This window comes from Diplotaxodon limnothrissa, linkage group LG14 (assembly GCF_057381915.1).
Source record: "Diplotaxodon limnothrissa isolate DT_005_m linkage group LG14, D_limnothrissa_male_GT1.1, whole genome shotgun sequence".
NCBI lineage: Eukaryota > Metazoa > Chordata > Actinopteri > Cichliformes > Cichlidae > Diplotaxodon > Diplotaxodon limnothrissa.
In genome coordinates this window covers 18,058,431-18,130,519 of record NC_140609.1, presented here as the reverse complement: position 1 = coordinate 18,130,519, position 72,089 = coordinate 18,058,431, and the positions used below count along the sequence as shown (strand labels likewise).

The window sequence follows — 72,089 nt, the reverse complement described above, 5'->3', positions numbered from 1 at the left end:
GGGCGTACGTGTTGATGGCCCGGATCTTGTTCTTACCATTCAGCTGACTCCTCAGGACTTGCCTGACCCTCTGAATTGTACAAGATCAATGGGACCCTAAGATAGATATATATATATAGATATATATATATAGATATATATATATATATATATATATATATATATATATATATATATATATATATATATATATATATATATATATTAGGGGTGCAACGATATTCGTATCGATATTGAACCGTTCGATACAGTGCTTTCGGTTCGGTACGCATATGTATCGAACAATACAACATTTGTAATTTATTTTATCAATTTTCCTTCTGACGATGCTGTCTGTGTTGAGCACTCAGTGAATCTGTGTTCGACTACTCCGCCTAGGCTGCACTGTCGAGCGCAGATCCACTGAGCGCTTAACACAGACAGCATAGTCAGAAGGAAGAGCGCAGGGCAAGCTAGCGAGACAGAAGTTAAGCTCTCCTTACAACAGGCAAATTGAACGTCATTCAGATCTGGCGTTTGGAATTATTTTGGTTTTCATGTGACGTATGGTAAATGGTAAATGGCCTGTATTTATATAGCGCTTTACTAGTCCCTAAGGACCCCAAAGCGCTTTACATATCCAGTCATCCACCCATTCACACACACATTCGCACACTGGTGATGGCAAGCTACATTGTAACCACAGCCACCCTGGGGCGCACTGACAGAGGCGAGGCTGCCGGTGTTCCAGATCTACTGGCGTTTAGATCAACTGGCGTTGGTCGAACAGATGTGTGGCAGACTTGCGTTTCAGGAGCTGCTACCGACAAACCAGCAAAAAAACGCCAAATGTGTCACCTGTGACACTTGTGAGGTTATCTCAAACACACTCCGTCAGTCTTGATGCTGTTGAACAACAAAATGTTTAAAAATGTGGCGAGTTCACCTGGTGATATCCTCATGCGCGACGCGATCGCGAAAACAGCAAACAAGTAACACCACGCCGTTGTTGTTCACAGGACACAAAGAATAAACGATCGGGAGACTCTTGTCGTCGTTATCGTTCCCCTCGCACGGTTTATTCCTCCGAATTCAGCGTTTTTGCTTCACAACTACAGCGTGCTGTTTACTTTGTGCACTAACATGGAGTCGAGTCAACCAGCGCCACCTCTGGCCAAGTGCCACAGCCTACAGCCAGATCAACCTGTGACACACATCTGCACCACGTTTGAATTCGTGTCATGCACATTTGTACCTTTCAATTGTGTCTGTTTGTGCGTCATGCAAACAAACCTTTGAAATGAATGAAATGATATCATATATTTATTATCAGCCTACATTTGTACAAAATGCCAAATGACATACACATAAGAATCACCATCCTGATATCAATACTTTTGCCCATACGAAAAATGTCGTGAACACACTAATATTTCACCAGTGTTGTAACATCACATGTCGTTAGCGTAGTCTGTCTGTGTCTGCCCTCTGCAAACAAACATGTTAGAGTTGGTTGTGATATACAGTCTGCATAAGTGTGGTCAATCTAATAAACATTTGTAAGGAGATGGCAGTTACTGTGAATGTACAGCAGGTGATTAGTAATAAACAGCCAGACAATGACTCTGACAATCTCATTCAATCTTGCAGATTGCACCTTCTGTGGAAAGTGGTACCACACGGTGTGTGTGGACTTCCCTTGTGCAGAAGGCGACTACAAATGTTGTGGGTGCTAAATAAACAGAAAAAAGTGATCCCTGTTTTCTTTGCTTACTGATTGTTTTTAGTGTTGACAATCCACATTGCTGGCATTGCATCTTTCAACATGTTTGTGGGCAGATTTGGATGTACCAGGGGTAAGTGCAGCCACTCAGCCTCTACTCACTGTGATCATAGCAGCAGGTGCAGATGTGTCACAAGTTAATCTAGTAGTGGGCTATGGTCATGTGTTAGTGGTGGGAACAGTCATATCCACTCACTCTCACTGGCTGTTTATTACTAATCACTGTGTAACTGCTGTGAATTCACAGTAACTGCCGTCTCCTTACAAATCTTCATTAGATTAACCACACTTATACAGACTGTATATAACTCCAGCCATGTTGATGAATTGCCTATATTGGCTGGAAATATTCATTTTCAGGGAAAAGACACAGACAGACTATGCTAGCGACATGTGATGTTACAACACTAATGAAATATTGATGTGTCATATTTGTCCAAGGCGTATTTCATTGTTATGGAAAAAGAGAATATCAAAATCATGATGACCAATTGGAGTGGTGATTTCTATGACTTTGTGTATATAATTTGGAATTTTGTACAAATGTAGGCTGATAATAAATATATGATATCATTTCATTCTTTTCAAAGGTTTATTTGCATGACGCACAAACAGACACAATTGAAAGGTACAAATGTGCATGACACGAATTCAAACGTGGTGCAGATGTGTGTCACAGGTTGATCTGGCTGTAGGCTGTGGCACTTGGCCAGAGGTGGCGCTGGTTGACTCGACTCCATGTTAGTGCACAAAGTAAACAGCACGCTGTAGTTGTGAAGCAAAAACGCTGAATTCGGAGAAATAAACCGTGCGAGGGGAACGATGACAAGAGTCTCCCGATCGTTTACTCTTTGTGTCCTGTGAACAACAACGGCGTGGTGTTACTTGTTTGCTGTTTTCGCGATCGCGTCGCGCATGAGGATATCACCAGGTAAACTCGCCACATTTTTAAGCATTTTGTTGTTCAACAGCATCAAGACTGACGGAGTGTGTTTGAGATAACCTCACAAGTGTCACAGATGACACTGGTTGCTGGTTTGTCGGTAGCAGCTCCTGAAACGCAAGACTGACACACATCTGTTCGACCAACGCCAGTTGATCTAAACGCCAGTAGATCTGGAACACCGGACACTGGCGCCACCGGGCCCTCTGACCACCACCAGTAGGCAACAGGTGAAGTGTCTTGCCCAAGGACACAACGACCGAGACTGTCCGAACCGGGGCTCGAACCGGCAACCTTCCGATTGCAAGGCGAACTCCTAACTCTTGAGCCACGATCGCCCCATGACCCTGAAGGTAAGCGAGTCATGGACTAAAGTAAAACAGTATGTTGAATGTGCCATGCAATGCTCAATTACATTGGTGTGAACTAGTGTGTTAGCGCAGTTAGCTCGTTAACGTGTTGGCCATCTAGCCCCATGCACGGAGTGATCGGCGGTAGCTCGTTAACGGAGATTTGCCGTGTTGTGGCGTTAAGGTCATTTCAACGAGATTAACCTGAAAGCACTAGCGGGAACACAACGAATATGACTGCACATTTACGCCGACATCATCCTAGTGCAAAGACAAGTGGAAGCAGACAAAAAAAAGCAAGCATGCTACTAACTTTAGCCGAGTCATTTAGACAGCTGTTAGCACATGATTCTCCTTATGCTGCTGAGAATATAGCCCAGAAGAAGCGGACAGTATAGCTTTTATTTTGGAAAGAGACATTTCTCTGTAATAAACTCTCTTTTCCAAAGATGAGTGATTCCTCAATCAGATACAGGGCTTGCAATATCGCTAGCCCGACGTCCCGGAGCTAGCGATTTTTTCAGTCGGGCTACCAAAATCTATCTCTGCCCTGCCCATCGGGCTATTGTAGGAAGGAAAAATATATGTCAATGCTTTTGCATTCTTTCGGAAATGTAGCTGGGTAATTATGTCATTGGCATCGGTGAGCCACTGTCAATATGTGACATATTGAAGTCGCGTTTGAATTTGCGCTTGTTTTTTTGCTTTCACTTTGCAATCGTGCAAACTGTGTATAGAGAGCGACAGCACTGATCTGTGAGTGATGATAATTTGTGCACCAATTCCTCTGACATCGTCTTATTAATCGTTAGCTTACTATGCAAACATGACAAGTGAAATCTCCCGCAGCAAGCTTAAACATGTGAGAGGTTGATCGCGCAGAGAATCGCTGAGCTTATGTGAGTGAGTGTGTAAAAGCATTTCAGTTCTGCTGAGCCAAATAAGACAGGTCCGGGTGAAGAAGTGACAGCCAAAGAAAAGCTTACCACAAAACGGAGAAGTTATGACAAATCAGACTATAAGGCAAAAAGAAAGTGCAGCTTTATGGTTTCATGGACAAAAGAATTTCTGTGGCTGCGATATGATGAGCTAAATAACCAGGGCTGCACATAAGTGGTCCGCAGGTGCGCATTCGCTGTCAAAATAAAAAACACGCACAAGGGTTAGGGTTAAATTCAAAAACTGTACTTTTGAGTTAAAATATATATTTATAATTTTAATAAATGACAAATTAAAAATGCATGAACATTTTTTTGTATCGAAAAAATATCGAACCGTGACACCAAAGTATCGAACCGAACCGAACTGTGAATTTTGTGTATCGTTGCACCCCTAATATATATATATATATATATATATATATATAGCTGGATAGCGTAGTGGTTAAACTACACGCCTTTGGAACAGAGGATCGCAAGTTCGATTCCTGCCTGGGGCGTCTGTATCCAGTAAGGGTCCTAAGGCTAGACCCCCTATGCTAAGCAAGCCTACCGCAGACATGAGCGAGACAGATAAATATGAAGGCATGCCGGCTCGGACGTCGCCCGGATCAACAAGGTCCGCGTCAGGTGTTGAGGAACCAGGGCACCCTGACGAAAAGTGGGCTACTGGAACAAGAAGGCATCGGTGGGCAAGGGACGAAAACAGGGCGTTGTTGGAATGCTACTACGCAAGTAACCCCGGCGGAAGGGGCTACATGAATAGGATGAGGGACCTATGGATTCTTCGATACCCAACATCCAGAATGACGGCGAAACAACTAGTAGCTCAGTGTTCCAACATTCGAAAGAAGGGACTGCTCTCACAGCTAGAGATTGACAAGGTACAACACAAATGCTACGGCAAGGAGGAGTCAGGACGCCAGGTCAGGGGGGAGATATCATCACCCCCACCCGAGATTGGGTACATAGCCCCAAGTGCGATAGGAGAAGGATCGTTGAGTGCGAGAGGAACTGACCTGAAAAATAGGATCATGGCCAAGCTTGAAACCTGGATCCCCCGTAGCCGGTTACCAAGATTACGTGAAGTACCCTCAGAAGGTCTGCTAGATGATGTTAATGCAGCACTACGGGCAATACCTACAACCACGATTACCGACACTAACAAGCTGATCTACAATACGGCAGCAGTGATCAGTGAGATGCTTGGCTACAAGTTGAACAGCCACAAGGGGCAGTACCCTCCATGGAGAAGGAGGCTAGAGGGCAAGATCAAAGTAGCACGGAGGGAGGTTAGCCAACTAACAGAGTTGCAGAAAGGTGCGACGAATAAGGTGCCTAAGAAATACAGCAAGCTGTCCATACCTGAGGCCTTGGAAACTGCCAAGCAAAGACTCACAGCCTTGGCCAGCCGCTTGAGGAGGTACACCAGAGAGATAGAAGGCAGGAGAATAAACCAGCTGTTCTCCACAGAACCAGCAAAGGTGTACTCTCAGTGGCAAGGGAACAATAAGAGAACAGCACCACCAAGGCTGGAGACGGAGCAATACTGGAAGAGCATATGGGAGAAGGATGCAACCCATAACGGCAATGCTCAGTGGCTAGTGGATCTGAGGGCAGACCACAGCGACCTCCCTGAACAGGGTCCAGTAACCATCACAGTGGCAGATATCCAAGAAAGGGTCTCCAGTATGAAGAGTTGGACAGCACCAGGGCCCGACATGGTTCACGCCTACTGGCTGAAGAAGCTGACTGCACTCCACGAGCGTCTGGCAGCACAAATGAACCAGCTGCTAGTTAACGAGAGACACCCGGAATGGCTAACTGAAGGCCGGACGGTCCTGATCCCCAAGGACCCCAAGAAGGGACCGGTCCCCTCCAACTACCGACCAATAACCTGCCTCAGTACTACATGGAAGCTCCTGTCAGGCATCATATCGGCTAAGATGAACAGGCACATGGGTCAATACATGAGCGGGACACAGAAAGGAATTGGCAAGAATACCAGAGGTGCAAAACACCAGCTACTGGTAGACAGAACAATCAGCCGAGACTGCAAGACCAGACTGACCAACCTGTGCACTGCCTGGATTGATTACAAGAAGGCCTATGACTCAATGCCCCACAGCTGGATACTGGAATGCCTAGAATTGTACAAGATCAATGGGACCCTAAGAGCCTTCATCAGGAACTCAATGGGGATGTGGCGTACAACACTAGAGGCCAACTCCAAGCCCATAGCACAAGTTACCATCAAGTGCGGGATCTACCAAGGAGATGCTCTGTCCCCACTGCTGTTCTGCATAGGCCTGAACCCCCTCAGTGAGATCATTAACAAGACTGGCTACGGATACCGACTACGGAACGGAGCAGTTGTCAGCCACCTCCTGTACATGGATGACATCAAGCTGTATGCCAAGAGTGAACGAGACATCGATTCACTGATCCACACTACCAGGCTATACAGCAATGACATTGGAATGTCGTTCGGACTGGAGAAGTGTAGTCGGATGGTAACAAAGAGAGGGAAGGTAGTCAGAACTGAGGGGATTGAACTACCAGAAGGCAACATTGCAGACATAGAGGACAGTTACAAGTACCTGGGGATCCCGCAGGCAAATGGGAACCATGAAGAGGCCGCTAGAAAGGCTGCAACCACCAAGTACCTGCAGAGGGTCAGGCAAGTCCTGAGGAGTCAGCTGAACGGTAAGAACAAGATCCGGGCCATCAACACATACGCCCTGCCCGTGATCAGGTACCCTGCTGGGGTAATAGGCTGGCCAAAGGAGGAGATAGAAGCCACTGACATAAAGACAAGAAAGCTCCTGACCATGCATGGAGGGTTTCACCCCAAGTCCAGCACCCTGAGGCTGTACGCTAAGCGGAAGGAAGGGGGCCGGGGACTGGTGAGTGTCAGCACCACAGTCCAGGATGAGACAAGGAACATCCAAGAATACATTGGGAAGATGGCCCCAACTGACCGAGTGCTCAGTGAATACCTCAGGCAGCAGAAACCCAAGAAAGAGGAGGGAGACGAGGAACCATCATGGAAGGACAGGCCCCTGCACGGTATGTACCACCGGCAGATAGAGGAGGTGGCTGATATCCAGAAATCCTACCAGTGGCTGGACAAAGCTGGACTGAAAGACAGCACAGAGGCACTAATCATGGCAGCACAAGAACAAGCTCTGAGTACAAGATCCATAGAGGCTGGGGTCTATCACACCAGGCAAGACCCCAGGTGCAGGCTGTGTAAAGATGCCCCAGAGACAATCCAGCACATAACAGCAGGGTGCAAGATGCTAGCAGGCAAGGCATACATGGAACGCCATAACCAAGTGGCCGGCATAGTGTACAGGAACATCTGTGCCGAGTATAACCTAGAAGTCCCGAGGTCAAAATGGGAGATGCCCCCAAGGGTGGTGGAGAATGACCGAGCTAAGATCCTGTGGGACTTCCAGATACAGACGGACAAAATGGTGGTGGCTAACCAACCGGACATAGTGGTGGTAGACAAACAGAAGAAGACGGCCGTAGTGATCGATGTAGCGGTTCCGAATGACAGCAATATCAGGAAGAAGGAACACGAGAAGCTGGAGAAATACCAAGGGCTCAGAGAAGAGCTCGAGAGGATGTGGAGGGTGAAGGTAACGGTGGTCCCCGTGGTAATCGGAGCACTAGGTGCGGTGACTCCCAAGCTAGGCGAGTGGCTCCAGCAGATCCCGGGAATAACATCGGAGATCTCTGTCCAGAAGAGCGCAGTCCTGGGAACAGCTAAGATACTGCGCAGGACCCTCAAGCTCCCAGGCCTCTGGTAGAGGACCCGAGCTTGAAGGATAAACCGCCCGCAGGGGCGTGCTGGGTGTTTTTTTTTTTTTTATATATATACACATACACACACACACACATATATAGTCCAAGTTAAGTTTTACACTCCAAGTAAGTGCCAAGCAGATAATTTCGTATTATCACAGCAATAAATCCCCTTTTTCTTGAATTAAACACCATGGAATAAACACTAAGGCAGTCTAAGCCATCTATAAGCCTGTTTACAAGTTTCATGTCCCCATAACAACATTGTAATGTGCAGCAGAAAATGAACGAAAAGTAATTTCCCTGAGAAATCCTTCAGCAGAAACTGAGCAAAGGGATTCACTTTCTAATCCTCTTTCAAAATGTCCATAAATGCTTTGGCATTGCTGACAGTGGTCATGTATGTCTAATCTATATGAAACTCTGACTGCATGTTTTACAGGCCCTGCCCTGCTCTCATTCCACTGTTTCCACGGCAACATTTCTTCCCCAGTAATCCCACCAATCTCATAGCCTGACTGTGTGGTCAGAGCGTAACCTGGGCCGCGTTACAGTTATCAACCTTGGCCACATTGCGTTGGAAGACTGCCACTTTCTTTGCACAGCCAGAAAAACAAAAATTCAGATCTCAGTAGATTCAACACACACGTGTGTAAGCAGCAAACACAAAACTGGCATTCCATATAAGTCAAATTTTGGTTCCATTCTTCCGGATATTGGCATGTCTATCACTTCTGAAGTGTTACGATAACTCTATAATTCAGATTAATTGTTAAGTTAAAAAAATATGTGTAAAAGTTAAAAAATGCTGCACTGTCTCCATTAGTATAGTCCTGCTGAAAAACAGCTATACACAAATTCAACCCCATTCCCACCTACATACACACACAGAGTTACACATCCCACTCCCTGTATTTGTTAATTTGGGTCACTGTGTCACCTCAGAGGAGACCAAGGTCCTCTCATTACCACTATGGTATAAGCTAATGCATCAATGTCCACCACGGGGGAAACAAAATAGACCAAGTTAAAAAAAAAATAATGATAAAAAAACCCTATGATTGTTTTAATGCAATTATGGGGGTGTTTCAACCTAGATGATACAGAAGAACTGTTTTATTTTACGGCTTTCAGTATGATTATGGATGGGGCAAAGAAGACAATGGAAGGCTGCTCTTATTGCTGAGAGGGTATCATTTCATTTCACAGCCTGGCGAGCACATTCACAGGTGTCTTGATAAGGACGGGATAAAAGATCAGAGGAGGTCAGCTCCAACCTGGGCACCTGACAGCATGGCGAGCATAATTTGGTCTGAACCACTGACCACAACATTATCATATCACAGCAGCAGTTATCATTCTTTGTGTTAAACTTGAGTATAAATGTTAATGTATCAAGAGGCCGTTACTAGCCGATGCTTTTAGAGGTTTGGAATGAAAACTGCCATTGTATTGTAATGCGAAGCATGGCAAATAATTAGCTTCCAATGGGAAGAGTTAAAAAATTCCAAAGGCAATGCAAGCAGGATGGATTATGTCACAAATACTGAAACATAAATAATGGAACTTCAGGAGTTTACACCTACAGCCAAGCATGTCTTTGGACTATAGGATTAACACAGAGAGAAACAACATGGGAACACAGGGAATACATGCAAGCTCTACACAGAGTTCAAACTCAGATTTGTGTTACAATCTAAAATGTAAGGACACACTTCATTCACTTGCTTGGGCGATTGAGCTGCTGGGCGGAAAGATAAACATCACATGATGAACTTGTTGGGTTTATAATGCCTCTTAATATTTTTAGAATTTGACCTAAATTGTAAAACTACCAAGGCAGCAGTAGGTCTCTAAATGGAAAGCAGAGTAGGTCTCAACCATGAGAAATTATTATGTTTGAGTATGAGAAGTTATTTTGTTATCGTTTTTATAGTTAACTCAGTTTTCCTGGGTCTTTTCATGTGTGTTATGAATAAATCTTCTTTTTTTCGGTACCGGTACTAGTTTTATTTTGTTGTATTTATCCGTGACACCTTAAAGGCCGGTCCATGAAAATATTGTCGGACATAAACCGGTCCGTGGCGCAAAAAAGGTTGGGGACCGCTGAATTAGAGTACCGTGAAGAATTTTCTTCTATTCAGTTTAGACCATCTACTGATATTTTTGTTTTTGTTGTACAGCTTGTGGTATTTGCTCAAACCAGCATTAATTGTATTTTGCAATGTGACGATTTTCATTAGTGAGTGATCAAATATGGGACTCTTTTTTTCATATTTTAACTAGTCAATATTAAACTGTTTATATAGCCAAGAACATTTTTTGACACGTATGTTTCAGATTCACAAGTCCTGAAGAGCCTGAGCAGAGGCCAGTGAATCAGGCTTTTATCTTTAATAGCTTTTGTGATATTATTTTTCAAACATTGTCTCAGATTTCAATGTGTGAAAAAAAGGCCTGAAAGTAGGTCAACTGGCCATTTTTCAAAAAGTTATATCTTGAAAAAGATTCGATGTATGAAGCTAAAATTTCATAGCAATCATTCTATGTGTTTAAACTCTGGATCATATAAACGTTATGCAAATCTGAGACAGTTGTGCAGAAGGCCCACGTTAATTTGAAATGGAATGACCCTACACGAAGTGGCACTATTAATAAGTCAGGCAGGCAGCATTTGTAAGTACCGAAGACGTAACACAATGGAAAATACATTTACTGTCCAAATTAATAGTAGTAACGGGGTTCAGTTTTGTACTACTAATGAAGAAATTTAGTCACTGTTTCATCATAAAAGACCAAATGTAGTGATCCTTTAGCTGACCTTTCAGCAATTCTAAAGGCTGCAGAGAGAAAAGTTCATAACTCACTGAGTACTTTCACTAGACCTGGCCGGGGAGGCTACTTTGATTTCAAAATTGTAAAGTACAAAAGAAATACGTGCGACTAATTGCTGAATAATAAATGAGGAATTATAAATGAGTACTACCTGAATAATCCTGAATCAAGAAATACAAAGATTAGAACGAGTTACTGGAGAACAGACTGTGAGCCACTACTATATTAACAAACTGTTTTTATGTACCGTAACTAAAACAAAAATGCCGAACTTTTATCAACACATCACCTGCCCCACCAGAGGTGAAAGGACACTGGACCACTGCTACACTACGGTCAAGGACGGCTACAAGGCACAATCTCGCCCTCCGTTTGGTAAATCCGATCACGCCGCCATCTTCCTCATGCCAAAATACAAACAAAGGCTGAAACAGGAAGTTCCGGTTCAGAGGAAGGTCGCGTGCTGGACGGATCAATCGGTGCCGCGTTACAGGACGCACTCGATGACGCAGACTGGGACATGTTCAGAAACAGCTCCGATGATAATGTCAACGTGGGATTCATCGGGAAACTAGCAGATGATACCGTGGAGACAAAGACTATCACAACGTTTCCCAACCAGAAGCCGTGGGTGGATAAAACCATCCGCGACGCTCTGAGATCCCGCACCGCTGCCTACAACACGGGACTCACGACGGGGGACATGGACCCGTACAAAGCCGCGTCATATAACGTGCGGAGGGCGGTGAAAGAGGCGAAGCAGCGCTACGGGAGGAAACTAGAGTCACAACGCCAACAGAGTGACTCTAGGAGCCTGTGGCGGGGACTAAGGACAATAACGGACTATAAAGCACCAACAACCGGTATGACGAACGCGGCCGTGACTCTGGCAGACGAGCTGAACACTTTCTATGCTCGCTTCCAGGCTGCAGCTAAGGACTCCAATGATGCTAGTGCTAGCGGCGCAAACGGCTGCAGACAGGAAGATACTGCCAGCACCGGAAATGTGCTCGTCATCTCCGAGCATGAAGTAAGGAGAGCCTTCAAAAGAGTGAACACCAGGAAAGCAGCAGGACCAGACGGCATCCCAGGTCGTATCCTCAGAGACTGCGCATACCAGCTAGCTCCTGTGTTCACTGAGATATTCAACATCTCTTTATCTCAGTCGGTGATCCCCACATGCTTCAAAGAGTCCATGATTGTTCCCGTCCCAAAGAAACCCCACCCTGCTTCTCTCAATGACTATCGCCCTGTAGCCCTCACCTCAGTAGTGATGAAGTGCTTTGAACGCCTGGTCAGAGACTTCATCATTTCTTCACTACCAGACACACTGACCCACTACAGTTCGCTTACCGTCCAAATCGTTCCACAGACGATGCCATCTCTCATCTCCTCCACACATCACTTACTCACTTGGACACTAGAAGGGGGAATTATGTTAAAATGCTCTTCATAGACTTCAGCTCTGCATTTAACACCATAATTCCCTCCACACTCACCACCAAGCTGGAGCATCTGGGACTCAGCTCATCTATGTGTCAGTGGATCTCCAACTTCCTAACTGGCAGACCACAGGCAGTAAGGATGGGCGGACATGTCTCAGCCTCCACCACTCTCAGCACTGGAGCCCCCCAGGGGTGTGTTCTGAGCCCCCTGCTGTACTCTTTGTACACATATGACTGTGTGGCCACTACCAGCTCCACCACCATCATCAAGTTTGCTGACAACACCGTCGTGGTGGGCCTGATCTCTGATAACAACGAGACGGCCTACCTGAAGGAGATTAGGAATCTGGAGAACTGGTGCCAGAGGAACAACCTCCTTCTAAACGTCAGTAAGACAAAGGAGCTGATAGTGGACTTCAGCACTAAGCAGGAGAGGAACTACCAGACCTCCGTCATCAACGAGTGCCCAGTGGAGAGAGTGGACAGCTTCAAATACCTCGGAGTTCACATCACGCAGGACCTGTCATGGTCCTGTCATATCAACACCGTGGTGAAAAAGGCCCGTCAGCGTCTCTACCACCTCAGACGCTTGAGAGACTTCCAACTGCCCTCCATGGTGCTCAGGAACTTTTACTCGTGCACCATAGAGAGCATCCTGACGGGAAACATCTTAACCTGGTTCGGGAACAGCACCATGCAGGACAGACGAGCTCTACAGAGGGTTGTGCGGTCAGCTGAGCGCACCATCCGCTCCGAGCTCCCTGACCTGCACTCAATCTACAGCAGGCGGTGCTGGACCAAGGCCAGGAAGATCGTGAAGGACCTCAGCCATCCCAACAACAGACTGTTCTCTCTGTTGAGGTCAGGAAAGCGATTCCGCTCCCTGAAGACCAACACAGAGAGACTGAGGAGGAGCTTCTTCCCGCAGGCGATACGGTCTCTCAATCACACCACCACACAGTACTGACCCACACATATAGTTCTTACACACACACACTGGACATTCTGGACATTGTTTTCACTTCATCACTTAAATCACTTTAAGCATATTTGCACTACACAAGACATAATGTGGACTGCACAACACTGGTCACTATATTCTTCATTTCCAGTTAATACTTGTACAGCTGCTGTTATTGTGTATATATTTATTTATTTATTTATTTATATTTCTTCATACATTCTTATATAGTTCTATATTGTGTATTGTGTATTTGGTTGTACAGTTATTTTATTTTCAACTTTAATTTATATATTTTACTCCTATCTTATCCATAGCCTTTTCCTTTTTTTTCTTTAGGTCACGAGCAGTTGTCTAAGCATTTCACTGCATATCGTACTGTGTATGACTGTGTACGTGACAAATAAAATTTGAATTTGAATTTGAATTTGAACAAATTACTGTATCACCAGTGCTGTTTTTGGCCCGTTTTGTATTACACCCTTGTTGCACAAAATAATTTATGCCATCTGCGTGGCATGCATTATCATTATCGTTAACAAAACCACCATCTCCTCCACTCCAAGAATGGATGCCAACTTGCTTGTTCACAATGGATCTCCGAGGAACCATTAACCCCAATAGCTGCAATTTGTAAATACACTTCCAGCCAAAGATTTTCATGTGACAAAAGCACAAGAAAAGAATAAAATACATACTATGGTTACTAAGGTATTTAGGCGATGTCTAAGGTCTGGTGCTTTTGTGGTCCCAGCAGGATGGCTTGCAGTTATCTGCTGTTTACCTTGCTTAATTAACCAAATTCCCCAGCCTTCCTCTCCTGAACAGCCACCTGTACAACGCACCTAAGAACAGACGCAGATTATGGTACTGAGTCCCGAGAGCTGCTCAAATCAACAGCCTGTAATGCCTTCTCAGCTGGGACACACTGATATTTGCTCTAAAAGCCGGAAAAAATAACAGCAAACATCCTCCGACTGTCACACAAGCACACATAGAAAGACATGGATGCATCACATGCACAGATGGATGTACACTACATTACCTTAAAACATGTAGAAAAACTTACGCATGCACTCACACTTGTATTTGGATGACGCAAAACCTGTGCAATACACTTAACTTTGAAATGGATTCCACACCTTTATTACACATTTAGGATTAAACAGAAATACTGAACAACAAAAAGACCTTTCTTTCAACAAACTATAAATTATTAAGTAGCATGAAGGAAAAACAACTCAACCATGTGATAGATAATGCAGTACTTAGTACTTGGAAGCATCGCCTGTGCTCTAATTTAGTTAGATTACCATCTGTTTATTTGATTTTCTTTGCCCCATAAACTTGGGGTGGCACAAGCGGATTAAAGAGTGGCTAAGCAGCCTAAATTGCATGTCAAGAAGTCCATTAATGGCCAGGAAAAGGGTTTGGGGAAGAGTTATGTGGATATGAATGGATCCATAACTAAAAGACATGTTTACAGCCCTCCTAATGGATCTCTATTGTAAACTCATTTTAAACTCCACAGGATATCACTGCCTTCACGTCTGCATCTTCTGCTATGCTTCCTCTGTCACAGAAGATGTGTGTGTGAGTGTGTACGTGTGTGTTTAATAATTACAAGAAATAACACAACTAATATTACTTCAAAATGTAATTAAAATAGACTGGATATTCAACTGAGTTAAACTTTAAATTGCATTATTTATCAACAGTCCCCCAACTGATCTTTTTAATAAAAACAATTACTTGAATTTATGAAATGAAAAGACAATTTCATACAGTTTAACAAATCTCTTGAAGAAATGAAATGCTACTAGATAGGGTGTCAATGCACAACAATCCGGACTAGAATGGTATATTATCGTTATAAGAGTTACCACTATATATCATTTCAGAGTTGGACTGTCAGATGATGACATTTGTCCATTTGGCCATTGTTCCAGTCTTGCAAATTAATTTGTGTTTCAGCATCCCGCTGCAATTAGTCTGAAATCCATTGACCTACTAATGCCCTCCGCTGGGCTCAGACACGTCTCAGACACGGTACCACATTTGATCCTATACTCTTGAGCAGAGATGTTAAACTCCCTTTTCATCATGGGCCACATACAGCCCAGTTTGATCTCATGTGGGTCATTCGAGTGAAGTTTAACAACACATTTAATCAACAATAACTCAACTGCATGTCTCAGTTTTTCCACATGATCAAGAAATGCTTCCATAGTCCAAAATCTATCTACTTTTTCACATATTCCAAAAGCATGACCCCTGAGCCTTATGTTTTGACACTGCTGCTCTAGACGCTTACTCAGTTCAGTAGAAAAAAAAAACAACGTATGCTTGATCAAACATCACATTATTTCTTGAGAAATAATAAAGAACACAATTAAAACCAGTGTTGGTCAAGGTACTTGAAAAAAGTAATCAGTAACTAATTACTGATTACTTCCCCCAAAAAGTAATCCCTTTACATTACTGATTACTTATTTTCAAAAGTAATGAATTACTTAGTTACTTAGTTACTTTTTATAAACACAATTTACAACCTGATTAGATGATAAAGCGAAAGATCTTTCAGCCCAGTTCTACTTTTCCTACATAATCTATCATACAAAATGTAATCAAATGGAAAAGTCCCTTTTTAAAACTTGTTTTATTAGTTTTAACCTTTTAACTTTATGCATCAAGAAAAAATGTAATTCAATTTTATATGCAACATTCTCTGACTTGAAGAAATTTGTTTAATATTTAAACCTATTTTCTGCACATTCCAGCACATAAAATAAATTTTCTTGTGTGTGTTTACACTCTCTCTTTCAAATAGATGCAAGTTAAACACAGCAGAAAATAAATAAAGTCAAAGACTAGCGGTCCTTTTGCTCTATTTTCACCTGTAAAGCAGGAGTGGGGTAGGCGGAGGTTTACCCTGTTGCAGGTGTGCCGCAGCGGTCAGTGGAAGAATCCGCGAGTTTCTCTGTGAATTTCCCATTACGTGGTAGCGCACTCGGTGCTTGCTTGGAAGTTTAGGGGGGTTTTTTCGCTGTAAAAAGAAGTTTTCTTCCCACACACAAAGGACGCTAATGTTTTTGTCACTTTTTATGGAATCAAACTCAAAGTAAGGTCAGTACTTCCACGCTTTAAACGCTGCACGCTCATACTCTCTCCTGCACTCGATATATTATCCATTTTTGATCCGCACACAGCTGTTGTCATGAACGTCGCACTCGCTTACGTCACTGTCATGAGACATTCTCGCAAAAAAATCACGGTTTTAGTAACGCAGCGTTCCTACGGGAAAGTAACGGTAATCTAATTACCATTTTTGCAATAGTAATCCCTTACTTTACTTGTTACTTGAAAAAAAGTAATCGGATTACAGTATCGCGTTACTGCCCATCTCTGATTAACACACATTTGGTAGATTATTATATAATACAGCTACGTATGTAAGTAGGGCTCTTTCTAAATGTGCGAAAAACAAAACATTTCAGCTTGGTGTTCTAGGTAAATAAAAAGGTTCTTATGTAACTCTTTTCTACTCCAGCTGAGCACTCATCTATCTAATGATGAGTGCATCTATCTGACTTCACCCTCTGATGAATGCATTAAGAGCAACGTGGGGTTAGTATCTTGTCCAAGGATATTTGACACGCAGACTGGCACAGAAGGGAATCGAACCACCGACCTTCTGATTAGCAGGTGATGGTTTAGTGTGTGCAGTCCCTTATGAGAGATTTACGCAGTATAGTTGTCAGTGGAAGAAGTGCCAATATATGTGGCCACTGGCTCATTTGATGGAATAGGCGTAACCATTTTCCTACTTTTCTATTTCTATTTCTATTTGTCTTCTGTTGTGCACCTCCAACCGGTAGTACTCGCATTAAAATAAAGGGAGACTAATTTCTACGTCTGTGTAATTCCCAAAATAAGGCAAAACTTTGGGCTCACCTGCCAGTCTTTTATGGTGTCTGGAGTTTCCCACATGCATGGATAATTACACTCTTTCAGTGGTTAATTACAATCACTTTAACTACCTTACTTTAATTAAAAAGACACACACAAAAAACAGATAATACAGAGAATGTCATTTATGTATTTTGACAGAAATACATACTGCATTTTTTGTTTGTCTTTTATTCTGAGGAGAAGGACATTTATTTAATGTAATGATTTAAAAAAAGTAATGAAGCAATTATTAATCAACACATCCGTTCAAGACCTTGAGTGCTGATATGCTTAGAAAAAACACTATAATCCACTGCATGTGTGTTGAGTTCTCAAGTGTATAAAACATACAATTGTCTTTAGTCTTTCTGATCCATTCCTACAGTGAATATAAAAAAGCTATTTATTTTGTACTTTGTTCCCAATGGGTCATAATAACAGATTTTTCTACTTCTTGGTCCGGCCTGAGAAATTTAGCATGGGGATTGAAAAATTCTTTATAACGGCAAAGCCAGTCTGGTAAAACAATTCAGTGTGCTGCTTTTTTACAAATGCACTGAATACCATTTTCTCCTCATTTTTGCCTTGCATTTATCTTTATTTACGATAAATGTGCTTTATGTGTGCAAGTAAATAAGATCTTGACTCTGTCAGTTCTTTGGATATCATCCATCCATCCATTCGCTTCCGCTTATCCTTTTCAGGGTCGCGGGGGGCGCTGGAGCCTATCCCAGCTGTCATAGGGCGAAAGGCGGGGTACACCCTGGACAGGTCGCCAGTCTGTCGCAGGGCTAACACATAGGGACAGACAACCATTCACACTCACATTCACTCGCACATTCACACCTAGTGGCTTTGGATATCAGTGGGGGAAAAAACAGGCAGCGACGGTAGTGATGCATGTATGTGTGTGTGTGTGGTTTTGTGGGGCTGAGTGGAGCAGGATCTTTGTGTCTGTAAATGTGGGCATTAGAACATGGTAGAGCTTTCTTGAGATTTATTTGTTTGGGTAGCTACTGCACACATCATGCACAAATACTTTGTGATAAAACGCCTAACAGTGATACGTAAAAGGCTGTTTATTGTGCTATGTTCTTGGACAAAGCCTTGGGTAAGCAGTTCAATACAGCTTCATCTCATCAGACTTTGGCACAACCACCCCACCGAGGTGCACTAGGGACATAGAAGAGATGCTGTCAACTGTACACCATGGGAAGCAGGAGGGAGAAGGAGTGTTTGTCTTGTGAGGACACAGAGCAACAAGTCGCAGTAAGTAATTTGCTCCTTTTGCCACCTAATCAATGCCTCCTGAGCCACAGATAAACAAATGGGTTCCTCCTAAAAGGTCACGAAAGCCTTTACAAATTTCTGTGTTTACTGAGTTAAAGATCAATGTCATTCATTTTGCCACATAAGTTGGATTCCCTGTATGCACACAGACAGGCATATAATGCACATGTAACCACGCATGCAGTGTACATGCAAACACACAACTGAGTATTTGTGTGCAATCTTGCCTCCAAGGAACTATATCAGTGCCAGCATCTATCTTCTTAAAGGTGAAATGGGCAGAGCAGGCAGTGTGCTGTCAACTTATTTTTCAGAAACCATAAATTCAGTGCATAAAACTCACTGGAGTAAAACTCTCAAAAAGGAAAAGTACATTTTCTTTGCAGTCAGACAGCAAGATTTAAAGTGTCAATAAATGTTCAACAAAGCCTTTTCTTCCCCGTCTTTTACTGCAAAAGTGGAAACATTAATTTACATTTAATATTCATACAGGTATTGCCAAGTAAATAAATAAATAAACATGACAGCGGCACTAGATTCAATTTTAAATCATTTGCAGTAGATAAGTCAAGTTTTCTCTTGTGTTAAAGCCGATGCTCTTATGCTTCCAGTGGCTGTTGCAGTCAAGGGACATTTAATTTGAGGGTATACTGTACATTTAAGCATTATGTGTGAACTTTTCTGGGTGCCATGCTGTAATAGATTACTTCCACTATGATGTCAGCTGAAATGATAAAGTGTTATCATTCGTCCATGACCCGGTAATCAATCACCACATTCAATTTGAAGCTGATGACAGGGGAGGGGCCAGTGAACTAATGCCACGACGAGGTAAATTTAGGACACTCTTTCCTGTTGGCTGAATACAGATGACCTCAAGAGGATAATGTTGGAATCAATGTTGAGACAACAGTTATAGATTGTCTCTGCTACCACAGGGGGAATGGTCAGCCGAGACATGCTTTTACCTTATCGAATGCCAATGCAAAAGCTTGAATTGTGACTAAGACATTGTTTAGTTTCCTCCCTGTTCTCTCAACTTGGGACACTGATAATGATTTTCACTTTGACACAACAAGCCCTGTGTGTATATCATGAATAGAACTTGCGGTAGGGCACGTTCTACCACCTCAGCAATTACAGAAAAGTAAATAGTGACCATCAAACAGAGCTTTGGTTTCACAATTAGACAGTTTGGTAATGAAAGGCGTGATTCTCGACAAGAGGACAGAATGGTAGGAGACGACTCTGATGGGTTCATCTTTCTCATGACATCTCTCTCTCCCTCCCTCTTTCCTTAACTCACTATCTTACCATCGCTCCCTCTGCTTCATTTTGTCTGTCTGCTTTTCGTCCTCTCCAGCAGAGCACGGTGTAATCTCCCGCTCCCCTGTGGGTGCGGGGAGTAAATCAGCACAGCTGGATCACAGGCATCAATCTCAGGCAGCCCTCGGGATGGGCCACTTGTGAGCCCACAGGGAGGCATTTCCTCTTCATTTCAAATGAGAGACAAATGTTGCAGGGAGAGAGCAGCACACCACGGTAGGGGTTGCGGGAGTGAAGGTGAGTGAGGAGGAGGGTGGGCAGGGCTGACAAAGGTGGCGGTGGAGGGGTGGGGAGGTTTAGACAAGATTGGCAGAGAGCAAAAGTGACAGGGTGTGGAAAGGAGACGAGAGGGCGAAACAGGAAAGAAAGTATACACTGCAGAAAAATGTACAGTCAGCACTAACTCCCTGTCTACTAATGAAAAAGTGCTAGTAGTATGAGGTGATTTTACTTGTTTTCAGTGCAGCGGACTTTCTCCAAAACTGCAATGAAACTGAACGGCATCCATGAGCAATTCACCTTTATGGCACAGAGTATTTTAGTAGAGTGGGGGCTGGCTGCAGGAGATGGAGATGGATATGATCTCCTTTGCCCTCTCAGATGAGAAGGAGAGGGGCAGAATGTGAGTCAAATATACAGGACATATCCTACAGCACAGATCAGAAACCCCAAAATACACCAAAACAGCACTAAGTCTGGACTTAAATATCAACAACAAGATGACTGTGAATGTTTGTAAGTGAACAAAAGAATAGATTTTAAAGTTGAGCTTCAAAGTGTGGAGCTATTTTACTAATTTGACATCTTGTGTGTCTCCCGTAGATGGTCATATTTAGATTAGCAGTGACAGAAAATTGAACTTTTCATTAGCTTTTGTCGTTTTGGGCACTTTTATAACCCGGTGCTGTGTCAGTATAGATTAAATATAGTAGACATTAATTTCTGAGTGTGGTACTTTATGGCTTCAAAGGTTTTCTTTAAATGATGGTAATGCTACCTCACTTAATAGCCTTCATTATAATTAATTTTCATCATGAGGAAAAGTGACAGGGTTGATGTGGCACTGTAATAGCAAACTGCTGTTGCCTCATTTTGGCTAACAGTGATCTTCAGAAAGAGAGCAGGATGATGTTAGAACAAACTGCAACTGACTGAAGTTATTTTGACCTTTTGCTGAATCTGAGCAGGCTGTCATGTCTGTCCGTGCATGAGAGTCAGAATGTCCACACCACTGACAAGGGCATAGCTCTACATTAACACGTTATTGTTTGGAATGTGATTCTCATTATGAAAGCTTCTGGGGCTTCTCGCTGCAGTCGGCACATTTGATAGAAGAATTCAAGGCTGGCAATAAACTTTTAATGTAATTTGTTCTTTTAGAAAAGTGTTTCCAAACCTTTTGGTCACACTGTATATTATTTCTATTATTATGTTGTGAGAACTGGTGGTCTAATTTCCCAGCTGACCATACAAAATGAGCAAGTTCCATATTCAGTTTATGCAATAGCCACCAACATATAAATCACATAGTTTCAATATGATGCTAAGAAGGGACAAAAATAACTACTAAGCGGAAACAATGGCAACCACTGCAATGCGGTTTGTGTCATTTAAACTGATTAGGGATGTACAGTAAAAGTATTATTCTTCAAGGAAAGATGATTAAAAAAAGAAACACAACTCTTTACAACAACTATAGCCCATACATTGACAGGTAAACTATCCTTGAAAGTTATCTGGATGGTTATTTTAAAGTTGCTAATGGTTTTCAAATTGGTAAACAGTAAATAAATTGTGTTTGGTGCATGTTCAGCGAATATTTTAATGGGTGTTATAAAGTTTTGAAAATATTAACTATACCTATTTTCAAGTACAAAAGTTATGCTGGTCAAACATTAATGGAATAAATCACAGGTCTGTGAACCTAACGACACAGTTTCTGTCCTAACTTATTCACTGTTAATTTTTTACTTTTGCTGTGTGTTTGTTTAGATTTAACTACCTCATTTAAACCAGGTTAACAATAAGACTGTACAGTAGTTTGGGTTAAAATATGATAGGTAAGTTTCCCTGTTCCCTTAATTCATACACAAGGCAACGCACCAAAACTAAATACCACCTTGTATGTAACTCTACATCTTTCACTTAACAGCTTGATTTGCTGTCCTGGTAATGAGAACTGGTACACTGATAAGTAATTACGAAACCACAAAGACATTTGGCCATCACTAACAAATACAAATGACAATATTGTTGCATTTGACAAACACAACAGTATTGTCATCCCTATGTAGCAGGTTTATGAGAGAAACTCAGAAAGTCTTCTCCAAGCACGACATCCCAGTGTACTTCAGACCCACCCACACACTCAGACAAAAATTGGTTCATCCCAAAGACAAAACTTAACAATGTAGTGTATGCTGTACAGTGTAGCCGGGAATGCTCAGACCTCTAAGACCTTGGAGAGACCAAACAGCCACTTCATAAACGCATGGCACAACACAGAAGAGCCACCTGGACGGGACAAGGCTCGGCTGTCCTTCTGCATCTAAAGGACAAAGGTCACTCTTTTGAGGACGGTAAGACAGATGATTTGAAAGAGGAGTGAAAGGAGCTATCTATGCTCACTGTGAACGACCATCTTTGAACAGAGGCGGTGGTTTACGACATCAGTTTTTGAGATCCCTTCCCAGACGCCTTAACGCCCACTCACATCTGGGCCATTTAACCTCAGAAAATCACATGATAGGGTGGGCAAGGTTTCGCAGTCGGTTCACCCAAAACCTTGACTGATTGTGACCCAAGCCTGTTTTCACACCTTAGCTTGTGAGATTAGGTAGAGGATCAATAGAGGGTCCATGACCCTCTTGGGGACACTCCCATAGGGCTTAAAATCTCTTAGAACTGAAGAAGCTTCTCAGATGAGAGGTGAAACGTCTTCAAGAAACTTAAAGACTTCGACTTACACTAGAGACTTAACTACATTAACTATGATTCCAGTGTTTGTTAACATTAATAGAATAGATACTAGAGATGGACCGATCCGATATTACGTATCGGTATCGGTCCGATACTGACCTAAATTACTGGATCGGATATCGGAGAAAAATAAAAAATGTAATCCGATCCATTAAATATCACGAAAGCACCTCACAAAACTTGCAACACGCCGTAACTCACCTCAGAACGTATGCATCACGTGATAGAGCAGCTGTGGCATGCAGGACCTGTCGTGGTCTGGATAGCATGTGGAGCTTCGCTAGCAACCTGGCATTTCATCTCCGACAAAGTTATCCCCGAGAGAAGTAAAGCAAGTGTGTAAGTCCATCTCTGAATGTTTGTAAAGCATTCCCACGTTAAGCTTAACAAGCGACTGCCTCTCGCTCTCCGGCTGCTACTTCAATCGTGAAACTGCTTAAATCAGCTGATCGGCTTTTCTGTCGCGAGTCTGTCTCTCGTTTGTTTTTGGTCCACTTTGCGCCAGAAAGAGCAAACCAGCGGCTGAACAACAGCAGCACGTTTAAGCTTGATAAGCTGTTGTTAGAATTTATTTAATATTAATTTCTACTCAGGAGCTCCCTCTGCAGGAGGGGGAGATACAGGAGAGGTGGAGGAAGATCTCAGCCTGGGTGTTTATTGTCTTATGTAGTCTGGAAGATGAGTGGATGGTGGGGTGGGTGCAGTTTTCTCTGTGGTGGGGTTGGGTGGACTGTCCCGGGCTCTGTGGGGCCGGGCGGCGCTGCTGCACTGGGCCCGGTCTGGATGGGCCTGGGCCCCCTTTCCCTGGCGGGTCGCGGAGTATGGGGGTGCCTACTGGGGTCAGCGGGGGAGCTGGCCCCAGGGAGGGGTCACTTGCCCCTCCCTTCCTTCCCTCCCCATCTCCAGCTGCCTCCCTCTTCCCGCTCCACCACAACCACCCACACATGCAGGGCCTTGGAGTAGGGGTATGTCACCAGGGTGCAGAGGAGGCTACCCCCCCCCCCCCCCCCCCCCCCCCCCCCCCTCTGTCCCCTTCTGGCTGCCTCTGCCTCAATTTTATCCCACAACTTAGACATTCACATTACTCACACTCTCATTACACATACATATAGGATCTTGGGGTGGGCACGATACACGGAGTCCAAAGTACCATCAGGGTGTACACCCCACCCCTGGCATCGTTGCCCACCTCTCAATTTTAAATACACGTAGTATAGTAAGATGGAATTTAATTCCTTTCTTTAGTTTTAATTCAAGAATTGATTCTATTAAAATGAATGTATTGCCAAGATTTTTGTATCTATTTCAAACCCTACCAATAGAGATTAACCAAAGTCAATTTAATGAGTGGGATAAAATGTTATCTAGATATATATGGCAAGGTAAAAGACCAAGGGTTCGCCTTAAAACACTACAGCTGGCTAAGCAAAAGGGAGGATGGGGCCTCCCTGACCTCAGATATTATTATTTTGCAGCGCAGATGAGAGCAATAATATGCTGGTGTAACCAATCATACACTGCCCAATGGAAAACCATTGAGGAACAAATGCTGTCTATACCTATTCAGGCAACTCTAGCTGACAATAACTTACAAACCTATATAAAAAATACTGATAACATGTGGGTGAAAAGGACCCTTAAAACATGGAGAACTATTATAAAGGAATATAAACTCGAGACCAATATTACAGTTCTTAAATGGTGTGCTTACGACTCAGAGTTCAAACCTAATGAACTGGATTCTAGATTCAAGGACTGGACAGGTAAGGGCATAACAGCCCTGTGCAGTATAATGAAGGATGGAAAATTGTTCAGCTTTGACATGCTTAGAAAAACATTTTCATTAGAAAAAGAAGACTTCTATCGATATCTGCAGTTAAGGCACTATGCCGACACGAAGATGAGAAACGTAACAATGATAAACACACGCTTGATGGAACTGTTTATAAAAAGCTATAACTCAGAAACTATTGATAGAATTGTATCATGTCTCTATAAGGGTCTAATGGATTTGAAACCACATTCGACTTCATATATTAGAACAAAATGGGAGAAGGAAGGAGGGATAAAAATATTAGAGGAAGAATGGACGGCAATATGGAGATATCAGTGGATGTGTACCAGCTCACAAAAGTGGAGGGAATTTGGCTGGAAGTACCTAATTAGATACTTTATAACACCTTCTCAGAAGTCTCATTATGATGATAACCCCCCTGCTTGTTGGAGGAACTGTGGAAATCAAAGTGCAAATCATTACCATATTTTCTGGGACTGCTCAATCTTGAGGGATTATTGGAGAGAAATACATAATGCCTTACAGGATATCTTTAAACGTGAAATACCTCTCGAGAGTAAGACTATGTTCTTTGGATATATACCTCAGGAATGGCCTAAATATGATAAACATTTAATAAATATTTTATTGGTGGCCTGTAAAAAGAATATCACCAGAAAATGGTTATCCCCAGAGAGCCCAAACATAAGTACATGGATGGAAATCACAATGGAAATTTATAACATGGAAAAGATAACAGCTTCTGTTAACCACAAGCTGGAGAAATTTACATCATATTGGGAAAACTGGGTTAAATATATCACGCCTCATAGGCCAGATTTTACTATTACAAACCAATAATTATGATGTATGTATATATATTTATAGGATCACCCCATACCAACACATCCGTCTTTTTTTTTTTTTTTTTTTTTTTTTCTCTTTTCTTAGGTTTGTTAGTTTTGTTTTTTGTTTTTTGATTTTCGGATTATGTGATGGTTTCAATTACTTCTATCGTTGTAAGTATTCTTCCCTTATGACTTGGATGTAAATTAAAATACTATTTCAGTATTTAAGGCAGATAACCTAAGTATGAAGAATGCTTACATGATGTACATACTGTGAATGCCTGCTTTTGAAACCTTAATAAAAATATGAATTAAAAAAAAATAAATAAATACACGTAGACATTGAGGGCTAGCAGGAGGGACCATGCGCTTACCTGCTGCTCTCTGGCAGGTAGCTCCAAGCCCTCCTGGGTTTTAAATGCACCTTAGAACACACATGCATCAACATTACAATGAGCGGGTGGAGGGAGGTTTGGAGTCTTCTCTCACCCCCATTCTCTGCGACCTGCTGGAGCAGGGGGGCTAGGACTAGGAGGAGGAGTTGGCCGTCCGACTGCGGTCTGGAGTGTGGAGCCTTCCTGCTGCTGCGGAGTCGGGGCGGTCTGCCTCCCCCCACCGCAGGGAAAAGGGAAACACCACCTGGGTCTGGGTGCAGTTCCCCCCTCCAGGGGCGGGGGCACCTAGACCCGGTTTGTAGAGTACGCTTGGGGAGTGTGATCATGTGTACAACGTCTCTTTATGTCTGTCTCCACGTTGGTTGAGTGTGGAGTAAGTGCATATGAGAGCATGAGGGTGGGAATGGATGTTTGTATCTGTGTGTGCCTGTATGTCTGTGTCTATATGTCAGGTTGGGTGTCAGGCGCCACCTCTCTGGGGACATCTCAGGCCCTCCAAGGTTTGGAGGCCTATCTCCCCCTACCACCACTTCCCCTGCCAGTGGCGGACCCCCTCAGACATCGGTGCGTTGGTGGTTCTTTGTGTCCGGGGATGGGCGTCCAGGTACACACCGGCTCACTCCTTGGCGGCCGCTTATCGGGGCCTGGAGCCTGGGGCTCGCTCGGGCCACTTCGGAGGTGGGGTGCCCCCGGCCTCTCGGCCTGGGGCTCGGTCACTCAGGCGCAGCTGGCTGCCGGCGGAGCTCACGGGCGCGTCACTGCAACTCCCCCTGGCTTCTGCTCCGCGGCTGCTGAGTGAGCCCTCATCTGGGACTCTCCTCAGCTCTTTCCGGGACAGTGGCGCAGCTGCCCCTCTGTTGGTCTTCCTTGGTCTCTTGTGTTCTGGGGGCCTCTGGATGTCTGGAGTTTTGATCTCCTCCACACCTGCTTCACGCCCTGGAGGACGGGGCTGTGGCCCCCCCACACCCTCTAGCAGATTATTACATGAAGGAACCTTTTAAAAAACAAAAAACAAGCGCGTCCATGCTCACAGGTGTACACACGGGTGATCACACCCACAAACTACACCCTTTTTGGCTCCTACCTCAAAGCACACTGTGTTCTGTTGATCTTATGTGCTGCACAATAATGTTTAATATTTAGTATTTACTGTCATATTCCCATATATCATTGTGATGTTGTTTATTCTATTACTCTTGTTCTCTTCTGCTTGCTTTCTTTTTTCTTTCTCAGCAGGTGATCCAGGTGATTGATATATGCATTTTTTTTTTCTCTGCCCGTTCTGTTGGTTTTTGTCTTTTGCCCTTCTCCCCCGTCCCTCTTCTCAGCTGTTTCTCTTTCCCTCTTTCTTTCTCCCCTTCTTTCCCCCAGTCAAGTCTGTCCCGTATTCAGTAAGTGAAAATAAAATAAACAATAAAAGGTGAATCAAATGGACCATTACGGCAAGGCTGGGATGGTCAGTTTGGTAAAGTAAATCCGTTGGGCATCTTTCTTTGCCTTTAGACAACAATTCTGATGGCAAAAGAGCCAAACGGGACAGGCCAAAAAAAAAAAAAAAAAAAAATTAATTTCTACACCAGGATCTTTTTCTACGTAGCTGACGGCTGGTAACTGTGCAGGGGCGGATCTAGCAAAGTTTAGCCAGGGGGGCCGATAGGGCATTAACTGGGAAAAGGGGGCACAAAGACATACTTTTCTTTCTTATTCTCATTTAAAATGTCTAGCTTTTAATAAATAATTATCTGACACCCAAAGTTTTAATTTGATGTAAAATGAATAGAAGTCAATTACTGTACATAGTGACTATTAAGTCTAATATATATACCCTAGTAAGCTATAGTACTTTTTACTTTGGGAAGGTACCATCTGTGCAGTCTGCAATTTTGTTGAAGAAAGATGTTGAATCTATTTAATATTTCTTGAAAAATAATTGATTTCTGTGCATTTTTTTTTCACACTGCATCAAATTAAGGTTGATTACGTCGATTAAGCATCATGAGGTGGCGCGTGAGGGGTGGTTCCCTATTTTTTATTTATTTAATTTTGTTGTTGCTGGGAGTTGGAACCCTATTAGTTAGGTTGCTTAATATTTACGCTAAGTACTCTTTAAAATACCAGAATAGGGAGGATGGTGTAGGTCTAAGTTTATTAGATTGATCAGTATTGCTGAACTATGAAATATTTTTTTTGTATACAGGTATAACAGAATAGCTTTAGTGTAGTTGTTGTTTTAAACTTGAGTATGAACTTGCAGACTTGCAAAATGCAGCAAGATATTTTAAAAAACAGTTTTGTTGATTAAAAAACACTATATCGGATTCATATCGGTATCGGCAGATATCCAAATTTATGATATCGGTATCGGTATCGGACATAAAAAAGTGGTATCGTGCCATCTCTAATAGATACTAAGTTTAATTTACTATTAATTTATAATGGATGTATAAATTATTCATTTTATATTTAGTATAACATGCTCCATCCTCCCTCCGGTACATATGTTTAGTTGTACATTACTAAATATTAGTCAAATGACTTTGAACGTGCCATAGTTATTGATATGCAACAACCTGCCCACTAAAGAGTCCAACACTGAAGCAGAAGACAAAGTCACACTCCTGCCAACTAAGAACAGGAAACTGAGGCTACAGTTCACGACTGGACAATAGAAGATTGGAAAAACTTTTCATTTCTATGTATGAATCTACACCACAAAGAAATAACGCACTTAGTATTAGCAGAGTGTAACTAATAAAGTGGCCAGTGTGTGTGGGTAGATAGAGAGACATGGATGTAGTGGAGGACATGCAGAAGGTTGGTGGAACTGAAGAGGATGCTAAGGTTAGATGGAGGCAGATGAGCCACAGTGGTGACTTCAGCTAAAAGAAGAAGAAGAAGAAGACAAAAAGAATTATATAAAGGTGAAGCTCTTGAACCATGAAGAGCTCATGCTCTCATTCAGCTGCAGCGCAAGACAAATGGTGAGATGAGCCTGGGGTTCGGGATGGACAGGTTTAAGGATATTACGGTGGTAAATACCTATCTATTAACCCAAAGTCCCGAATTGGCAGTCAAGAGCTCTTCCATTTTACTGATTAAGAGGCTCAATATTTTATGGGTTGTCATCACATAGCGTAAATCTGCTCGGCGCTGTCATGCTCAGATCTTATATGTACACTGAGAAGATTTAGTGGTCCACTTTGTACCACATTTTTCATGTAAGACGCAACTGCTACATTGCTACCTTTGGAATGTGAAGGCATTGACCAAAGTGCTTTTAACTGCGACAGCACAAAGCGCATTTTTCTCAAGAGCCTTTTCAGCCTGAGCCCATTATCTGCAGTTTCAGTTTCTCCAGGTGAAATTTATTGAAGCGAGTTTTTTTCTTTCTTCTTCTTTCTCTTGGTCTCCCGTCCCTTTCTGTTTTCTCCTCAGCAATTTTTTTTCGTGTTTATAAAAACAAGTAAAAACAATGTGAGAATAACTAAAAAATGGCCACAGTGACAATTTGAAATGTAATTATTCATTCCAAAGATCCTTTTAGTCATTGCTGTTTAAAGCTTCTAGCTATTTACTATTTCAAATTTGATGTGAAGGATGTGATTTCATAATCCTCTACCAATAATAAGGAACATGACAATTTGCACTAACTAGTTCATTAACTAAGAGAAATGTTTGGAGAAGGAAAAAAAAAAGCTCACTGTTATTCATACAGTGGCATTTTAACATTTTCCAAAAATGCAGCCTTCAAAATCTAGATAGAGTACAGCTTTTCTGATATGTATTGTCTTTTTTTTTTCTTTTTCAACAAAGAAGCCGTTAGCCTTGGGTTATGCTTGTAAATCACCCAAATGACATTTGTGCAGAGACGCCCGACTCTTGTCACAAGCCTGAATTCTACAAAGTCTATTTTCATTTGTGAAGGAGTTCATTCTCCATGTTTTGAAGCTGTCTCCAAAGAGTTGAAGTGCTTCAGCGGCACAGCCATGGGATGTGTTGACAAGTCACACAAAGAGCATACCTGTATGCGGGAGATTAGACTCCTCGGCTCAGCAAACACTAGATGGGTAACAGTAAGCAAACAAGAGGTAAAGCCATTTTTCTAAAAGCGACATAATAATGTTCAGCTATTACAAAAATTGCATATGGATATAGAGGTGACTATGCACAATAAATAAGTCTTAAATGCCACAGTGTCATTTAATAAATAGTAATCTTTCATCTTCTACAGACAGTGAAAGGTAGACAGGGCAATATGGCTGCTATCAGTAATGAGTTCTGGTGATAACTTTGGACTTTAATGTGTGTTTAATTGGAAATTGGCTTCTCATAGTGGAAAACAATACCTCAACTGCTAAGCGTTTGCTGTGGCTAATGCCTTATACAATCCAACATTAGTTATACTTTGTAAAAATTGTGATGAATGCTTGTTTGCTAAATGCTGCCACTGTACCAATATTAATCCATCAGTTTCCCTGAAGCCTTGCCTAAATGGAAATTCTAGACAGGAGATTGTGTGTAATGCAGTGCAAGGCTTTGAGGGCCCTCAGAGGAATCACAACAGGCAAGCTGCGGGTTCTACGCTGAATTAATCAGCTGGTACAATCTGTGAATGAACAGTCATCCCGGTTTAGGAGGGGCCCCGAGCAGAAAAAGCACATTAAGGAACATTGCCTTTCTTTTTGTCAGTACATTTTAATGCCTTGGCTATATCTCGGTAAAACATATCCTCCAAAAAGCTCTCCATAAAACAGTTTCCCAGAGAGATCAAACTCGCCTTCTCTGAGTGATATTTACCAGTCACCCAATTATTTTTAGCATGCTGTCAATGTGTGCTACACTCTCAGAAATAGAGGTACGAGAGAAGAACATTTTTGTACCTATAGGTACATTTTTTTAAAATGTTCCCTTAAAAGTACAATACTGGTCTTTAAAAGTCCAGAAATGCCCCTTTAAAGGTACAATTTGAAATAAAGTACAAATCTGTACCATTTTGACCTGTACTGCAGTGACAGTGGCAGAACGTGGTAATGGGTCAGCATGGGAAAATCTGGATGGGCCTGGTTAATTGTAAAATTCATATGAGATGTGAGTGTGCTCATAAAAGCTACATGTTATAATCAAATCTGTTGGTCCTCTCCTCTGTACGTAAATTATCCTATGATGCAAAGAATATCTGTAACCTACCTTTGTGTAAGTTATGTTAAATTATATTTAAAAAAAAAAAAACACACAATGACATGCAGGCACAACCAAATGATGTTAAAAAAAACTGGTCCATTTCCATTTTATTAAGTTCCAGTTATAATTTTTTAACAAAAATGTTTTCTAAGCAAAATTTATCGCATCTAACTTGTTTCCCGCTCAAAGGGATTTTAAACAATGGAAGGTACACATTTGTACCATTTCACCTACTTAGTGGGATTTGGGATTTTCGAATATGAGAGCTGTAAGCTCTGTGCAGGGACACTGTCTGCAACCCAAGAATTGTTAAGATGATTGGGGAAACAGCTAATGATTTTTTTTGTCTCTAAATCTGATTATTATTATTTTCTGTACTAACTGATTAATCAATCTGTTTATTAGCTTTAGAATTTTTTGTTCAAGGGTTAAAGCACTTTACATTTATCTCCAGTCTGTGTCTTTAAACATGTCAAAAGTTTAAATCCTCAATGTAAAATGTCATTCTTTTGTCTATTCTGCTCTTTTCATTTCCAGTTGTGTGATGAGGTTGATTTAATGCATCCCTGCCAAGACAACATCTGTCGCCGCTTTAGCAAAAACTTCACTGCTGTTCTTCAAATGACCAAGGATTTGCCACTGAAGAAGGTCTACATGGAGGCAAGAGAGAATGCACTGGCTGAAGACATTACAGGTGCTAATTTGACCTCATACAAATAGTAAATTTTGTGACAATTCATTTGCTCTCTCTTCCAAAGATAATTGATGTACCATAGTGTCATGTGAAGAGCATGTTAATGGGAATTTGCATGCTATCAAAATCTAATGAAGTGCATTTGCATCTGTATGACCTAGGAATTGACTTCAAGGGGGCACTTCTCTTGCCATCCATCTTCAAGGAGAAGATAGAAGATTTCATCATCCTTGGAGAGGTAAATGCATGATGCATAGCCTTTGGCCACAAGTTTCATTCTCGGTGTTTTGTTGGCATGGAGCTGAATTCAGCTGCGGTTCAGCATCACAGCTAAGCTAATGTAGGGGAAACACTGCTGTTAATCCACAGTGCTGCTGTGCTCTTGGGTTTTGTCTGGTGTTTATATAGATAGATAGACCTTTATTGTCCCCTTAGGAAAATTCTTCTTCACAGGTACTGTCACTGTCAGGGGTGATTGCTTTTGCCCTTGAATATTATGTCAAACTTTAGCAGCTTATCAAACACTACCACAACAGTCATTGGTCAAGAAGCTTTTTGTTTGGAGTAGGGGCCATGTTTACAGGTTATCAGAATAGACAGTTTTGTTTTGCAGCAAATAAAGAAGGTAATTTGAGGAATCTGTTGAAAATCCACTTGGCACATATTGCTTAAACATACTGTATACTAATGTTTTTCTTCCTCTTCTGCAGAATACTCCCACGAGTCCATACCCAACCATTCGAATGAAGGATAAGAGTTGGACAACTGCCCTCTTAAGACAGTGTCGCTGTGTTGTAACAGTTGAAGGAGTGGATGTTTGCTCGTGCCGCTCGCTGGATGAGGCCTACATCTCAGCATTCTCCACCTTCTTCGTGTTCAACATGACCTACCCTGCATACTTCAAGAAAACACTTGTCTTTCTTCAGAACTGCATTGTCAACATAGGAGACCAGGGAGACAAACCCCTGCCAGTAAGTGTCACCAGGGTACTTAACCAACATGGTCCTCTTCGCCCTTTGTGGTGTATGGGATATGAAAGCAAGCATCAATATTTCAAAAATCTAGCGAGTAAATGCAAAAACTTTGTAAACATCACTGCAACTCTTAACAATCGTCATCAAATGAAACAGTGCTGGGAGTTTTCTTCAGATAAGTTGCTTGTTGACTTTGAACATTCACTCAGCACAAGTGTCAGTGTGCCATTTTCATCTCTGCCAGGTGACTTACAGAATGCTCTGGAAATGAACAAAAGTTTTACAGATGTGCATTTTCAGGATAAAGTGCTTCAGTGTGTGTCTGCTATATCTGTCAGCAGTGTCAAATATGAACTTGAGGATGTTTTTGTAGTTGGCCATGTACACACTAAAGCCATACCTATATTCCTTAAAATCAAGTATATTTTGAATGTTGATACTTGTTGGGTATTGTGTGGGAAACTGTTACTTCCTTGCACTTATGAATGTCATTTCCATGCTTACCAAGTGGCAGTTGACAATGACTGGATCCTGTTCAATCCAGGAAATGAATTAGACTTTCAAGCTCTAGACACGTATTTAGTTGATGATAGGCTGTTTGTGTCCTTGAGGTATTCTGTGTGACGTGATTGCAAGCACATTTTCCATTGTGTTCAGGTGTTTAATGTCTTTATGTGATTGTTTACTTTTTTTTTTTTTTTTTTTAAATGAATGTATTTTTCTTGACATGTCCTATGGCAATATACGAATGTAATCAAGGATGTATTTCTGTGGTTGTTTAAATGCTTTGATGTGATTGTATTATCGAAAATAAATGGTTAAATAACCAAATATTTTGGACTATTGGGGGTACATTTTTGTCTCTTTAGGTACGAAATAGGTTGTCGCTGGGGGGGTACCCTCATAGGTACCCTATTGTACCCTTTTCAAGGGAACATTTCTGTACTATAGTTTCAAGGTATATTTATGTCTTAGGAAAGTACATGATTGTACTTCAGATGGTACAATTTCATAAGGTACAAAAATGTACCAAGCCTAAAGGGTACAGAAATGTCCTTCAAAAAGGAACACCCCCAGCGACAAGCATTTGTACCCTTTTTGGTACACTTTGGTACCCCTATTTCTGAGAGTGTACACACACCCACGTACCAGGAGACAGGGTTGTGGAGGGGTGTTTGATTGCGGCCTTAATACAGGAACCTTTGCGTCAGATGCAACAGCTGTCAAAGGAGCAGCTCCCTTCATTAGCAGTCCTTCCAGAGTGTTCCAGCAGCTCTGCACCAAAAGCCAAGAGTTGTGCTGGAAAATGCTCTAATCTTACAGCAAGGAATGATGGGGAGAGAGAAAGAAATAGAAGATTTGGAAAGGATTTAGGCAGGGAAAAGATTAGAAACCCATATCGGCCTTATCGTGCAGCCTCCACACTGGGGAGTTGAATGAAGCAGCTGTCAAATTTGAAACATACAAAAGCAGTAATCCTACAGTAAACAGAATGCTGGGTTTTAAATACAGCAAAATCCAGAGAGGGAGAGAGAGAGAGCAAGAGAGCAAGACTCTATCTGCATCTAAACAGCCTTCCTATGGTGAGTGCACTCTGCTAGGGTCTTCCAGTACACGGGCTTGACTGTCAGCACTGGCAGGAGATAGCTGGCCACATGGGGAGTGGGTGAGAGTGAGAACGTGCAAAGTCTCCCACAGAACAGGACATTTGGAGACTATTGATGTGTCATCATGAGTGACAGAAGGGTCCACAGTTAAGTTCAAGAGAGGGTTGTACATGGCCTGACAGTGGAGATTATTTGAGTACTCACCACCCTCTGTGACCCCAGTAGAGCAAAAGTGATACAGCCCGCGGAACAAAAGCGCAGGGGCCTGAGGTAGCCAATTGAGGAGATATCGTGTTGTCCCTCTACAATTGCTATTTAAAGTGGCCTTTAGTAACAGAACATTAGGAGGTGTGTGTTCACGCACATGAGTATGTGAAAGTGTGCATGATTTATTTATTTATTTACACTATTGACTGTGAAAATCAAAAATTAGAATACACTGCCTCATATAGGGCATATGAGGCAGTGTATTCTAATTTTTGATTTTCACAGTCAATAGTGGATTCATTAACTAAGAAAAAAAAGTATTAAATGCAGTGGATATTTTTCATACTTGCTCATCTTTCTCATCTTTAATTTTTCAGTCTCTGTGACTCATCAGCCACTGATATTATCTTGGATGATTGTGAGGTCAGATAAAAATAATGCATGGACAGAAAGACAAAAGTGCAAATACTTAAACTCTCCTGCAATTATTTTCATCTATTTTTTTCACATCTTTAGCTTTGAGCACCTTTGCACCTTTGCTTTAATATTAAACGTACTCGGGTAGCATAATCAACAGTAGAAATATTGAGTTGATAAAAAAAGAAAGACAAAAAGGGGGAAAAAAAGGTACTGAGGAAACAAAGAAATGTAGAGATGTAATGATAATAAAAGTAGTGGCTCTTTAGAAAGCTTTTTCACATCCACACTCAGAGGCCGCAGCGACAGTGCTACAATGATGTCAGTAGTTGAACTGACAGTTTATTGCCCCATCCCAGGAATACTTAATCCTTTTTTTGGAGCACATATTTCTAAAAGTTTCTGTCCTGGTTTGACAGTATGCATAGCAAAACAGAGTTCCATTACTGGCCATTATTTGCCATCTTTTATAATACTGAAAATACATGCATACCATATGCCCTCTTATGCTATATTCTCTACAGAAATCTCTTTCATTATGCGTGGTTGAAAAAGAACCAACACCATTATCATAGAAAAACACATTTTTTTAACCTCACTGCAGAGCAAACAACCAGGCAACCAATCAAACCTAGCATGCTAAATGCTATAGGCACCATGGCTGAACTACTGCACAGGCAGAATATTAAGTTGTAATCAGAGTTGGTGACCCTTTGAAGAAACAAACTCTACTTCATGCCTGTGCAGGAATTAAAACATTTTGCTCACAGAACACAATTTGAGTTTCTTTTGTATGCGTAGAGAAATGCCTTCAAACCACTGATTTGAAAGACATATTTGTGGGACTAATGGGGCTGTGGCCCAGCTGTGTCAAAACAGCCCGCAGACACGCTGCTGTGCGGTTGTTCGTGATTACTGAACAGGTCATTTATATATGCATATTCAGCAGCGCGTTTGATACCCCTCTCGACTTCTTTGGCCGATTGCTTTTAAAGCAGACTTGCGCTGCTTGGTATGCAACCCACACAGGCTCTCCTTCAGGGCATCATCAGTGGAGGCTGAAGTCTGATGAGGAAAAAGAGAGGGTGAAGAGAAGGAGAAAGAGAGAGAGAGGGAAAAAATGAAAGAGAAAATTCTTTACACAGCGTACCAGAGAAGGCACAGCATTTCCAAAAGGCGTCCATGTTTGGACCACAGTGTTTTGATTTGAACTATAGCTCAAAGGCAAACGGCTCCTTGGTCTCTCATCATACCAGTCATCGATTGCTGAGTAACTTCTGGCACCAATCTCCGACAACTACTTAACTGGTACACAAAACCATATCTTTCTGTGTTTTATGGCAGATAGCATCTGAAAATGAGTACCTTGGTTGCCTTTATCCTTCCTAACTTCACCTCATAACTCCTTTGGGAAATGCGGCAAGTTGATTTGCCATTTCTGAGCCAAGGCCTTAATTATGTACTAAGTCATGGCTGGCACAGAATTCTCATCTCCTTCTGCCGTATTTGGCCGACTCCCTGTGCTGTGCGTGCAGATTGAGTACTGGATGCAGTGTGGATGCAGTTTGGACTTGGGCCTTGATGGTCTCCAATCAATCCTGATGAGAGAAATTTGAGGTCATTGCTGTGGATGTTCGCAGTCCCTGCACAGCGCATACCTCCACATACAGTAGAAAAATCTCTCTACAGCTTCAAAGGCTATGCATCTATAATGACATACTGAACTAATAAAGGGAGTCAATCTGTTTTGTAAATCCCACTTGTGCAATTTTAGAATTAAAGGAAAATTAGAGTGGAGGAATGAAGAAAAAAAAAGCAAGAAGGGGAAGAAAGAAATAAGATTGCCTTCAATTGCCAGAAGCTTTCCAAAAACCCTTTCTTTTTTTCCCTCTCTTTCCTCTCGCTCTCCCTCTCTCTCTCTCTGAGCTTATTGGTATCTTATTAGATATGTCTCTGCCATACAAAGTTATTGTGCTGGGAGTCTTTTCAAGGTTCAAATCCCAGCAAAGCCTGTAATAATCTGTCAGCTGAAGGAGATACCCCTACAGACAAGGGCCTCCTAATCCACATAGATCAATAGCTGTCTGACTGGCTAACTCCCCAGTCCACTGTACCACTGTCCACCCAGTGACAGCCTCCTGTGGCTAGTGTCTCCCTCTCTGCCGCTGATCACATTCTCAAACTCTGAGTAGGCTATCACGAGGTTAATGAGTGGGATAATGGAGACATATTAGAGTCAATATATGACCTTTGGATACGGGTCAGGAGAGGCACTACGTAACACAGCCAATAAGCATCACTAGAACTAATAGGACCTTTATGGAATGCAGGCTTTCCAATTACATTGCATGCTTCAGCACACATCTGCATAAAGCTGTCCCGGTTTGTCAAAAAAACAGAGGATTTGCCACAAGATCCAGCAATTTGAGTTGTAATTTTCCTACGTGGAATGAAAACAACATTATATGGCAGGTCTCGTATTTTTAATGTGGTTGAGAGTCTCTGGACTGACAGATTTGCATCTGAGTGAACTAAAATGAACTTAGAGGAGAACTGTATCTCAGTATCACCCTCCTTCATAAAAGACAAGGAAAAATGCATGCTGTCTTTCTTTCCTTCTCTCCTACCATCCTCCAAAAACCACAATCTCTCTTTCTGTCTGACTCCCTTCAGTTCTCCCAGCTCGAGGACAGAGCAGACAGTCTATGCCAAAAGAGATGGACTTGGAGAACGGTGAATGACGGTGATTTCATTCATTAGATTGTTGAGATCACTGCTAGATTATAACCTCTGACAACGAGCTGTCATCTTTGAGACAGGAGACCATTGGTATTTTTGGTTCTTAATATGGCTATCTCCTGGGATGTCCGAGCCAATCTTGGCTGTAATGAGGGGCAGACAGAAGTGAGGAGCAGTACAGGATATTGTTCCTTCAGGCTGGTTAGCCTGCTTTATAAATCAGTTGTATGGTGAGTGAAGACACATGTCAAGTGCTCGCAGTGCTGTGGAATAGAAAATTGCATCATGACACGTCTCATATTTTTACTGAGAGCGACAGCAGTACCCAGATGAGACAGTCATTTTTTAGCATCATTTATGAGTGTGTGTACATTTTCATCTTGTAAGTCTAGGTACTTCGACACATCACTGATGTACTTGCAACAAGTAAATAATATTCCCCAAATGCCCCCAAAGTTCCAATAATACCTTTTCAAATATAGAGACCAACATAGTTATCGTTAAAATTAAGATATACACTTTGTGGTAGTTCGAATCATTTACTCCTCTGATGTTTTGAAAGTCAAAAGCAGCTCACATAATGCATTATCAAGAAACAATAAACACTAATAGTACTGTGAAAACATCTGTTGAGAATGTGTGAAATGTACATTTCTAATACTGGAGATTTACCATATATTTTGAGTTTTAAAAAGTGTGTTTAAAATACCGTTCTATGGCATTGATATTACAGTACACTATTTTGTTTATTTGGCGTCGGGTACAGAGAATTTCACGGAGGTCATGAAATTCACAGCGTCAGCTCTCTGGGGAAGAAATTGACAATGCAGTGGAGAAGAAAACTGATCTATTTTGCTCTAGGTTCATCTACACAACATCGCTGTCAAAGGATAAAGCTTCTGCTCTACGTATGCATGTGGACCTCACTGGATATCTGATTGCAAATATTCAAATATGTGAACATGTCTATGTTTCTGTCAAAGAACATTATTTGTAACACATAGGAACAAATTGTCAAGTGATTTTAACCCACCCCCCCTCTCCAATTAACCCTGTTGCAAGCCCTTGTTCATTCCTGACTTGGTGTAGATGTACATTTGTAACAAATGTTGTGAATTTTTGATTTGTGGCTTGAGGCAGTGGATTTCATATGCAAGCTTCAGTACTGATTATTTTGGAATAATCATTCCATTACACGAACATGTCTCCAAGGCATACTGTGTGTTGTGTGTTTCCTCAAAGTAAATATATTTTTATCAATGCAATAGTTTCAAACAGAGTAAAATATGAATTTCCTCCAAGCAATGAAAAAAAATTATCTGAAGGATGGTCCTAAATGAGGAAATGCCCACAACAATTTAAAACCTACAATACTGTAGGGGTTTGCTTTATCACAGCAAGAAGATGCTGTTAGGAAAATCATTATTCAAATTGTGTAAACAACTGATTAATGACAGACGATAACTGAACGAATTAAAACAAAAACAACTAGTTCTATGTTATCACACTATTATGATATTTGTAGGGTGTGCAGATTATGAGCATCTTTGGTAGTTTACATGCTAATCAACATTTATTTACCGTACCAATAGCAACTACATGCAGAGCCATGGCTACAGTGCTATAAGGCGTAATGAGAGTGGCTTGCAGTTCAAAAAACACAAGAGCAGAAAGGCCTTAACTTCATAAGCACAGCATGACTACCGTCTCATATTTTATGATTCCTGACACAGCTAAGGGGAAAGACATAATAATATACATATTTCATAAAGAAATAACACAAAAAAAGTCTTCTTAGCCTTGAAGGAAAAAACAAAACAAAACAAACAAACAAGTAAGAAATAAAATTGAATAGAATAAAACATGAAATATGAAACACTACATGCGAAATTGCATACAAACATACATAGTGTTGTAAAAAAGAAAATATACTCCCTTTCAAATCAAATAATTTCTGTATCAGGGTATAATAAAAAATTATCTGGTCCTTATCAGGTCTTAAAATTAGGCAAATGAAATGTCAGTTGAACCATGATGTACCGTGATTTACGCTGTGGCATTATCTTTTAAACAAAGAGCAAAATTGTCTCAAAAATAAGTATATCCCTAATAATTCAGAGAAATTAAGAGGGTAAGTAGCAGCCAGGTGCTGCTAATCAAATACACTTGATTAATTGACCGTAAGCACATGTAAACATCTCAATCAAAGAAGTTGAAGAAGTCTGCTGGAAATATTCAAGTGTGTGTTAATAAAATGCCATGGAGTAGATGTTCCAACAAATTCACCCCAAGGTCGGTCTGTGCAAGAGAAACTATGTAGACTGCAGTTGGCATGTTAAATGTTAAAGTTCATGACGATAAAATTAGAAAAAAGACTGAACAATATGGCTTGTTTGTATTGCCAGGAGAAAGCCTCTTCTCTGTAAAAATAACATGACAGCAAGACGTAGATTCAAATCTGAACAAACAACAAGACTTCTCGTAGAATGTCTGTCGGACAGATGGTATCAAAGTGGACGTGTTTAGCCATAATCCACAGATGTGATGTATCACAACAAAACAAACACAGCATATCATCACAGACAGCTCACATAAACTGTCACGCATGGTGATGGAGGGGTAATGATTTGGGCTTGTTTTGCATCCACAGGACCTGGGCACCTTGCTGTCATTGAACTGACCGTGAACTGCTCTGTGCACCAGACTGTTTTCAAATCAATTGTGAGGCCATCTGACAGATTTTGGGCCAAATTGCATCATGCAAGAGGATAATTATCATATGCACAAAATCAAATGACTGAAAAAAAAGAAGAAATCATGATAATGGCCCACTCAGTCCAGACTTCAGACTGAAATGTCATGATGGGATGTTGAAATTTCATGTCCTGGTGCATAAAACCTAAAAGATTCTTACATGATGCAATTTAAATTGTAAATATAAATTGTAAATTCATGCCATTTATATACATATATACAGTGGCCTGCAAAAATATTCGGCCCCCTTGAACTTTTCCACATTTTGTCACATTACAGCCACAAATATGAATCAATTTTATTGGATTTCCACATGAAAGACCAATACAAAGTAGTGTGCACGTGAGAAGTGGAACGAAAATCATACATGATTCCAAACATTTATTTACAAATAAATAACTGAATTTTGGCAAAAAAGTTCCATTTTGGTTTCATCTGACCAGAGCATCTTCTTCCATATGTTTGCTGTGTCCCCGACATGGCTTGTGGCAAACTGCAAACGGGACTTCTTATGGTTTTCTGTTAACAATGGCTAATAGTTGTCCTATGGACAGATTCCCCCACCTGAGCTGTAGATCTCTGCAGCTCGTCCAGAGTCACCATGGGCCTCTTGGCTGCATTTCTGATCAGCGCTCTCCTTGTTCAGCCTGTGAGTTTAGGTGGAAGGCCTTGTCTTGGTAGGTCTACAGTTGTGCCATACTCCTTCCATTTCTGAATGATCGCTTGAACAGTGCTCCGTGGGATGTTCAAGGCTTGAGAAATCTTTTTGTAGCCTAAGCCTGCTTTAAATTTCTCAATAACTTTATCCCTGACCTGTCTGGTGTCTAAATCCAATCGAGAATCTGTGGCAAGATCTGAAAACTGCTGTTCACAAACGCTGTCCATCTAATCTGACTGAGCTGGAGCTGTTTTGCAAAGAAGAATGGGCAAGGATTTCAGTCTCTAGATGTGCAAAGCTGGTAGAGACATAGCCTAAAAGACTGGCAGCTGTAATTGCAGAAAAAGGTGGTTCTACAAAGTATTGACTCAGGGGGCTGAATAATTACGCACACCCCATTTTTCAGTTATTTATTTGTAAAAAATGTTTGGAATCATGTATGATTTTCGTTCCACTTCTCACGTGTACACCACTTTGTGTTGGTCTTTCACGTGGAATTCCAATAAAATTGATTCATGTTTGTGGCTGTAATGTGACAAAATGTGGAAAAGTTAAAGGGGGCCGAATACTTTTGCAAGCCACTGTATAAAATGCAATAGTATTTGTATTTGGTTAGCAAAGCCTTGTGACAATCGACTCTCAATTAGTAAGTATAGGTTAAGTGTATCTGTTTCCAAATAAGATCAAGGCTATGTAGCAACATATACCTGACATGTGGTTTGGAGTGTTTGAGTGGAAAGCACAGAGATTTTGCAATGCTTTCATCAGGGTCCGCTCTGGCCTCTCTGCAGCGGCGCTAAATTGAAACTCTGCAGGGACACAAAGACTGTACAAATCACAATCACACAATCTCATCAGTGTAATAGATTGGGGAGGAGGTAAACCAGAAACTGGCATAAAATTCACTGCAAAAGCCACAGGTGCCCCAACAAATATGCACAACCCCCACTGAGGCCACATGAAGCATAGCTGAGCTTATACTTTGTATGTAAAACAACGCTTTGCTGAAGAAAAGGATGCATATTTACCTACTCCTATAGATAAGTAAAAACTAAATATAAACTGAAAGGTCATGCTGTATAGTTGCAACAAGCAGAAAAAGACTCAGTTCAAATTGAGTGCTGCTGTCTGTCTCTGGGGGCAAACCAAACCAAATATTTCTCAATTCATGAATTAAAACTTATTCCTCTCTCACTCTCTCCATTCCTGCCCTACGTTGAAGGCTAGATGATGAATTGGCCAAGTGTGAGCATGTGACGGGAACTGCATTGTTCATGGACGATCAACCCTTGCTGAAAAGTCTGGGGCAATGATGTGTTAGCACATCCTCCTGAGATGAGTCACCCTGATGCCTTCTGACAGGCCTCATTCCACTAGTGAGCGAGGCTAACCAGGAGTGCGCCTTAGCCCCAAACACATGCTTCAGGGTAGACTCCATCTGAGAGCAAAGGAAGGGAGTTTAAAAATAACCAACAGAGAAGGTGTCGCAGAAAGACAACATGAAAGCATGCAAGCATGGTAGTCGGCTGCCATTGAAGCAGAACTGTACACCAGCCTAGAATGAGCAAAGGAACTTTATTAATTTGTTTTGTTTTATTCAGACAGAATAAAGTTCAATGAAAATGTTATCCCAACAGTGACGCCTATTCGAATAATATACATGACATGTGTAGCAAAAGCTAATCCACTTGTCAATTCAGAGAACTAATAGTGCCATACATGTGACTTTTCACAGCTTTTTCCATCAGCTCAAACAATATCATCATGTTGGAGGGACATATGAATGGCATTTTCATAAAGCAGCCCGGATTAATATCTAATCTTTCATTTTGAGGGGGATCAAAGACAGTCTCACAATTATGGCTTCCTTTTTTTGGTTATAAAAAAATCGCCTATTTTTGTTATTTAAAGCAGAAAAGGTAATGGCCATCAAATGCCATCAAATGCCATCAAATGTAACTGCCATCAAATGTAACAGAGAACCATTTTAAGAAAACCAATATAGCAAAGTTTATTTTAAGATTGCATGAACTGAATCTTACAGTGGAAAATTCTTTGTTTTCCTTTTTGAAAGCTGCTTGTCTTTCACACATATCTTTAAACGTGTTAATCCTGATTGCTTTTGTGGTCCCGTGAAGCTGTTCTTTTGAGAACCCAAATATAGAGCTCCGCCCATGTCTCTTCTCTCTTCCATGAGTTCTTATCATCTCACCAGACTGTAGGCAGAAAACCAACATCAGAAAGAGTGCTCGTTTGAAGACCTGCTCTCTGCTGTCATGCTTCATTGTGGAGAGATATCTGTCCATTTCCTGTAAAAAAAATAAAAAATAAAAGTTTACGGTTCAGTTGGGATGCGTGGACCTGTGCCTCAAGCTTGGCATTACCCCCACCCACCCGTGCCTTTCTGATATCTTTGTGGTTGGTTAGTTGAACTTTGATGGAGAGGGAGGGGATGTACTAGGAGGTGCTGGGGTAAGAGGTTGGCTGGGGATGAACTGACAGGTTATTACTGGCTTTGTGGGGGATTATTCCATAAAAGCCCCCTCAGCCCTGTGGCCAGCATGGCCACAACCCCCACAAATAAGATAAAATAATCTCTGTAAAAGTGGTCTGAGAGACAGGGAGAGGGACTGTCAGACAGTTAGGCAGAGACAGATACCCAAATACCCTGGTGCTCCTGAATGAGAGAAAAATCTTCAATCTGTCCTAATTTTTTTGTTTCCTTTTTTTCTGAAAAAAACTGTGCCTGGGGATATGTCAGTTGGAATGAGATTAAACTCCCACAGTATAGAGATGGAAAACCAGAGTGGAACACATCTAAAATGCTTAGAGCTCCTGTTTAGAGAAGCTGTATTCTCTCTTCTGGTTCAACAGATGAGAATCTGACTCATGTGGGCTGTTGCATAAGCAGGTGCAATCATTATCAGGAACCTAGTTTGGTTGGAGGACACTATAATGCTGTAAGACGCAGGTCCACAATTTACACTGTAATTTTGCTGTTCAGTCGGGGACCAAGAACATAGAGACTGGCATTTATTTTTGATACCTGAAATTGAAGATTGAAGCACAGTGGAAATAAACAAGGACCGGCATAAAAACAATCGGGCATTTTAGAGGAACTTAAATATCAAAAGAATGTAGTCATTTATTTCTGTAATTTCCTCATATGGGCATACACTTTTTTAACAATAACTTGTTTTCTGGGATTTCTTTTACACTCACTCAGTTTTAGGAACGTGGTGTAAACAACTGTGCTGCTGGTGTGGAATCAAACATCAAAGACATGAGAATATACATGCATGTACATATATAGACATATATATTTTTAGCCAATATTTTCACCAATATTTTGATTAATTTTGTGGATTCCTAAAATTACTTAAAGACTAGGTATCTGTATTTCCTATCTGGCTCTATATATTATGGTTATTATTATTTTTAGTTGTAGTAGTGGTAGTATGAAAATGGTATGCTAAATACTGTCCTATTTGTTACCTTATATTTCCTTCATTCCCTACAATTTAGTAGAAGATTATATATTAAATCCCTGAAATGTGGAAATGTGTGGCTGAGATCAGGACTTTCATATTATCTCCTAATTCAGATAATATGAGTTTCAGCTGGGTCCTACATGCATATATTAGTAACATACCCATATAACAAACCCTGTACATCACAATATTATAATAATGCGTTTGCAATAACGAGTTTAAAATTAGGTTTGTTAACAAAGGAATAATGTCCCATGAGGTGCACGTTATTAGAGATTAATGAGCCAACAGGATATCAAACAGGGATGATTTGCATATTTCCATGAAAATTGCTATCAAAACAGGACAAACCATAACCTAGCGACACCTGTGAGTGTTGTCACAAATACCTGGAACAAGTATTGCCATGTCATAAGATTATAATGTAATGAAAACACGGCTCAGTAAATAGTGTGAACCTGGGGACGTGTATCCACATCTGCTGAGCGCACAGAGTTCTGCAGCTCAGCTATGCACCAGAAAGATCCTGTTATGCTAGCAAGATTCAAAGCCACTAACACTGGTTGGTTGACGAACAATGAATGAAATTAAACAGGATTTTAAGAAGATTGGCATTTCCCCGACAAATCAATTTCATGACTGTCACCAACGGCTGATGAGAGATGTGTACTAAAGCGAGCAGAATAGTGAAAGGGATGTGATGTGTGATGATTGTTTTTGTGATAATTTCCCATGGCTCAAACTTGCAACAGAAAAGGAACAAGAACATTACAAGTTTACTGATTTTTTTATTTTTTTATTTTTTTATTTTTTGCTTTAAATGTTGCAGGGAAGTTGCAAGGAAATAAGTCATGTGGTGTGTACTTGGATATCTGAGCCATATACCTGTGTGTGTGTTTGTGGGGAAGGGAAAACTTTCCAGCTCTGCTCTTTTTATGCTCTTTGCCACAATCAGCCGCTGATGGTCTGTGTCACATGGCCTACAAAGACAGACTGACAATAAACCAGAGTCTGAGTCTGATAGAGACTCTGGCCAGCTGACGCCAGACAAGCGACCAAAACTTAGATGCTTTAATCATCAACACTGGCAAAATTTGTTTACCAGTTTTACTCAGGTTACCATAGTTACAACTTCATCAATTCCCTGGCTCACCAGCACCTCTCCCAGCAACTTGGGCTTCTCACAATTAAATGAGCCTGATCAAGCGATATTTAAAATGCACCACTATTTAAAACGCAAAGGAAAAGCAAATCAAGCACTCTCTAAATTAGCACCTCACTATGATCCAGTTACAGCTGTCTCTTGCTTTAGGTGTCCTCTAGATGACCACAAATTTAGCATAAACGATGTTAACCAAAAAGAAATAATATGCAAAGAGTGCTGTAGTTACACTTCAAATCAACACAAGTAATCTGTTCAAATGCCTGAAACCCAGTGTTGGGACTAACACGTTATTAAGTAACGCGTTACAGTAACTACGTTATTATTGTGGTAACGAGCACAGTAACTAGTTCTTATGTCAAAACCAGGAACGCGTTACTCGTTACTGGGATTTAGATAGGCTCGTTATTCGTTACTTCGTGTGGTGGCTATCGCGCAGCTTCCATAGATTCAATAACATTAGCAAGTGGTGGAGGCCAGCAGGTGGATGAGGGAAAGGGGAGGCAAGAGGAGAGACCCGAAGTGGCCGCTGGTCCGAGTGTCAGGTGAACTGAACTTCAGGTAAGAAGTTATGACCTGCAGTCTATCTGGGTCAGATATAAACCAAGTTTAGGTGGAGTTTATTTTCGTTGTGCTGACTTTTTCGTACTGCGTACTAGCTAGCATGATGGAGTTTCTATACAGCTGGGTGGGTGCTATGTTACTGATGTTGAACTTTATTTTGTTCATAAGGTTAGTTAGTAGAGTTTCCAACCATGCCCTAAAAAACGGAATCGTCTTGTATTCAGAGAAAATATTTCGCGTTTGGTATTGAGGTGAAAAGGAACAGTTTGTCCCGGACTTCAGCTACAATGAAAAAGACACAAAGCTGGAGTTATTCTGTGTCTTTGCTGCACAGCTGCCTCTTCTTTTCTCATTCTCTCACCCTCCCTCTCCTGTTTCTACTTCAATCATTAAACTGATCAATGATCAGCTGATCGGCTTTTCTCTCTTGTTTGTTTATCGCCCACTTTGCGCCAGAAACCAGCGGATGTCGCGTTAAACAACAGCAGCACGTTTAAGCTTGATCAGCTGTTGTTAGAATTTATTTAATATTAATTTCTACTATCAGCTGATGTTTGCTGGAGCCACAGCTGTAAAAGCTGCTGGTCATTATGTCGGTTTGGTTATCCGGTGAGAGGGAAACATGAGGATGAAACCAGGAGATGTCCTTACTGAATCATCAGAGCTGACAGCTGGTAACTGTGCAGGGGCGGGTCTAGCAAAGTGTTGTCAGGGGGCCAGGTAGGGCATTAACAGGGAAAGGGGGGCACAAAGAAATACTTTTCTTTCTTATTCTCATTTCAAATGTCTAGCTTTTAAAAAATAATTATCTGAGTCTTACAACAAACGATTGATAGATTGATACATATATACCATCAAGACAGTGTACATCACTGTCACAACAGTGTTTGTTTTCATTCAAAGGCTTTATGATTTTTCCTATAATGGTGGGCAGTCTCTAGTCAAAATGCCCGGGACGATTTTTTGTCCCAGTCCAGCCCTGTATGCAGCTCATCTGCAGTCTGGTGTTACCTACATCTTCCTATTCAGAAGGCAGAATTTCCGAGTTCTGAGTACAATCGAAAGCACCACGACTGCAGGTTTTGCGTTGGATGTAAAAAGCAGGCTAGAATCATGGTGGCGGTCAACGACGGTCCAGGCGTGGAATTTCTCTCGTGGAAATATGCACATTATCTTTTCCTTTCTATTGGTAGGTGGCACAGTGCACTTGTAGCAAGTAAGCAAGCTTAGAAGACTGGCAATCTTGCTGGGTATCCAGTTACGGAAGCAACACGTTAACAAGAGAATTCTGAGTAAAACCAAAGTTACTTTCCCTAGTAACTAATTACTTTGAAAGTAACGAGTAACTTGAAGTAACTGAGTTACTTTTGATAGAAGTAACTAGTAATGTGACTAAGTTACTATTTTAAGTAACTTACCCAACACTGCTGAAACCACACCACAAACTGCAGTATATTTAATACATGAAGGCCAAGAAAAACAATGCAATAGTTGCTAACTTGAATCCTTCAACATGAACTTAAACATCCATAAAAGTGAACCCGTACAGCTTGTTTGGTCTTGTATCGCACTGAAATGCGACCATCAAATGACCATAGAGATCACATATTATTTGACCAAAGATGTGTCCAAGAAACACAGTGAGTTACAAATGTTTCTGAAAAATCATCAACATGCTGAACAATAGATAGATTTTCCCCTTGCAATTTGTAGCTTTGCGACACGTTTTATTCACATCCATCATCAGGTATGAATGAAGTGAGAGACATTAGATTACTTCTCTGCAGAGACTGATTTATAAAGATGAACTAGCACAATGTAAAAATTAATGCAGTGCCTTGATGATTTCTTCTAAGAAACTGGATTAAAGTGAATAAGCAGGACCTATTTCATTCTGAAGATCTGAACAGATGTCAAGGTGTGAAAGCCTGAAACTATTGCACTGTTTACATCACACTGGAATAAAATATTTTTTGTCACTAAATTTTAGGAATCATGATCTCAATATTACACAAAATAATAGTAATTACCATTTTGTCTATAATCATGCAGCCCTAATATAAAGTCACTTAGTCACAAGTTTTGCAAGATGTTAGCTTGTTAATGTTCTGCATTAGGGTGTGAACAGTTTTTTTCTATGTCCCTGTAGCTATGGTTACCTACTTTTGATGCAGGCTGAGCAAGCAACTTACTTTAAAGCAATAAACAGTCAGTTTTTATGGAAGTACTTTGTAGTTGTCCTCAGGATTTAAGGGACACTCTACAGCCAGTTACAGTATAATCAGGTACTCCCTCAGACCATAATCTAAGTTATAATAATCATATCTCATTACCTGATACAAAAATAAAGCTGGAACTGGTTTTGTAGGTCCTTGGAGTGATGGAAGATTATCAAATGTGAGGCTGTGATATAATTAGAAAATCCAGTCCGGCCCTGCTTAAGACATAACTGCCAGAGGCTATTGCCCTCTGGTTGACAGACAGATGGTTTTACTTATTACTAAGGAGAAACTCAAAGTCAAGTCTGACCACACCTGCAGGAAAGAACACAAATATGCAAGAGGTTGCCAAAATAACATAGTAGACTCAACAACAAAAAAACAATCAAATCAAAATTGAAAAAAAAAAGATATAGAAAAGTTAATATTTTTTTTATATTTAAAAAACAAATAATAAATAAAAAAATAAAATAAAATAAAACCAAATGTTAACTGAGAAATCAACTTTAGAGTTGTGCAGTGTAATCTGCAGTATGTAGTGTTCAGTCAACCAAATGAAAGAATTACATGAAAGGATTCAAATTCATTTTCAAATAATACAACACAGTCAGTGCTGGAAACACATTACTTGAAGAGTGCTACTGGTACAAATATGATTTGTAAAAATGCTTTTTTCTTGCTGAAAATAGTTTATTAGTTTATTATTAATATAGTCCATTTACACATAGATCCCCCCCTCCCCCCATTCAATGCAGAGCTCATAGAGCCTCTTTGGAAACATTCACATATTTGAAGCCTTTTAGGTATATCTACACAAACTTCCCCCAAGCGGTCATGGCAGATGACCTGAGCCTGCTTCTGCTGGAGGTGTCTTCTTTCTGTTAAAAGGGAGTTTTTCCTTCCCACTGTCACCAAAGTGCTTACTCCTTGGGGGTCATATGAGTGTTGGGGTTTTCTCTGTTTTCTTTGTATTACTGTAAGGTTTTTACCTTACAAAATAAAATGGCTTAAGGCAACTGCTGTTGTGATTTGGCACTATATTAAAAAAATTGAACTGAATTGAACTTCTTACATCTGACTATGGGTAGTGTATGTCATTCCTTCCTGCTGATCCTCTCAAGCTCTGTTAAATTGGATAGGAAGCATCTATAAACTTCCTCCTTTAGGCCTCTTGGTTGTTTTGTGCAGTTTGACTGTAGCCTTTCTTGGTTTTCTTTAGAGACCTTTCTGAATTTGTTCTGCATTCATCCTCCCAAAGCACTGCACACTTGAGTGTAAGGATGATCCAGGTGATGAAAAAATGCTTTGAGTTGGCAGGAAATAGTGGTTGGAGTTCAGTTTGGTTCAGTTTCATTCAAATGATGTCAGTTCACAAAGGACATGTATCTCATTGTGCTTTACACTGTAGGATCCTAAGAGCAAGCATTTCCAGAAGGTTAGGGATAAAAAAAAATGCCCTGTCACTCTGTGCAGAATCTAATCGGTAAGAAATGTGATCTCTTTTTCTAGTCTCTGTTAACTCTCTTGCTGGACATTTTACGATCATCTGAACGGATTTTTTTTGGAAGCTATTAGCACAATCTGGATGATATCCACAACTAGAAGTAACAAATGGAAGTTTTTTTGCTTGTTTGTTTGTTCTTTTATAGCATCACTCTCAGATGTAGGGGTAGGAAAGCATTCAAAGATTTTTTTCCTGGTCTTATTAGACGAGAGAGTTTTTTTTTCCATGCTCTGTACTCCTTTGCATTTAAACCAGACGATCATGGCTTTTACTCCAGAGGCCTCTCTTTGGGTGACATAGAGAGCTAATTGACAGTTGTCTTTCTGGAAGATCCTCCAGTTTCTGCAGAGGACTTCTAAAGGTCTGTTAAAGTGACTCTTGGTCATCTGCCTCATTCTCTTTTGTTTTACGAGCTCTGCTCTTTTGTCATTATTGGTTTCAGTAGATTTCTAATGTCTGTTCTTTTCTTGACTGACCTGTTGCACTGATATCCTTTCACAGTACCAAACTGGAATTCAGTGATTGACCCATGTGTGTGTGTGTGTATATATATATATATATATATATATATATATATATATATATATATATGGGTGTGTGTGCTCAGATAAGTAGCCTGTGTGATATGCTAATTAGCATGGAAAGATTGGACCCCGTGCATGACAGAACCAGCTGTCATGTATTGTAAGTCCCAACATTTTTTACTTTGAGTAACACCAGTATATATTGTATTTCTGCTACATTTGGGGGAGCTGATATATGATAAGAGCATAATAATATTTCAGTCCAATATCACATTAACAATACATAAAGGCCTTTGATTTTAGTGGGTGATCGTTTTCTCTGATACAAACCCCTTTATCATCAACTCGGTAATGCAGTGGAGATTAATGCAAATCACATTAATATTTAGTGCTAGCGTACTGTTATTAGCTTATATGATTTCTTTTACAAGACACATCTTATATTTTATGAGGAACAATCCCAGACAATCTGCATCCCAATTATGTATTTCGCAGTGGACAGAGAAGGATGAAGCTTCATTAAATATCCTTGAAGTGAATGTCACTTTACTGGTATGCATCATTATTACAACTCATTAATCTTGATCTGCAAGAATGTGATAACACTCTTCATTAATGAGTCTGTGATTCACTCCAGCAGCTAATTTCAGAGGGAGTGACCACTGAGGTCTTCTGATCGCCAGCTCTAAGGATTACATCATAATGCAACTTTTCAAAATGGTTCCATGCTATGACTTTTCCAGAATGGCAAGCAGATACAATGACAACCTGACAACAAGAAATTGGATCAGATTACAACTTACGGGTTTTGTGATTTTGTGATGGCTGTCTTGCATCTTGTTCCACTCTGCATGGTCATTTTCACTTGTCATCAAAGTAATTAGCATTCGTTGACAATGATGAATGCTGGAGAAAATTTAAAAGTAAAATTAGCAATAGCCTGCTATAAAAAAACCTTAGAACATGTGAAACTATATCATTGACAAATTGAGAAAATACAGTTTTCTGAAAAAATAACACTCCATCGGTGTTATATTGATCAATATTTTAAAAGTCAAAACATATTCTCTGCCGCTCCCAATATTATAGGTAGCAGATATATTTATACAACATGAGTCTTTTAGTGTAAAGACCCCACAATATTACAGAAAAGAAATCAAGTGAAAAAGTCATGTTCATGAGGCTTGACAAATGCTACAGATTTCAGTGGAATTGGAGGCAAGCAGCTGGCTATTGTCTCTGGACTTCTTCCAGAAACAATAGCCTACTGCAGCCACAGCGTGGTAATAATTTAAAGAATGGATGAAAGTGAGCCAAAAGCTTTACAGCAAAATGCTGCTTGAGATGAAAGGAGATGCTTTAACTTCTTTTACAAGACACATTTTATATTTTATGAGGAACAACCTCAGAGAATCTGCATCGCAATTATGTATCTTGGAGTGGACAGAGAAAGCTGAAGCTTCACTTAAATTGAATACCTATTTTTAGATTTCTGTGGACAAGCACTGTTTGCATTGCTTGCCATGACAGTGCATCACTGCTTCATACTTAATAAACATGGTTACTTTGTTGTGCCTTTAAACTTGAGGAATTTTTGCCTTTTCTTCCATTCTTTTTAAATATTTGGTGTAACATATTAAAAAAAATGTAAATTAGAAGCAAGTTTCAAAGGGAGAGTCTTCAATATGTACTTTATTTTCTATTTGTATCATATAATATATGCTCGTTATTATTATCAATAGTAGTAGTAGCATTGGAAAAATGGTTAAAAAATATAATACAGTGTACTATTATCAGATTGAATGATGGATAAGTGAAATATGGCAGTAAATTAAAACCTTTTAAAACTCATTGCCAGTGAATTATTTGTGGATTTTATCAATATTATGCTTGTTGTTAGCTTTCTACTTATGTTATATAGCCTAGCTTTTATTAGTTTGTGACAGTGGTTGACTCAAAATAATTTAAGTTCATTTGGGTCCTGCTAGAAAAAAAATAATGATGTGCTACATTTTCCATTTCTGGACTTTTGAATGACCCTTGCATTTGACCCACAGGGGAAAAGCATGTGGAAAATCATCTTACCCTCGCTGCTTGAATGACTGACAGAGCTATCAAAGAAACAGAGAAGAGGAAAACAGTTGCCTGGAGAAACGGTGTGATTGCTTATTGAAAAGCTGCTGGAGGTGAGGCCTGATGTCTGTGACATGCCTGAAATAGCATATGGCCATTGTCAAACTTTTCAGTCCAAGACACAGTGTTGTGCAATAGGTGACATTTTCAAGCAATTTTCTACTTTTTTTCTGCAAAGTTCATGCAACACAAATTTCTCAGTGAATGATAGAAAGCCTTAGGCTAATGGTCACCTCACTTGGACATCAAAAGAGTCTTGCACAATTTACAGTCGAAGTGTTGGCCAGTGAGAAACAAAACAAAACATATGAAGAAAAGGAAAAGACACTGTTAATTCCTAGTGCATAATTCATGTTACATGAATATTTGTGTAATTAATGGGTATGTAAGGCAGTCTGTATCTTTTTTGTTATTGTTGTTTTTGTTTTTAAGCTGGAAAATCTGGAAGCTGATCAAGTGAGGAAAATATGTGTCCAATCACACATGAAAAAATACTGAAGAAATATGGAAAAAATACAAAACTGTACTAGTATGTACTTAACAGTATAGCGCACAGTCCTATTCTCTCTATTAAAAAAACAAACAAACAAAACATCTTTATCCTAATGGATAAAATCTATCCTAATGGATAAAGAGTAGTCAGTGTTTTTTTCGTTAACATGAAGCTTTCACTGTTCATCATTGTTCGCTCCTTATTGGGCAGCAAGCAGAGAACGAACAAGAAGTAGCTTTTTCACTGTCTTCCACTACATCAGAGTAGTTATCTTGTGATTAAGGTGTGCACATGAACTTCATTGACATCTGTGAATGCTGACCATTATCTTTTAATTAGACCAGTGAATTAAAACACTCCCTTGATGGTTCCCTAGGATTGGGATGAGCCGGTGATGGATGTGAGACAGAAATTACCACTCAAAGTACAGATGCCAAATCGACTTGACGATGAATCCGAGAAAATGCGATGACTGAATCATGTTTTATTAGCTTTCAGTTTAAGCTTGTTCATCTGTGATTCAATTAAGGGAAATGTTTAAAATGTATAGATTGATTCACCAGATTGCTTGCTTGTAAATATAGGTTCACAGTGTTTGGGGGGAAATTTCTTAAAATAAGGTCAAAAATGAATCTTTCAATGTCACAACCTTTGGCTTTTTTATCTTGAATGTTTTAATGTTGATCTAGTCCTTGTCAGCGTCTTTTTAATAAGAATAAATAAATAAACAGGTCGCATTGGGGATCCACTGGCATCCAAGAAAAGATTGAAAAATAAAAATGATGAAGTAAATCTTTAAAACCACAAAACTACAACTTTTCCCTTGTTCTCACTTTACTTTCCACTAAACGATGTAAATGATGCAAGTGATTCAAAAAGCTGTTTTCAGTAGATTTAACTGATTCTTTAAAGTAAGTGACATAATCTAAGTTCCTTTTGTTGAAAGTGGACCTAAATGTAGTTACAGGAATACACCAACCAGTCAGACAGTTATTAAACTCTAGTTGATAAACTGTGACTCTGTGTCAGCATAGTGATGTGCATGGTGTAATTTGTTGTTATATCTTCACTGATTCTGTCTCAGCACCTCTATAATCTTTTACGAGTGTAGTCAGTACTGTTGCGATATGTGTGTAAATACATGCAACAAACTCACTTGTGGATGGATGTTTTTGCTCCCTGATGCTGCAAGTTTGAGTAAACCAGAAGAAATATTCTGCAAACAGCTGAATCCTCGACAAAAGCCTTGAGAGATTGTTCTGTTTGGGTTTTTTATTCAAAACTCAGATTATATCATTACCTGTCAGTCTTGTGCATCTGATAGGTCACAAACTCTGTCCCCTCCGTGAATCACCACCTCCTCCAGGGGCTAGGTTTGCCACTGGTGGTATCCCCGGGGCAAATTGGTCCCAGGTGAAGGGAGAGACCAAGTGCAATTTAAAAGATTCCTTTGATATAAAAATAAAACAATTTCTACATTCGCCTATGGTCATGAACTCTGGGTAGTGACCAAAAGAATGAGATCACAGATAAATGGCAGACACCCTTCTGGGCTCTCTCTCAGAGATAGGGTGTAGAGTTTGGCTATTCTGGAGAAAGTCAGAGCATGGCAGCTTCTCCTCCAAATTGAAAATAGCCAGCTTAGTTTGTTTAGGGATCTGACTAGGATGACTGATGCCTCCTAAATGAGGTGTGGAAGGGGGGCCCTAGGGCAGACCCCGAACCTAATGACAACCCTGCATGCCTTAGCTAACTTGGAAATGCAGAATTGGCCTGGGAGAGACAGTTCTCTACTTTGACTGCTGCACCTGTAACAAAGACCCAAAGATTGATCAAGGAACTATAATGGAATGTGGATAAATCAAATCAAATCAAATCACTTTTATTGTCACATCACATGTGCAGGTACATTGGTACAGCACATGTGAGTGAAATTCTTGTGTGCGAGCTTCACAAGCAACAGAGTTGTGCAAAATACAATAATGTAAACAAGCAAAATACAAAATGGCTACATCTGAAACTAATAAATATATGTACAATATATAATAGTATATGCATTTCTGGATGTGTATACTAAATATTTTTCTACGTGTGTGTGTGTGTGTGTGTGTGTGTGTGTGTACACATATTTTACAAATTAAATAGAGTAAACAATAAATAAAATATATAAAATAAAATATACAGAGTGAGACATGTGCAAAACAGTGGCGTTACTGTACAGTATGGAGTGCATAATGTTAAAGTTCCAGTAGTGAAGCTGAGGTGTCTATGAAGTGTTCAGCAGTCTGATGGCCTGATGGAAAAAGCTGTCTCTCAGTCTGCTGGTACGGGACCGGATGCTGCAGAACCTCCTTCCTGATGGAAGTAGTTTGAACAGTTTATGGCTGGGGTGACTGGAGTCCTTGATGATCCTCCCCGCTTTCCTCAGGCACCGCTTCCTGTAGATGTCTTGGAGGGAGGGAAGCTCACCTCCAATTATCCGTTCAGAGCACCGCACTACTCGCTGGAGAGCTTTGCAGTTGTAGGCGGTGCTGTTGCCATACCAGGTGGTGATGCATCCAGTGAGGATGCTCTCAATGGCACAGTGATAGAAGGTCCTGAGGATGCGGGGGCTCATGCCGAATCCTTTCAGTCTCCTGAGAAAGAAGAGGCGCTGCTGCGCCTTCTTCACTGTTTTGTTTGTGTGTACTGACCACGTAAGATCCTCAGCCAGCTGTACACCAAGGAACCGGAAGCTGCTCACTCTCTCCACAGCAGCGCCGTTGATGGTGATGGGGGTGTGTACTTCTCTGCACCTCCGGAAGTCCACTATCAACTCCTTTGTCTTTGCGACGTTGAGGGTGAGATGGTTGTCTTGACACCAGTGGGTCAGGGCGCTGACCTCCTCCCTGTAAGCTGTCTCATCACTGTTGGTGATAAGACCCACCACTGTAGTGTCGTCCGCAAACTTCACAATGATGTTGGAGTTGTTAGTGGCCGTGCAGTCGTAGGTGTAGAGTGAGTACAGGAGAGGGCTCAGTACACACCCCTGTGGAGCACCAGTGTTCAGTGTGACGGGGGATGAGGTGATGCTGCCCAGTCTGACCACTTGGCGTCTGTCAGACAGGAAGCTAAGGATCCAGCTGCAGAGGGAGCTGCTCAGTCCTAGATCCTGCAGTTTCCTGTCCAGCTTCGAGGGAACAATGGTATTGAATGCTGAGCTGTAATCTACAAACAGCATTCTCACATACGTGTCTCTCTTCTCCAGGTGTGACAGGGCAGTATGTAGTGTCAGGGCTATGGCATCATCAGTGGACCTGTTGTGGCGGTATGCGAACTGTAGAGGGTCCAGTGAGTCAGGTAGTGCAGAGCAGATGAAGTCCCTGACCAGCTTCTCGAAGCATTTGCTTACGATGGGGGTCAGGGCTACAGGTCGCCAGTCGTTCAATGAGGAGATGGTGGAGGATTTGGGTACAGGGACGATGGTGGCCATTTTGAAGCAGGCTGGGACTACAGACAGAGAGAGGGAAAGGTTGAAGATGTGCGTGAACACTCCAGCCAGCTGAGCCGCGCATGACTTGAGGACGCGGCCGGGAATCCCGTCCGGACCAGTAGCTTTGCGTGCGTTCACCTTCCTGAAGCACCTCCGCACATCCTCCTCAGACACAGTGTGCGCACTGACGTCATCCGCGGTGCGCACACTGTCCGGTCTCATGGTGTTCGCTGTGGCGAATCTAGCGTAGAATACGTTTAGATCCTCACACAGAGAGGCCGTGGTCTGCGGTGTGCTGGTTTTCCCTCTAAAGTCTGTGATCGTGTTTAGTCCCTGCCACATACTCCGAGGGTTGTCAAACTGTTGCTCCACCCTGTCCCTGTACTCACGTTTGGCTGCTTTGATAGTCTTCCGGAGTTGGTAATGTGTGTGTGTTTGTAGTCCGATGTGTTCGCGGAGGCAAAGGCGGTGCTCCGTGCCGCGCGAACATCTCCGTTAATCCAGGGTTTTTGATTTGGGAAGGATTTAACTGTTCTGGATGGGACGACATCTTCCACGCATTTCCTGATAAATCCGCAGACTGAGTCTGTGTATTCATCAATGTCCCTAGCAGCCACGTGAAACATTTCCCAGTCCGCGTGATCAAAACAGTCCCGCAGCGCAGACTCCGATTGGTCCGTCCAACAGTGCACCGCCCTCCGGGTTGGAGCTTCCTGTTTCAGCTTCTGCCTGTAGGCGGGCAGGAGCAGGATGGAGCGGTGATCTGATTGGCCGAATGGGGCGCGGGGGAGGGCTTTGTACGCATCCCGGAAAGAGGTGTAGCAGTGGTCGAGTAGCCGATCTCCACGAGTGTTAAAATGGATGTGTTGGTGGAGTTTGGGTGAGACTTTCTTCAGGTTTCCCCTATTAAAGTCTCCGGCTGTGATAAACGCTGCCTCTGGGTGTGCGGTTTCCTCGCTGCTGATCGCGCTGTACAGTTCCCTGAGTGCTCGGTCAGTGTCGGCTTGTGGGGGAATGTAAACAGCCGTAATAATCACTGCTGTAAATTCCCTCGGTAGCCAGAATGGCCGGCACTTAATCATCAGGTACTCCAGGTCCGGTGAGCAGAAGGATTTGACCGGGTGCACGTTCGCATAATCACACCAGCTGTTGTTGATCATGAAACACACACCGCCGCCTCTGCTTTTCCCAGTAAGATCCTGTGACCTGTCCGCGCGATGCACGGAGAACCCCGGTAGTTGTATTGCGGAGTCCGGTACCTTGTCCGATAGCCAGGTTTCTGTGAGGCAGATCACGCAGCAGTCCCGCATCTCTCGCTGGAATGAGATCCGTGCTCGAAGCTCGCACAGCTTGTTCTCCAGAGACTGCACATTAGCCAGTAATAAACTGGGTAACAGTGGTCTGTTAGTGTGCCGTCTCAGTCGAACCAGAACGCCAGATCTTCTCCCTCTGCGTCGGCGTTTGCGGCCTCCAGGGCCAGAGAACAAAGGCGTCTCAGGTGAGGTGAATGGGGGGTCTGCAAACGGAGCGTCCGTGTTGCAAAACTTGAACTCCGGAAAGTTATAAGAAAGACCGTCTTTTATGTCCAGTAAGGTTTGTCGGTCGTACACAAGGAGACATGTGCTACTCGCGAAAAAAATGAAGGAAAAGTAAAATTAACCCTTGTGTGGTGTTCGTATTTTTGTTACTCAGCCAGTGTTCATGGGTCTGGTGGACCCGCTAGAGTTTTGGCTTTCCAAATTAACACTATCAAACAATTTTATGTTAAATTACTCAACAGATGTTTACTTCATCCCAATTACAAGACATATGAACAGCAAACATGGTTAATTTTTTCCCTTTACCTTTGTTAGATCACATTTATGAATTAATGTGCTTCTCGTTTTTCTTTTATATAAAATGTTATAAATAAATCAGTTATAATCAAGTGGAGTGAGTGGAAAGACACAACACATTTACACGTGAAAAAATAATTAATTGTTTAATTTTTCTTTTGAAAAAAACTGAACACGGGTCTCACAGACCCGAACACCATACAAGGGTTAAACACAGAAAAAAGCTGTTGCTTGGGGGAGCTCGCGACAAGGCTGCCATACTCGGCGCCATCTTCCTGATATTAGGATTTTGTCTTGCATGCACAAAAAAAACCTTTTTTTTTTCAAATAAAGAGTGGAAGAGAGACTGAAAGTGGGTGTCTTGGGTTAATGTTGATAGTGTTGGCACCTTACTTTGCCTTACCTTGTTTTGAATGTTTTTCCAACACTCACTTAAACACTCAAACTGCAGGACACACATACATAGGTCTGTTTGTGAATCCATTAGTGTGCCAGCATACATTTTAGTTTTAGTTTTAAGTTTTAAGTGATATATATAAATGCTTGCTTTCGGGACTTTTTTAAAAACGTGACCAGGGTACAAGTTCATACATAAAAACCAACCTGTTCTGATTTTAGATAATGGAAAGGAATACAGGGAGTGCAGAATTATTAGGCAAGTTGTATTTTTGAGGAATAATTTTATAATTGAACAACAACCATGTTCTCAATGAACCCAAAAAACTCATTAATATCAAAGCTGAATGTTTTTGGAAGTAGTTTTTAGTTTTAGCTATTTTAGGGGGATATCTGTGTGTGCAGGTGACTATTACTGTGCATAATTATTAGGCAACTTAACAAAAAACAAATATATACCCATTTCAATTATTTATTTTTACCAGTGAAACCAATATAACATCTCCACATTCACAAATATACATTTCTGACATTCAAAAACAAAACAAAAACAAATCAGCGACCAATATAGCCACCTTTCTTTGCAAGGACACTCAAAAGCCTGCCATCCATGGATTCTGTCAGTGTTTTGATCTGTTCACCATCAACATTGCGTGCAGCAGCAACCACAGCCTCCCAGACACTGTTCAGAGAGGTGTACCGTTTTCCCTCCTTGTAAATCTCACATTTGATGATGGACCACAGGTTCTCAATGGGGTTCAGATCAGGTGAACAAGGAGGCCATGTCATTAGTTTTTCTTCTTTTATACCCTTTCTTGCCAGCCACGCTGTGGAGTACTTGGACGCGTGTGATGGAGCATTGTCCTGCATGAAAATCGTGTTTTTCTTGAAGGATGCAGACTTCTTCCTGTACCACTGCTTGAAGAAGGTGTCTTCCAGAAACTGGCAGTAGGACTGGGAGTTGAGCTTGTTGACTATTTTGAATGAAACACTTGATTGTTCGATGATCACGCTTCAGAAGCTTTGCAATTTTGAGACTGCTGCATCCCTCTGCAAGATATCTCACTATTTTTGACTTTTCTGAGCCTGTCAAGTCCTTCTTTTGACCCATTTTGCCAAAGGAAAGCACGTTGCCTAATAATTATGCACACCTGATATAGGGTGTTGATGTCATTAGACCACACCCCTTCTCATTACAGAGATGCACATCACCTAATATGCTTAATTGGTAGTAGGCTTTCGAGCCTATACAGCTTGGAGTAAGACAACATGCATGAAGAGGATGATGTGGACAAAATACTCTTTTGCCTAATAATTCTGCACTCCCTGTACATGTATGAATGAGTTTGGCATTCCCAGTCACAATATCTTTCTACTGTAGCTGTTTTCCATGCAGCTTGAAAACTCAGTTAATGTATAGACCTTAAGTAGTGAAAACCACTGTGAATATAGAAAAATGTTATAAATCAAAGTTCAGAAGTTAACTAATATGCCAGTTAATTTACACAACATGTTTACAGTGTTTACATTTTGTTTAACATATATGCTTTGACGACAATTTGATCTGATATCAAGAGCAGTGCACTTTTGCTAATGCACATAGCAACAGATTTGTAACAGACAGCAATAGATTTGCCTCTTGACGCTGTGTTATTGGGAACTAATTGCATGTAATTGCCAACTTGACCCTGTTCGGTCAAAACAACATAGTATGCCTACACATAAAATGGCAATCCATGGAATTGCCATTTTATTGCCATCTTTATGCACCAAATCAGTTTGAAGATGGAAGTCGGGAATCAAAAACTGGTTCTTGTGGAGGACTGGTTCTCAGTAGTTCAGTTCTTTGGAGTTGTTAGTCTGCTTTCCAATCAGTTCCGCTTATTGGCTCTTCTTGCACTTGAGCTACAAGAATGACAGCTCAATGGTAAAGTGAAAACTGTATCCAGAACAGAAAGAACTGCGTTATGATGCTAACACAATTTTGACTCTTTGCAGCAAATGCACAGACAACATGCTAATGTAAAGCTAGCAAAGAACTCAAAGCGTTGATAATGCTGCTGTCCCCAGCCCAGCAGCCACAACCTGAGCTTCAACAGGTAACAAACAAAGGAAGAGTCAGGCTTTAGTCTCTGTTTCTACCTGTTCATGTTTCTAAAGTAGCATCACTGTTGTGGTTGCTTTAAAGTCTGTTTGGTTGATTTTCATCTTTGCTTTGTGATTGTGTTCATACCACAATACTAAGAGAAAGGGTTAGGGTTAGGGATTTGTGTTGTATGTGGGACTGTAGCCTGCGGTTTATATTGTTAACTGGCAATTAAGAGACAAGGGTTTCAGGTGAATGTGCAGAGAAACACGAGTAATGTCAGAAGTAATGTAACAAATAAGTTATTAAGTAATGTATTTGATTACTTTTAATAAAAGTGTTCTATATAATTTGTGTAATACATCACTTTTATAAGTAACAACACCAACACTTATCACTACAAAGAGTGTCCAACATGCACAACATTTGACCACATAGCATGCAATTAATGTGCACTAATGTAATGTGTTTGATATGCTGTTTAGCGATGGTGGTGACTGTCAAAGCGGAGCCAATGAGCACACAATGAGAACGTGAGTGATCTGAAATCTGATTCCAGTCTTCAAAGGCTTCAGAGGCAAGATCGCAAGTTGATTGCACATGGTCGCAGTAATTTTGGTCATGCGGCAGACTCCACTGCTTTCCTTAGTGTGACTGTAGCCTAAAGTAGATCCATTATCACATAATGAAGATTACATCTACTTAATATTATAATGCTATGCTATTGCTGAAGTCACACCCATCAGTTCAGATTGGTAATTTTAAGTGTCAGGCATTTAAAGCCAAGTCATGAATGATAGTCAACCGTGTTTCTATGTCATCTACAGACCATTTTCACAAGGTTCTAAGAGCCATGAGTGCAAAAATTACATTCATGAGAAAAAAAAAAGAAATGCTGCAGCAAACTGGCTGAAAATACATGTTCTGAAAAAGATGAGATAAATTTTACCATTTTGCTTTGACTGAGAGCCCAGCAGCACTCGGGGGCTCAAAACTTTTTCCATTTTCTGACAAAACCAGAAAGGACTTTGATTGTTTATGTGACACTTTGTACCTTTCAGGTCGTCCACGACTGCTCCACTTTCACAACAACATACCTCCAGTTTGTTTAAAGGATTTGATTTTATTTGCCATATAGAAAAATTGATTGTTATTTTTGTTTGAAATGTAAAACACAAGTATGATGCTTTGGCATGAAAAACTGACTAGATTATACAGCTTTCAGTTCATTGTCTCACAATCTCTCCTTGGCACATATCCTGTGGCTCATGTGATTGTGGGTGACAGCTCAGGCTCTATGTTGGATACAACAGTTGGCAGCTTGGGAGCCTGATTTGCTCTAAGCTGTTGGGGTACAAATACTGGTAGCAAAATAAAAATAATTCATGCTTTACACAAGATGTCTGGCTAAATGGGTATGACAAAAAAAAAGAAAAAGAAGTTCTGTTTGCATGTGGCCAGAACTGCCAAATTTGAACCCCAAATCAAAATTGGGTGTCCTGGGCAGTAAAATGTCTCATTAATATTTGGAAAGTATTCACTCTCTTTCTGATTTCTTAGGGTTTTGTTTCTTTACATATTTATTACACCTAAATGTTCCAGATTATCAAACATTTTAATATTAGACAAAGAAAATCAAATTTAATACAAAATACACGTTTTAAATGATGATTTCATTTATTCGGGGGGAAAAAACAAAACCTACCTGGCCCTTTGTAAAAAGGTAATTTCCCCTAAACCTAATAACTGCCACCCTTGACAGCAAGAAGTGCAATCAAGTGTTTGCAATAATTGGCAGTGTTTCACCTGCTGTGGAGGAATTTTGGCCCACTCTTCTTTGCAGAATTGCTTTAATTCAACTAAATTGGAGGGGTTTTGATGCATGAACGACTGTTTAAGGCCATGCCAAAGCATCTCAATGGACCATGTAGGTTCTCATCCAGGTCATGGTAGTCTTGAGAGCTTGAAAATGAAGGCAGTTGGACTTCACAGTCACAGATGTCAGTGACTTTGTTTCCAGCTGTTTTTTGAAAAACCTGAAGAAGTTAAAGCGCGCAAACTGATGGCCAGACATTCCCCTTTAGGATCTTCAGGTAGAGAACATAGTTGGTTCCATCAACTATGGCAAGTGTTCTGGGTCTTGAAGCAACAAAGCAGCTCCAGACCCTACACACTAACACCACTATGTTTGACTGTTCCTATGGTGGTATTTCTTCATGAAATGCTGTCCTAGTTTTATGTGACTGTAACAAGAAAGTTCAACTTTTGGCTCATGAGTGCAAGAAATCTTTTCCCAAAGGTCTTGGGGATCATCAAAATGTTTTTTTGGCAAATGTGAGACAAGCCTTTGTTTTCTTTTTGGTCAGTGGTCATTTTCTCTTTGGAGCTTTTCCATGGATGCCATTTTTGCCCAGTTTCTTATTTTTTTATATTTTTGAGTCATGATCTCTGACCGTAACTGAAGAAAGTAAGCCCTTTAGTTCTGATGTAGATGTTGTTCTGGATTCTTTTCTGTTCTAGTAGATGAGTCATCAGTGTGTTCTTAGAGTAATGTACTGTTCCTGGCTTTCTGCATTGGTGGAATGGTTTAGTCTCAAAGACTTAGAAATGGCTTTCCAGACTGACAGATGTCGATGACTTTGTTTTTCAGCTGTTCCTTTAGATCATGGCATAATCTTTTTCAGTTCATTTAACCAACTTCACTTCGTCAGACAGGTTCTGTCTAAACGATTTATTCATTCAGCATGTCTGGGAGTAATAAGGTTTCGGTGTTTCTAGTGAAATTGAACTCATTACAAAAAACAGACACCTTCTCAAAACATGCTTAATCACAGGTAATTAATGAACAAGAATTAACTTAGCTCATTAATTAACAATCCCGCCCTACTTATTTTGTAACCAATATTCCTTTTGCAATTAAGTAAAAAAAAAAAAAGAAGCTCTTTTATACACTATACAGCTGCCATACCTAAACAACACTGACAGTACTTCAAGTTTCACAAATTTCTCACACTTCACTGAGAGCACAGAAAAAGTAACAGTTCAAATTCTCTGTCAATGAGGCTACTAACTATGTTTGGTATACTGATAATGGAGGCGCTTTGACACGTCAGTAAATTTGTCAAGGACATAGAAATCCACCTTCTATGCCTCGACACCCTCAGTTTCAGTGGGGTGAGTGGGCTGGTGTTGTGACATGTTGTGGCTTTTGCAAGAAAACAATGTCACCATACTTAGGCTAAGAGTTCTTAAGTTTTTTTTTTTCTTTTAATTCTGTGCTTTGTTCACTGTGTTCACAGTTAAATGTGAGTAAATAATGGATCCATTCCAGGTAGCATTCATACCCTTGTCATGCTGTAAGCTGGACTGTGCTATGAAGCTATTATCTCCTTGAGAAAAAGTAGAAACTCTATAACATTTTCATGATGAACGTATTCCATTGGGGTTAACCTTCTACTTAGGCTTGAGCTTTGTCTCATTATAGGCATCAGTGTTATTGTAATGGTAGAAAGTTAGCAGAGTAGATGTATAGCTAGTGACCAACTGGCATTAACCAAATGCCAGTTGGTCATTACAGCCAAAAGGGAAATATATATATGTAAAAAAACAAAAAAACATTTACCCTTCATTTTCACTTCACAGACTTACGCAAGAAGGAATCAGTCAGTTTTATTTTCCCACTCTCATTCTCCTTTGAAACACTGACACGAAATGTGTCAAACCCTACAAATTACTTTTCATTAATTTCAGATACCAGTCAGCAATTTGACTGACCCTGAGCTAAAACTTGCAAGTCTGGCTTACTCAATTCATCTTATAGATTTTTTTTGCATATGTCCTTCGCAAAATTGAAATTGCGCCCCCGATATGAACGTTGGAAATTGGGTAAAGCTTAAAACCATGTGAATAAGAAGTAAGTTGGGAGTTGATTAAACATTTCCTGTTGACAAGAATTATATATCATTCATGAGTCGTACAGTTAATTTAGACTGCTCTGTGAATGCTGACTTCAAGGATTAGATCCACGGGAAGCTTAGATGTGAAAAAGAAGAAAAGCATGGCCAAGTATGTGTGCATCATTGTTAATCCCCCGATTCTGCTTTCAGGTTTTTTAATTAATTAAAGGATGCATGGCAGAAATTGAGCCGTAAGCTCCAACGCTGTGCCTTTTTAATTCCACCTTCATGTTTTATGACCAGTGCCTGAACGCCTGGTGATTCTTTCTTGGGCAGCACCTATCTCTTTCTTCTTGCCTTTCTAAAGTGTGCATTCCTTTCTTTATCACATTTATCACAACAGCTTCACCTCTCACCTGTAGTCACTCCCATCTCCTACTGTATACTCAGCTTCACCCGCACTCCACACCTACTTCATTTGTCACTTCAACGCTATCTATTTATGGTATGATGTATTTATTTTTACTTAGGATGGTGTAATGAGCATTTTTCTGTATCTCTGGAGTCTTTTCATGTCATTAGAAATGAAAAAGAATGATGAATAATAGATCTGATGATGAGATATCTCCAGAAATATGTCACAGAACTCTCAACAGTGAGATGAGAGGAAAGAGACAAGGTGCTTTTCTTCAACAGGACTGAATATCCAACTAGTTAATACCTCATGGCTGATTTTAAATCAATCTGAAGGACACCTGACAAATGTGAGTGCAATTTATTAGCACCCACAACTTTACCATGACTATTATAATTTGTTACTCCCAACTCTGAAGAGGTCCTTTTTCTTTGAGCTGTGTGACGTATCTCACACCCCAGCAGGGTTTGTGAGCGGGCTAAAGTAAGCGCAAGCCCCCTATTGGTTCTGTGTGACTCCTGAGGCTCGCATGCCCTGCCAGTTTTTCTCCATACACAGCGCTCTCAGCTCTGTCAGCTTAATTGGCTCGCCTCCCATCAGCTAGATACCCCAACCCCATCCTAATTGGCTCTCTTTTAGCTACCCAGCCAATGCTATTGTTCAGGTACACAGTGTGTCACTATGGATGCGGTGATCATTCACACATGAATTCCAGGACAAGAGGCCCATGGGCTGTCTCTCAACCAGTTTCCTGAACTGCAGTTATATTTCTGCCAACAACAACAACCACAACACCGCTTAAAAAATGCTTCTCCCTTCAGGCTGATACATTAGTCTCTTCCGTGGTTTACTTTATTCACAGTCTGCTTTTCTTTCACATGTAGCACCCCATGCCAGCAGCTATGCCATCCCCGCCGCGGGTATTTAAGTTCATCCCGTGTGATGTTTACCCGTGATGATCGTGACTGAATGCCAGTCAACTCACAGGACAAAGACCGAGAGAAAGCAAAGCCAGTGGAGTGTGTGTGAGTGAAGACAAGAGGGAATGCGACAGAGAGAGGAAGACAGATGAACATTCCCACAGACCGCATAGACTGGAGCCAAGTCTGGTTCTGTCTGAGTAAAGGTAGTCAGTGTTACCCTGATGAGTGCCACTTTGGCCCCAGCTGGGTCAGTTTCTTGCCAGTGTGTAATGAGCCCCAATGAGGGTGAACTCCCTGTTCCCCGGTGCCCTGGCCTGTCTCCACTAATGAGCTTCTGAATAAATCAGTGTTGGTATCCCCTTATCCCACCCATCTCCTGGTCCTACATCCCTTTTCAGTTCATTTATCCCACCGTGCCTGTCTCCACTCGCCTAGCCTTAAGCACTCAAGAGCACCTTACATCCCCAGCCAACATTTCCTCTCTCCTAATTGTGGGTATTTGTTTGTGGGACAGTCTGGCTTTCCCATGTTTGAAGACTGTGATATTTAAATCTCTTCATGTGTGACTGTCACTGTTGTTGCAGCCTGGAGCTCAGACTGACTCTTGTGTTTAAAAAAACAAACAAACAAAAAAACCAAGAAACTGAGTGGTACTCTTCTGCTATTTGTAGCTTCTTTCCTTCTCATCATGGCTACTGGATTTACTATGATAAATAAAGAAATAAAACTACCTCTTGTTCCTGCATGCACCATTAGTCTGGTCCTAATTTGCTTCCCATTGGAGCGTGGGGGTGTGAATGCCTGTATTTGGCATCTGGTAGACAGACATAGGCTGCTTTATAAAAGGTGATGATGAATATTGCCAGGGATAGATTACTGGACCACAAACCTGCCCACTCTGCCCCATAAATAGTCTGAAACAGTTGGACTCTCACTGGTCAGAGCTGTGTGCGAAATAACCAGGGGACATGCAGAGCTAGATAAAGTAGGCCAAAGCATTTGGTTTTGGTGGTGAAGTCATACTTAGCAGGCTGACTCACAGAATCCACTGGGAATTCAATTTAGAAGATAAAAAAAAAAGACAAGAATATATTAAGCATTTTGTTTGCGAAACATGATCGTTCTAACCAGGGAATACATGGCCAATACATTTCTTGGTCAGAAAATTAACCAACAAGTAAGAACTTGCCGGTAGAAATTAGGCTCTATGCCATGGTGGCCACACTCCAAACAACAGCATTATAATACAAGTAAAACAAAGAAAATCAACATCATTGGCAAGTTATGGGAGAAAAGACAAAACAAAAACACAGAAAGAAAGAAAGCCCTGAGGTAAGAGCAGTTACTTTACAGTACAGTCAGCACTGTTGTTCCCCACAGATTGCCTTTCCAAGGTGACTGACCCCTGAGCAAATGTTACTCGTCAGAGTATTGGCTGCCATGCATCAGGTTCAAACATTGTTTTTCTTTCACCTCGACTGATTCGTTTCTTCACAGATTGCCTACCCCAGAAAACTTATCAGTTGGCTTGGAGAAATCAATCATGGGGTGACACCATCCAGACCAGAGTGTTGTTTGCGAATCTGTTGTCTGTAATGCCTGCAAAACCCCCGTTGTGATTGCCAAGACTCTCGATGTGTTGGTTTTGGAGTTATTTTTCATTGTAGGTCTTTTTCCTGTCTCCTTGGCTCTGATTTTTCCCTGCCTCTCTCCTACCGCCTCTCTCTCTCTCTCTCTCTCTCGCTCTGTCTCTTTTCTTTTTTCCTTTTTTTTTCTCCACTGTTACACTTGTCTCTCAATACAAACCTTGGAGTGTACTGATGTAAGAAGTGCCAGTGTTTGGGGGGTTTTTTTTGGAGATGCTAACAAACAAGCTTGCCCCACAAAGGTGACTGCCAAGCAGGGATTAATGCGAAACAGAAAATATTAGTGCTCAGAGCCAGCTTCCAGCAGAGACACGGTGCCTAGTCAAGTGGTCTCCCCACTTTGTGAAGTGATTCATCTTTTTTTCCTTCTTTTAGAGTCCATTTTCTGCATTGTTTCATGTCACTTGCCGTCTCTTATTTTAGATATAAGAATCGTCAGTACATGTTAATGATCCTGTCATACTGTAGATAGTATACCTGTAAAAAGCAACCCAAAATTAGAAAAGTAAATGTAATAAAATGAACATTTACTGCAGGCATACCTAATGAAGTGTCAACTTGGTGTAGTAGTTTAGATTTTTATCAAAACCAAAGAAACAGTCAGTGCAAAAATACAGAGACAGGGAGCAAGACAAGAGGCTTTATCCTATTTTTTATTTATTTATTTAAAAAAAAAAGTTGCTGATAAGTGTATCGGTGGGTTTACATCTCTCACACCAATATGTAGACTATACATGTGCATGCGCTGTGAACTGTCAATGCCGTGCCTTACTGCTCTTTAATATTGCCGTTTAAACTGTGGGCTGTAAAAACAAATTTCCTTTTGGAGGGCAACAAAGGATTTGATCATATCTACTGAAGGCTTTTTGAAGACTGTGTTTTAGCTAAACAATGACGATGTAATCCATCATGCACTGGAAAAGAAGAGTAGTGATCCAGGAATAGTTTAAGACAAAAAAAAAAAAACAGCCTTCACGATAAAGGAAGAAGCATGAAGCCTTAGGCAGCATGCCATTTGAACAATGGCAGCTATATCAGATAATGGATATGCTGGTCAGAGTCTGAGCCTCATGTGTACTTAATGAGAACTGTTGCCTACTGACGTAGAATAAGGGTGCAGTTTGGCATCGTTCCATATAGTTAAATAATTGTAAGCTATTGACTTTATAAACTGTTTTCACATTACACTGCCCTCGCTAATTAATGAGAATGAGACCTGTTCCATTTATCCTTGCTGAACAATTACACAGCAGGTGAATTTATTAACTGTAGTTAGTGGTAGCTCTGCAGAAATGGCTAATAAATGTCTTTTAATTGAATGAAATTTCCTTTTAATCACAATGACAGAAAATTGTGTGGGTTTTTTTCTTTTTATAAAGAAAGCAGATGAGTGTGGGTGAGTTTGCTGTTGAAGCGTATGCCTGTTCTGATTTACATTTGGAAAAATAATGTTCAGATTGTCCACTGTGTACACTTTGCTCCTAACTCATTGGCATTCCCTCACCAGATGCACAGCTATGTTTTGGTTCAGTAAACCCATACCATTACTACAATCTTCATACATACAACATTTGTAATGCATAATAAGTTGCTCCACAAGACGGAGCGCAGCGGCTTGCATGCGGTGCAAATATGTGAGGGAACTGGCACAGAGTTTGACTCACAAAATCGCTTGTAGCCTCAAGATGGACCGTATCGTATGTATTGTATGTAGTGTATCCAGTACTTAAAATATAGATAGATGGCGCATGTATGTATAAATACAATCACAAATAAGTAAACACAGAAAATGAGTACAGCTAACAACCCTGTCTATCTGCACACAATAACACCTGGTGAATGAATTTTGGAGTAAGTTTTCTGCATGAACCCAATAAGTAGAATTAACAGCATGACTACAGCAGGCACTGCAGATATAAAGGATAAAAGCAATGAAAAGAGAAAAAACACACTAACTGATGCTGAAACACACAGTTTAACACACATACAAAATGTTGTGCTGGTAGGCAATGCAGTGATTGTTTACAGTCTCCTCTGGATGGTGAGTTACAACAGGCTGTGAGTATGCACTTGCACTCATCTGTCTCAGCAGCATTCTGTGAGCCTTGGCTCTGTGAAGTACTCCATAATCTGCCCTAGGTTTAACTTCTTTTCTCATTCAGTCTGGATGAAAAGTATAACAAGTCCAGCTTTTTTGTTTCTCTGTTGGTTTTTTCTTTTTTCTTTTTCTTTGTGTTTTTTGAATATGTTCATGATTGCTGGGTGGCTACTACAACTGTAATCTTTCTAAATTGGATCTAATTGGTGTTTTGTTGTGTAACCTTAACACTATTTTAGGCAGCAGGAATGCAGGAATGTCCAATTAAAAACAGTTCCAATTTTGTAACTGCATAATAGTACATTTTCTAAAAAAAACAAAAAAAAAAAAAACAAATAAAAAGAACAATAGATGATAGCATTACTGGTCTAGAAAAAGCTTATGAGTGTATACACACCTTAATGTTCTTAAAACCAATAAATAAATCATTAATTTCTGATCCAAAGTCTTGGTTAATTACTTTTTGCCACTGAGATGTTAATTGTTCTGCTCTTATCTGATTTGATTTCAATTAATGACAATAAGTATATTAATTTCCTTCACTTCACTTTTGCTTCTATTTCAGGTCAATTAATGTGATGCTTATCAAATTAATTAGCAGACTTTAAATAAATGCAGTACAATCAGCCTTTTTTGTCTTCTGTGTCTGATAGAGTTTTAAGACTAACTTAGAAACTAACACCTTACTGTAATAATCACTTATAATTTAGTATTTTTGTGTTCAGTTGCACATATTCTTCTAATTTCTAGTGCTAGCTTTGATCCCCTTGCCTTTAGAGCTGCCTTTGATTCAACAATGTGCTATAAACATTGCTCAAACATTTCAGTCCGTATTAACATGATAGTACCACACAGTTTCTGCATCACTGTCGTCTCTGCATCCATGACGTGAATCTCCCATTCCACCGCATCCCAAAGTGGGATTGACATTTGGTGACTGTGGAGGTCATTTGTGTACAGCAAAGTCACAGTCATGTTCAAGAAACCAGTTTGAGATGATCTGAGTTTTGTGACATGGGGTGAACGTGGGGACCAACAACAGGTAAGCTGCAGAAACAATGCTCAGCTGGGACTAGGGGACTCAAAGGGGTACAAATAATATCTCCTACACTACTGCATCACCAACAGCAGACTGAACTTTGATACTAGGCAGAATAGATCCATGCTTTCATGTTGTTTACTCCAAATTCCACTAAATTCTGATTGTACCATTCAAATATTACAGGCAGGAGGTCATGAGAAAAATGTGTTCATTTTCTTTAATGTACAAAATTATACCTTTAAAAAAAAAAAAAAATCTGACATCTGAATGGAAAAAAGGAGAACATTTAAGAAGTTACAATATCTGTCCTTTTTCAGAAGGGCCACAAAGATCATTACCATATGATATGTAGTCTGCAGTGTTTTTTGGTGACATTGATACGGAAATGTTTGCTGCCCCATGCATAATGGCATGGATATTTACACCCCCGTAAAATAAAATATAATAGACTGCAACTCAGCTGACTGACTGGATGGAGAGCCCTTGCTGAGGGTGACTCAATCCTATGCAGTGTTCCTACTACCACTACTTGCATCTCTTGTCCTTTCCTCTCCACTTCTAGCTGCAGCCACCACTGCTGCTTCCACCTCTCGGATTGCTATATTTGTGACTGTGTCCACTGACGTGGAAAAAGCCATCATCTGGGCCAGTAGATCTGGAAATAGAGTACTCGTCGAGGTCGGCCAGAGACAAGCCTTGTACTGTGCAGCTCACCCAGCCAAGTGTGCAAGGGGCAATGAGTTCCAGCTTAGGAGAGCCGGGGGTCGCTGCTGGCTATTTTCTCGAAATTCACTCTGGGGCCTGTAGTGGTCTAAAGCTAAGACAACACTTCCAAACTGACTGAATGATGCTTTAGACCTTTGGGTATCCATGCTTTGAGAAATACCTAGAAACACATCATATGAGTTGATTACTGCCCTAAAATTTGAATTTCTAAATGGTTAGGTGCACTGGAAGCTGGAGGCACAAATCAATAAAGCTGGCTAGAAGCATGGCAGCTAGCCAGTCAGGCCAACTGAGAGCTTTTGACATTTCAAATTAGAGCATAAAAGGAAATGAGCAAAAATGAAAGGGGTATGGAACAGAAGAAAAAGAAGTAGCATCATATCTGACGACATCTGATTAAATATGCAACAATCAGTATGATTAATGCTTTGTTGCTCAATGCAGCAGTGAGGTGACAACACCTGTGGTTCCAGAGTTTAATGATGTGTTTTTTTAATGAGTACATGTCTGTTATTGACTACCTAGATTCTTCAATCAATTATTGCTCATTAACCATTTACATTAACCAATTGTTCGGCGTGGACAAGATTTTTTTTTCTTTTTAGAATTCGAAAGTTACCAAT

The 72,089-nt window shown here is 40.9% G+C and overlaps 1 protein-coding gene across 1 annotated transcript; it reads left to right on the top strand.

Annotated features, from left to right (window-relative positions):
• Nucleotides 1–31,308: 31,308 nt before the first annotated feature.
• On the top strand, nt 31,309–71,547 carry LOC146618690 (uncharacterized). Its single transcript, XM_085370105.1, has 4 exons — nt 31,309–31,485; nt 31,647–31,723; nt 32,196–32,508; nt 71,303–71,547. The coding sequence occupies exons 1-4, from the start codon at nt 31,350–31,352 to the stop codon at nt 71,545–71,547; spliced, it is 771 nt and encodes a 256-aa protein (XP_085226231.1). The 5' UTR covers nt 31,309–31,349.
• The last annotated feature ends 542 nt before the right edge of the window (nt 71,548–72,089 follow it).

Excerpts from the sequence above, each read along its gene's own strand:
- LOC146618690 (XM_085370105.1), top strand. The coding sequence starts at position 31,350 with ATGCATCCCTGCCAAGACAACATCTGTCGCCGCTTTAGCAAAAACTTC. Across the intron at positions 31,724-32,195 it reads ATTTCATCATCCTTGGAGAG|AATACTCCCACGAGTCCATA; the intron begins GTAAATGCATGA and ends CCTCTTCTGCAG. Across the intron at positions 32,509-71,302 it reads TCCTCTTCGCCCTTTGTGGT|CTGCAGCCACCACTGCTGCT; the intron begins GTATGGGATATG and ends CTCCACTTCTAG.